Genomic DNA, 68473 nt, shown 5'->3' on the forward strand with positions numbered 1-68473 from the left:
GTAATTTACCTTGTTAATAATCATGCACCTGGTGCAATCTAGGTGCACCTAGTTATAACATTAGTTGCACCTAGTTATAACATTAGATGCACTTAGTATTGACGCTCAATATACAATTCACTTGCACCTGTAATACATTTTACTTGCATCTGCAATACATTTTACTTTGTTAACATTCATGCATCTGGGTGCAACCTATGTGCACCTAGTTATAACATTAGGTGCACTTAGTATTGATGCTCATTGTACAATTTACTTGCACTTGTAATACATTTTACTTGCATGTGTGCACCTATTTTCATTTACAGGTGCAAGTAATTACCTTGTTAACATTTATAAACTTGGGTGCACCTAGTTATAACGTTATGTGCACATAATTATAATGTTAGGTGCAACTACATTCCGGACACGTGGCGCGCTGTGATTCGTCCGCAATTCTCTCCTGGGCGGCCAATACGCACCTGAACGCAATCCTATATATATATATATATATATATATATATATATATATATATTGGTTGATAAGCTAACTATTTTACCAAACAAGTCTATGTGTATCATATGTTTTAATAAGTGTTTTACCCGTGGGATATACCAAATAAATTATTTTATCATAAATTTTTTTAAAATAGATATAATAAAAATGTTAAAATATATAATATAATAATTAAATTGAACTACTCATATATTTAGTCAATTATGTATTTTTATTATATACAAAATTAAATTTAAAATTTTGTACGATTAATATAGTCTATGATCATGTACATATTTAGATAAATTTATAAATTAAATTAACTTATTCCTAATTTTATTTCATATATATTATCATTCGTAATTGGACGAAGTCCCTCACGAGCTGAGGGAAAAGACTCACGAGGATCAAATCGGCGTCAATTTTCATTGGAGGATCCCTTTCAATCGAGAGGATGACAATTCTATATGTAATCGGCTTTCCTGGGAGTCCCCCTCCTCTTTTAATATATATATATATATATATATATATATATATATATATATATATATATGACAATTCTATATGTAATCGGCTTTCCTGGGAGTCCCCCTCCTCTTTTAATATATATATATATATATATATATATATATATATATATATATATATTAATTATAATTCTAAAAATATTATTAATAATCAAAATATGTTATTTTAAATTTTTTATAAATAGAATTATACCCTAACCAGACGTATTTTTTTTTATATAAATGTATAGTGCATTGTATGTGATGCTGCCCAGGTTAATATCAGTATGAGCACATACTATTTATTAATATGTATTTAGAAAAATTTTATAACATAATTACCCTAATATTGTGCATAAGTATATGTATGTATTCAAACAAATTTTTAAATATTTATGAATACGCATTTGGTTAATTTTATAATTTTATTTTCTTAACTATAGTTCATTTGCTTTAATTATAATTAAATGTATTGCATTTATAAATTAAAAGAATATTATTTTTAAATTTCGTATGGGTTATTGTAAGTACAAATTCTAAATGTTTATGAATATTTTAATTAAGAGTATGAGTTTAGGAAAATCTTAAAATAAAATTTTATTAATGAGTAACATTGTAGTAATCGATGTGTATAACTACAACAGTAATTATACTTCTTTTATAGAGTACAAAATATAATAAATATAATGCATGTTTATTATTTTTTTTTAAAACACTCATGATTATTTATAAAGTAGTATTTATTGTGTACTTTCTCAAACTTTTTCAGTCTAAAGAATTAATATTTATTTGTGTATGTTTATTTATATATATAAATAAATAATGAATTAGACAATCAAATGATTGCCATCAAAACTAAATAAATTGTCATTCGAAAACAACGCCATACAAGACTAAGGTCCACGGTATAAGAATTGGATGATGGGCATGAAGTCATTATGAATTTTGCACAAAACCTTGAAATCTCATGATAGGGAAATCTGTTGTCTATAGAATCTCTTCTACTTCTTATCGAAACTCAATTTTAATATATTAGTTTCATCACGCGAAATGCAAATATTAGTACAATATATCTTATATAGTAAATTATTAATTACTTGAACGTAACCGAATATTTATATACAACCCCTCATTTATAGTTTGCTTTAATTGGTGTTTGAACAAAAACTCGCTTGACCTCATAATCCATGCCTGGCATGGAGAAAGCATCCATTTTCCTCCTTTCTCGTCTCTCAATACATAATATAAACTTCATCGAAACCAACTATTATCTTGCATTGTTGGAAACATTCAGTTACAACTAAAGATATAATTAAGAAAATAATATTCTAAAATCTGCACAATGTAACAGAGTCAATAGTATTCAAACAAAATATAAAGGCAATCTTTAAGAAAAGGAAACAACATAACTGTGGTAGTAAAAGAAACAATATAACTAAATTGATTCTTAAGCGTGAACAAGTTGGGCATTAGGATTTGCATTGTATCACGCTCTCTATATCTATCGATCTTCTCAGAAAAAACCAGAGCCCTTTAGGATGTCTGTGAATAATTGAATGATCAGTATGTAGAGTGGAAAAAACAAAGGGCTCTTAAAAGCGACTTTTACTATCCTCTTATAAGTTAACCAAAACTTCTAATAAGACAAGTCTCTTTTTGATTAACTAAGATATGCCAAACAAAAAACATATTCAGGTGTTTCATAAATAACTGTTAACCGGTTGGATTAATAAGTTTAACTAGTTGATAGCATTAGCTAATTGTACAAAAATATTTATTAACTAGTTGATAGCATTAGCTAATTGTAGAAAGATGTTTAGTAAATTAACTGTTAGCTGATAGCTAATAATTACATGCAAAATGACTCTCTCAAAAAGCTTATTGAAAAAAAAAACTGTTTTTGAATAACTTTAATGTTACAAAAAGTTAATTAATAAAATATTTATAATGACTACTTAATCCAATCAAACAGTTAATAGTGATCAAATAAATCAAAATTAGCTCAAATAAATAATAACTATATTACCGAATAGGGTTATTATTATTAGCACACAAATATAAGCATATTCTTACCAACAAAGATAACAATTATCAAAACTCATGTTCGCCAGTAACAGCATAATTTGCTTACATATAGCTCAATATTACCCAAAAGGGGCAGAAAACAAATTCAATAAACATATAGTGCATGACACCAAACCAAACTGAGTCCTATTCAAACCCCAAATTAAATAAAAACATCTTGCTTCCATGCTTTCAAGAACCCCACGGACATGAGATCAGCCAGAATACCCAAATAGCTCTTTTATGCCAGCTTTCTGGCTTGCCTTTAGGCTTGTGGGAAATTTTATGTCGAACTTGATTCTCAAGTTTCCCTTAGTTGATGGATCTTTAGGGATGGGCATACCTTCCCTTGGAACAACTTCCTCGTAGTTTGGGTGTATGATGGTGTTGATAGGGATGGTCAAGTTCCTGCCATCCAGGGAAGTGAAACCCACGGTGTAGCCAGTCAATGCCTCTACAAAACTAATCTCTTGCGTGGCGATCAAGTCATCCCCATCCCGGGTAAATACTTTATGAGGTTTCTCCTCGATGGATTCTCGTCGTTGCCTTTCTCCGGGAAGGTAATCTTTGTGCCTTTCTTCCAACCTGGCTTGATATTTATGGTCAGAATCTCTTCTACCGTCACCTTTTTGCTGCACATGACATGCAATGAAAATAACAGTCATGTTTAGGGATCGGCCAGAAAATCAACTAAATGGTGGCGAAGTTTAAATGACATTTGAAATGCAATGATAAAATAAAACATTTTTAGTTAGATAAACTTTAAGTTTTTCTAAATTAACTAAATGATTAATAAAAGTAGACTAAAAGAATAAGAACAAGAATTCCTAATGAGATTTGAAATTTGTGGCATAAGTTTTTTAACATCTGAGTTCAACCAACAAAACTACTCAAACTATTAATAATTTAAACATAAATATATGTTTTGTATAAATTTTAATGCTATATATGTGTATATATAGTAGGGGAGTGGGGCAACTGCCCCCACAGTGGCTCTGTCTCTAACCACCAATCAAAATTTATTAATTAGCTAATAACAAATGTCCAGCGTCAAGCATGCATAACACTTAGCATCACGTAGTTTCAATAGTAGTGTTAGGACAACAACTAAATATATAGATGATTGATATAGGAATATCATGAAAGGCTACACAATACTTACCCCCTAGCGTCAATAATATTTCTGGAAATCTTCATTTTCTTAGTAGTGCCATTGTAGAGGTCTTCAAGGCTGCAGGGCAATGGCCATTCTATGACAGGCGCTTTCCTATGCATATCGCACTTCTTGGGTTGGATCTACTCTTAAGCCCCTCCTCACCATACATATCATAAACTGCCCTCTTCTCAGGATCACTCAGCACCTACACAGTACAATTTTCCAAAATAAACATAAGCTTTCAAGTCATCAACACAAATATATGGGGGATATGTAAGCTTTAACCAAATAATAAGCCAAACAAAAATATTTATGAGAGAGAGAAAGAATACATCATAAGCTTCAGAGATATGTTTGGACTTGGCTTCAGCTTCCGACTTGTAGTAGTCCACCCCCATCTTACGAGACAAATTAATATTCTCCCTATATAGATATAAGGAAATAATATTCTAAAATCTGCTCGGCAATCCTTAATAAAAGGAAACAACATTTTTTTTTTTTTGAAAACATAAAACGAAACAACATAAGTAAAGTAGTAAAGGAAACAATATTTAGTAATTCTTTGAAAATTGAAAACTAAAATTGCGAAAGGTAACGCAAATTACTAGGACTACATAAACTTTAGAAACTTCAAAAAGCCCAACCCTAAGCCCATATAATTGGGCTTGAGTATATTTGTAAACGAGCTAATTAGTATGTCTCAGTTTGGGCTTGTTATCTGTTTAGCCCATTTAAACACATCATTAGGACCATTTAATCAGGTTTTCATCAATCTGGCAATTGAACGCAATATTAACTTACACATTCTCTTGTGATGATTAACTTGAATAAATCACCCGCAGAGGAATTCAAAGAACAAACTTATAAAAGCTTCTCTGGGAATAATTTTTGACCAAATGTGAATCCCGGCCTTACTTATAGGCATTATAACTTATATGTTAACCAAAACTTTAGACAAGTCTCTTTTGGACCAACTAACATATGTCAAATATGGTAGATCTAATGTTGATGTTGAGTCTGATTGTTTAAATTTTTGCACTGCTTTTAATTCCTTAGCTTTGGATTTCTCTTATGTGGGTTTAGTGGTTAAGCAATGTCATCTCATTGCTACTGATATGGGCAACATTGTTGTTCGCCATATCGGGAGGTCAGCGAATCAGGTTGCTCATGCTTTGGCTAGGGTAGCTGGTTCATCGCCTGTCCTTGTTTCGTGGGAATCTTCCCCTCCTTGTATTTCGGCGTTCTTTTAAGTTTTAATGAAGTTTTGTTTTTCAAAAAAAAAAAGATATGTCAAATATAAATATATTGCGGTGTTTGATAAATACTTGTTAACTTATTGGATTAATGAGTTTAACTAATTGTAGAAAGATATTTAGTAAATTAACTATTAGCTGATAACTAATTATATGCAAAATTATATTTTCAAAAAATTAAATGAAAAAAACTATTTTGAATGACTTTTGAATTTAACGTTACAAAAAGTTAATTAATCAAATATTTATAGTGACTACTTAAGAAAATCAAACAACTAATAGTGTTAAAATAAATAAAAATTAGTTGATAAGCCAACTATATTACCAAGCACAGTTATTATTATTAGCACACAAATATAAGCATATTCTTACCAACAAGATAACAATTACCCAAACACATGTTCGCCACGGGCTGCATAATTAACTTACATATAGCTCAATATATAACCAAGAGGGACAGAAAACAAGTTCAAACACACAATGCATGACACCAAACCAACCTAAGTCTTATTCTAACGGCAAATTAAATTAAAACACCTTGTCTTCTACTTCTTAAACTCTGCTTCCATGCCAGATTTACATTGCTCACATAAGGCGAAATTCGTCGTCCCAAGGGCCCCACGACACGGACATCAGATTAGCAAGAAGATCCAAATAGCTCTTTTATGCCAGCTTTCTGGCTTGCCGTTAGGCTTGTGGGAAACTCTATGTCGAACTTGATTATCAAGCTTCCCTTATTTGATGGATCTTTAGGGATGGGCATACCTTCCCTTGGAACAACTTCCTCGTAGTTTGGATGTATCATGTTGTTGATAGGGATGGTCAAGTTCCTGCCATCCAGCGAAGTGAGACGCACGGTGTAGCCACTCCATGCCTCCACAAAACTAATCTTTTGCATGGCGACCAAGTTGTTCCCATCCCGGGTAAATACTTTATGAAGCTTCTCGTCGATTATGAACGCAATATCTGCCGGAATGACATCTGGACTCTCGTAGTTTCCTTTTTCCGGGAAGATAATCTTTGTGCCTTTCTTCCAACCTGGCTTGATATTTATGGTCAGAATCTCTTCTACCCTCACCTTTTTGCTGCACATGACATGCAATGAAAACAACAATCATGTTTAGGTAGTCGACTACAACTGAGCTTACCCTGACTTGCTTTGATACACATTGTCAGATCACACTAAGCACTTACCACAAACCAAAAGTTATAATTAAGCTAATAACGAATACGTAACTCATGCTTACGTACCAATTGGTGAACTTGGACCGTTATCGGCCTCCGCCCAACCAGTAGTACACTAGATTGGACTCTCCGAGCTACCGCGAAACAACACCTAAATATATAGATGATTGGTATAGGAATATCATGGAAGGCTACTACTTAACCCCTAGCGTCAATAATATTTCTGGAAATCTTCATGTTCTTAGTGGTGCCCTTGTAGAGGTCTTCAAGGCTGCAGGGCAATGGACATTCTATGACAGGCGCTTTCCTATCTGCGAAGAAGGAGGGAAATATCTTATTTCTCAATACAGGATGAACGCTCTTTCCCTCGAAGGGGTTAAAATACTTAAACCACCTTTTATCTTCAAACATATCAGCACTACCCCTTGGGTTGGATCTGAAAAAGGATGGCCCTTCCTCGGTGGGACCACCCTTAAGCCCCTCCTCACCATACATATCATAAACTGCCCTCTTCTCAGGATCACTCAGCACCTACACAGTACAATTTTCCCAAATAAACATAAGCTTTCAAGTCATTATCAGCTCAAATATATGGGGGATATGTTATTGGAGAAACATTAGCATGATTGACTGATCAGTATGCAGAGTTGGAGAAAAACAAAGGGCTTTTAAAAGTGGCTTGTACTATCCTCTATTCTTACATTTCTAATTTATTACTCTTTCTGTCTCAAAATTAGGACAAATTTTCCGCCCATTGCAAACAATGTTGTTTTGGGAATTAGAATTCATTAACTCATTGAGATTTAAATATCTTGAAATTTGAAAATATGTTTGCTTATCAGAATTGTTCTTTAATATTCATTTAAGAGGATATTTATCTTGTTTCTTAGACTCTTAATATACTTTAATCGTTTTATTACAAGTCATCAATGTGTGAATATAATGCAAGATGGATATAAATTTGAGGTGAGTGTTCTAATCTTCCAGACTAACATTAAATTTAAAATAAATTTAAACCAATAACACCAATAAATTTAAACCAATAAAATAAATTTGTGATTGCTGCTGGGTTTCCGACAACAATGTCGCCGAAAACATGAATTTCATCATCATCAGCTTCCATGAAAGCCTAGCTGCCAGCCTGTTCCACTAATAGGGTCTCATGTAGTTTTTTCCTCCGCTGCAAACCCCACTTTCTAAGAGCTTAGACAACTTTTCAAGGTGTCTTAGGAAGCTCCAGCACACAAGACTCCAAGAAGATGAGCAAATCCACGTCGAAAATTAATAAAATAAAATAAAATCGACTTGGCAATCCTAGTAAGTGCGTGCTAAAAATGACATTACTGGTAAATCAGCTTGGTTGACGTAAGTAACCGTGTACTCTTATACCTTAAGAGATATAGAGGAGTTTGAACTTTGAACCCTTTCGAATGGAAAAATTAATCTAGCCAGCATTAACCAGAATTAGTCTGGGTACGGGCTTAAATGTTAATGGTTGTTTACAAAATAGTGTATGGTCTGTACTTTCCCAAAGAATCAATGTTTATTTATGTATGTCCATATATATTAACATGAATTAAAAACCAAACAGTTGCCATCCAAATTAAATAAATCACGTCATACAGGACCAAAGTCCACAATATAAGGATTGGATGATGGTCATGAAGTCATGATGAATTGTGCACAAAACCTTGAAATCTATTGTCTATATAATCTCTTCAACATCCTACCGAAATTCAATTTTAATATATTAGTTTTATTTAACATCCTACCGAAATTCAATTTTAATATATTAGTTTTATTGATGTAAATATTGTAATATATTAGTTTTATTGATGTAAATATTAATACAATAGTAAATTATTAATTACTTGAACCTAACTGAATATTTATATACAACCACATTTATAGTTTGCTTCCACATTTATAGTTTGCTTTAATTGGTGTTTGAACAAAAACTCGCTTGACCTCAGAATCCATGTGTGGCATAGAGAAAGCATCCATTTTCCTCATTTCTCGTCTCTCAATCCGTAATATAAAATTCATTGATCCCAACTATTATCTTGCATTGTTGGAAACATTCTTGAAAACCAACATTTGGGTTGGTTGGTTGATTGGTTGGGTTTGAAACATTATTTCAAACCACGAACTATAAGGTATGGATATGGAGGAACAGGAGCATTTGGGATTGCCATTGTTGGAAGATGCAGAAGATGGAGTAATTTTGAAACCCAAGAAATCACCAACCCAGAGGGCGATGAGGAAGACCTTCAAAGGGACAGCCCATTTGGCCAACCTTCTTCCCACAGGCACGGTTCTTGCGTTCCGGATTCTCTCCCCGGTTTTCACCCACGAAGGCAAATGCAAATCCGTCGTGAGCCAATCCATGACCCTCGTCCTTCTTGCTTGCTGCGCCATCTCATGTATCGTTATCAGCTTCACGGATAGCTTCCGGGATGAGAGGGGGAAGGTCCGGTATGGGTTTGCCACGTTCCGGGGGCTCTGCATTCTTGATATGACATCTGTTAGCCTGTCCCCTGATGAGGCTGCCAAGTACAGGCTCAGGTTCCTGGATTTCTTCCATGCATTCAACTCGCTCCTTGTTTTCGCGGTTACAGCTTTGCTTGATCAGAATGTTGTGAATTGCTTGCTCCCTTCGCCTTCTGCAGAGGTTGAGGAACTCCTTGCTATGTTGCCTGTGGGGATTGGGTTCATATGTAGCCTGCTGTTCGTTACATTCCCCAGCAAACGCCATGGAATCGGATTCCCCCTCTCCCGGGATTAGCCTCTGTTCTTCCTGTTCTACCTTTGATGATTCTGAACCTGCAAAAGCCAATCTTGGAGCTGTTCCTTTCTGATCTTCCTGTTCTATCTTTGATGATTCTGAATCTGCAAAAGCCAATCTTGGAGCTGTTCCATTCTGGGAATTAGTCTCTGCTCTTCCTGTTCTATCTTTGATGAATCTGAACCTGCAAAAACCAATCTTGGAGCTGTTCCATTCCGGGCAATTCAGATATCCCCAATTTTGGAGCTGTTCCATTCTGGGCAATTCAGACATCTGCATTAACTGAAGCCTGTGTATTCCTTAATTGGAGTTGAATCACATGTAACATACATTTCAAGGTTTCAGAAAACAAAATAGAGTGCAAAGCAATGAAAGGAATTGATGATTAATGTCATATGAAATCCTATAATACAAATCTGATATTTTTGCCCCAATTCATCTATATTTTATTCCTTCTATAATGATTAAAACAAAGCCATAAATTATCCCAACTGATTTTGACCAGTTACCACCTTACTTACATATAGTTCAATACCAAAAAGGGACAGAAAACTAGTAATGCTATATAGAAGTTTCAAACACAAAGTGCACGACACCAAACCAACCCCCTATTCTAACGGCCAAACATCTTGTCTTCTACTTCTGAAAGTTGCTTCCATGCCAGATTTACATGAAAAAGGACACAGATTGTGTGAAGCCTTGGACATCAGACAGAAGATCCCAGTAGTTCTTTTATGCCAGCTTTTTGGCTTGCCGTTAGCCTTGTGGGAAACTTTATGTCGAACTTAATTCTCAAGTTTCCTTTCTTTGATGGATCTTTAGGGATGGGCATACCTTCCCTTGGAACAACTTCCTCATAGTTTGGGTGTATCATGCTGTTGATAGGGATAGTCAAGTTCCTGCCATCCAGCGTAGTGAGATGCACAGTACAGCCGGTCAATGCCTCAACCAAAGTAATCTTTTGTGTGGCAACCAAGTCATTCCCATCACGCGTAAATACTTTATGAGGTTTCTCATCAATTATGAACACAAGATCTGCCGGTATAACACCTGGATGCTCATTTCCTTTCTCAGTAAACGTAAGCTTTGTACCTTTCTTCCAGCCCGGTTTGATATTTATGGTTAGAATCTCTTCTACAGGCATTATTTTGCTGCACAAAAAATGCGATCAAAATAACAGTCAGCAATAGAAAGTCATACAGATAAAATAATCCTTCAATCACCTCCACTCTCTTCCTAAGAGATCTATTAGAGTAGACACCAATACCAGTATAAAACAGAGCCTCACAAATTCTAGTGAGTTTAACCAAAGACACCTAAAACAACATAAAGAGATTGTGTGATATAAAAAGCTTTGGCAATGGCAAAGACCTTTGCTAAATTACTAGGTAATTCCATATTTGTTCAGATGTATTAATTGATCTAATAGATGCAATTACTCACATTCCAAAGACGGTTAAGCAATGCCAAAGAATGTTTACAAGGAATCAACACTCATGTTTTGTTCATGAACACAACTAAACAGAGGATGAATATATGAATATCAAGAAAAGCTACTTACCCACTCGCATCAATAATCTCTCTAGAAATCTTCATTTTCTTGGTGGTACCCTTGTAGAGTTCTTCAAGGCTGCAGGGTAATGTCTGTTCTATGGGAGGCGCTTTCCTATGGGCTGATGGTTGGTGCATTGATCCACCACCACCACCACCTTCACTGAGGGACGAAAACATATGATCACCAAACATACCACCAAACCTCGCATCTCTCATTCCAGGACCACCCCCCATTCCTCCAAAGGGCCTAGAAAACCCGAAGAATTCTGCAAATATGTCATCAGCACTCCTAGGGTTAAACCTGAAAGAAGTCGGTCCTTCTCCTGTGGAGAAGAATGTGGCACCACCAGGACCACCGGCACCACCAGCTCCCGGCGGTGGCACACCACTCTTAAGCCCCTCCTCACCATACTGATCATAAACTGCCCTCTTCTGAGGATCACTCAGCACCTACAGAATTTTCCAATATAAACAACATGGGCTTTCAATTCACCACAAACATATGGGATATGTAAGCTTTTAACCAGATAATTAAGCCAAACCAAAACATTTAGTCTAAAGTTTAGATTTCAAGAACAAATTTGACACCAACCAGAAGATATAAGATGAATGAAGCTGCACACACAATTATAAACACGATAACATACGGGGTATGTAAGCTTTTAACCAAATAATTAAGCCAAACCAAAACATTTAGTCTAAAGTTTAGATTTTAAGAACAAATTTGGCACCAAACAGAAGATATAAGATGAATGAAGCCGCACACACAATTATCAACATGATATTCAAAGTTATCGGTGCCTGAATCAGAAATTCCTGTTCCAGTGATGCTGAATTACTTGAATCAACAAAGAACTTCTGGAATCTTAAAAAGCTGAACTAAACAAACACACAAATAGGTTATGGATACACAGATATAGAGAAAGGGAGAGAGAGAATACATCATAAGCTTCGGAGATCTGTTTGAACTTGGCCTCAGCTTCCTTCTTGTTGTTAGGGTTCTTATCGGGGTGCCACTTCATAGCCAGCTTTCTATACGCCTTCTTCAGGTCGTCATCTTTGGCGTTCCTATCGACATCCAGTATCTTGTAGTAGTCGACCCCCATCCCTTCTCCGACCTCCGCTCTCTTTCTCTTCTTCACTTTGACAGCCTTGAAATTCGCCCTTTTCTCTTTCTTCTCAGGAAAAGCCAGAGCCCTTCAGGATGTCTATGAATGATTGATTGACCAGTGTGCGGCGTTTAGGGAAGAAAATAAGACTCGCGACGGGGAAAGACTCATCTGGAATTCTTCATCTTTCACCCGACCAGAAGCCTGTGGAAAGTTCCAGAAAGAACAACGTTATGGCGGGTCGGGGTCGGGTCTTGTTGCGCAATTTTTGTAGGGTGTTAGTGTGTTACCGTGTGCTAATACGGCAGCCCGTTATGTGTCGAATTAGGCAAAATATTTTTGTCCCAAGTCCTAACCCTCTACGGCTGTGCGGGGCAAATTATGCTATGGACCTGGGTACATCTTGCAAGGTGGACTCGAGTCTACGTTCACAAATTTAAAATTTTATGTTCACAATTTTAGAATTCTATATCATAATTTTAGATCTCAATATACAAAATTACATTACTCAGTATTCACAATTTTTGAAATCTGTATTCACAAATTTGTTATATAGATTCAAAAATTGTGTTATAGTGTTGAACATCGAGTTTTGATATTATTGAACATAGAGTTACGAAATTGTGAACATAGAGTTATAAAATTGTGAATATAAGGTTATGAAATCGTGAATGTAGAGTTATGAAATTGTGAACATGAAATTATGACCATGAAGTTATAAAACTGTGAACATTGAGTTATGACATTGTGAACATGGGTTATGAAATTATGAACAGAAATTGTGAACGTAGATGCGCAGGACAATCACAATTAAGAAGAAAATATTGAGAAAAAAATACAAGTACAATTAAAAGAACAATTATATGTGCATTCAAATCAGAATGCTCAACAATGTGATCCGTTTTTATACAAGAATAATGGGCTTACACAAAAAAAAAAAAAAGAATTTTTAACAATATATATTTTTAGGAAAGCAATCTAAGCTGCTTAACCGCCATAAGAGTTACCAAATTTCGAAATATGCAAGATTCTCCGAATTCCGTCCAAGATACCAAATTTTGCATAGTCATTGCCTTTTAGGGCGCACCCGGTCGAGCATCACCTCCCGATTGGCTTCATGAACTGGGTTACATGAGTCATACAACCTGAACCATATATTTATCAGACTGATCAGTCGACGAGCTCCAGATACCGTGTTCTTGGATCGGGTACCCCATTCAGGGTATCCAGCACCCACCTTATGTGAGTATGTGCTAACTTAAAAATTTTTAAAATTCAAAAATACTTATATTACATTACATATTATATTTTAATTATGAAAAAATATAAATTGTAATTTTAATACACTATGAATTTCATGAATAATAATGTTTTTTAATTATAATCTTAGTATCTTAACTTGTACTATTTTTTAAACATAAATATTAATTTATATTGTATCTATATATCTATACTATTAATAAAAACAAAGTCCATTAATTTACCGCCCAAAACAATCATATACTATTACGTTTTGTATAATATTGTAAAAATATGGTAATATAATTTATATTTGTACTACAATTATACATTAAAATATGATAATACAATTTCTATTCGTACTTGTACATTAAAATATGGTAATACAATTTATAATACAATATTTTTTTTTCATATTTTCCTATTCGTAATATAATTATAGATTAAAATGACTAATAATAATAATAATATAGTACATATACGCCCAAACACTTAATAATAATAATAATAATAATAATAATAATAATAATAATAATACCAACAACAACAACAACAACAACAATAATAATAATAATAATGAATATTAGAGTGTACAATTTATTATAAATGTACACTTTCAAATATTAGACTTGTTTATAATTTTATTATCTAAATATATAATAAAAAAATTTATCACTGCATCGTCCGAGTAATTGGACAATTATTTGCTCGAAGTCGAGCAAGGATAACATTAAAAAACATAATCGATCCGATTCATTTCATCAATTGCACTATATAATATTCGCTGTTATAATTTATATAACTGTATATGAATCCAAATATTCTTAAAATATTATAACAAATTCATTCAGTGCAACGCACGAGTGAAAATACTAGTAAAGAATAATGGAAAAGAATCGGAAAAATACTCTTTTGTTCATAATACAATTATACTTATTATTATTATTATTATTTTACAAAATCTCCAAATAATAATATTGATTCAAATTACACTATAAATACTTTTCTAACCGTAATACAATTGTGCATGAAACATGCATCCTTATTTCTTCAAATTATAATTGTGAAATTGCAATAATTTAGAAAAAAGTTACAGTATAAATACTTTATTATTCGTAATACAATTTTACTTATTATTTTACAAAACCCTTGAAGGTGCATATGTTTAAAGTTTAAGATGCGTATGTTTAAAGTAGCCAAAGACCTTGTGATCTGGTAGCACCCGGTGTCCCGGTTTACACTCTCACATGGATGATGGGAGTGGGTTCGAGCCTCAGTATCTGTTGACTCCCTCACATTATTTTTCACTCGGGAGAACCTTTGCACGTGAACTATATATATTGAAGCTAGCGACCTGCAAGGCCATCCCACATGTATGGCAAATTATTCGAACCCATGTCTACCTTACAATATGGACTCAATTCTAAAGTACACAATTTACATACTGAATGTTTACAATTTATATATTGAATGTTCACAACTGAATGTTTACAATTTACATACTGAATGTTCACCATTCAAATTATGAACATTCAATTTGTCAATTACACATGAGTCCACTTTGCAAGGTGAACATGGATCCATGGTATAACTCTTGCACTTGTATGGGGTGGGTCTAGGCAAAAGAAATTTGGCCCATGCGCTTTGCAAGTTTGCCTGCATTGAGCTAGTTCATTTTACCGGTTGTAATCCGCGTCCATGTCAATAATTTTATAATTCTATGTTCACAATTACAAAATCCTATATTCATATTTTTATAACTTTATATTCAATAGTATAACACAATTTTTGAATATATTTAACAAAATTGTGAATATTAAGGAATGTAATTTTGTATATTTAGATTTAAAATTGTGAATATAGAGTTCTAAAATTGTGAACATAGAGTTTTAAAATTGTAAATATAGACTCAGATCCCGCTTGATCAATTTTGTTCTTGAAAGGGCGGAAAGCATGTCAAACATGAATTTTTATTTATTTTTTGAGCAATTCCTTGCATTGATATATTGCATTATGCAGTGACCCATATTTAGAATGACCACAATTCGGTTCTAATTGGATACTATATAAACCAAATTGAAACCAGACTTGTATGTATGGTTAGTTCCAATTCCGATTTGCCTTTTAGTGGAACATGAATCATTGATCCTAGTTAGTTCATATAGGGTTGTTAATGAACTGAACACGAACAAATAATGATTGTTTGTGTTTAATTATTAAGATTTTAAAACTTTTCATATTCGTGTTCATTTATTAAGATTTTTAAAAATTATGTCCGTGTTCATTTATTAAGTATTTGTTAAAGTTAACAAACATGTCTATGAATGTGTTCATTTCACGATTACGAATGCTAAACAAACACATCCATTTTCATAATCATAATTTATTTATGAACAATAAATAGCCTATATTGTTGTCAAAAATAAATAGTCCATGGGAGGTCATGTGATCAAGCATCAGTGAAGGCGGTTGATTATTTGTATTTCAACAGGTTGAGAAAGTATAGATGAACAGATACTACAACTCTACAAGTCTACAGTGTAATAGAATCAGTTGTATTAAAAAAAACTACAAATAGAAAAAGTGTCATTTGATCAAGTTAGAGACTTTGAAATCGGGTATTGGGCTAAAAAATCAATATATGGGCTAGGCCCATTGGGCTGTAACAAGCCATCCATTTCAGTTACTTGTCTATTTCACGAATCCAAAATTACAGAGACGGGTATAAATACGGGAGGAGAAAAACAGAAGACGAACTTGCTTGGTGAAAACGAAAAAGCTCTGACGATTTGTGTGTGTATTATATTGGAGCTCAGGAGCTTCAACTGCCATTGCATCGCTGAGTTCATACACTGCTACACTTGCTGAACTTTTAAGACTCTGAAGATGACGTTAGATCCTAACGACGCCGGCGATAAAAAGCCGGCCAGGGAGGAGGCTTCTGTCAAAGTTCCGGCCAAGTATCATAAGAAGAAGGATAAGAAAGATGAATATCTCGTGAGTTGAAAAAAAAATGAATGCTCATCGAAAATGAAAAAAACGTTTGAAAATTTTCTGCCAAACTGCAACTGGTGAACTGTGCGCAGCTTAAAATGAATGAAAAATGCAGTTTCGCTATAATTTGAATTATGAAGCGGTATGCTTGTTTAACTATTCAACAAACGAGAAAGCTGGAATTATCATGTGCTTGTTTGGTTGTACTTGCCCGTACAACTTGCATCAATGCCAGTTAATTTAGTTTGAAAGCATTTTTGGCATCCTCAATGTGATTTTGAGCTTATTTGTTTATAGTCGGAGGAAGATTTTGAATTGAAGCAGCAACTGGAATTATATGTCGAGCATGTGCAGGACGCGGACCTATCATTGAAGACTCGCGCCCTTGAGAGCATAAGGTATGTTATCTCAAATATTTTTATAAACTTGAATCTATCTAAAAGGATGATTTCGAATTGTTGTGTTGCTGAGATTTGAAGGATGCTTGTACCTCTGGTTTATAAAGTGTTGTAATTTTATATTTACTTTAAGACATGACTGAGCAAGTGTATTTAGTTTAGTTACTGTAATGGGCTAATGAAATATGTGCATTTATATGAATATTAACTTCTAGTCGGCGTTGTATAAGAGGCTTTGCTGTATTTTTATAGTAGCTGTTTGGTTTTCAACTAAAGTTTATGGTGCCTTTGTTTCTTTGCACTCAATTTTGACTTCAGATACTTACAAACATATTTTAGTGAAATACTCCGAAATTGACAACTGTTTTTTGGTGGTTCCAAATAGATCAATAATTAAACAACACATTTAATAGTTGGATCAGTAATTCTTCTAATTTAGCTTTTAGGATTAGATAGTCACACTCCTAGTTTAGCTAGTGAATATGACTGATCACGTGGTAAACGTATTATTCTCTCTCTCTCTCTCTCTCTATTTTTGAATAATTGTAGGCAGGAAATTCAGACAGCAACAAGGTCTATGGCATCTGTTCCAAAGCCAGTAAAGTTTTTGCATCCTCATTATGGAACACTGAAGTCACATTATGAGAAAATGTCTGATTCTGATGCAAAGGTGTTAAACACTTTGTAAATTTCAACTTTTATGACTTCATGGTTTATAAACTTCATAGTTTGAAATTCACATTTCCCCCCTTGTTTGTAGGAATTAATGGCTGACATACTTTCGGTGTTGGCGATGACAATGTCTGCCGAAGGAGAAAGGGTATGTTTGTATTTTGAGGTTTCTTTTATTATTGTTGTTCGTCATGCATCGATTATATTGTTGCATCCCTTTCCGACAACTGCTTTCTTTTCCATGTGATGTTTTGATGCTGAAGTTTTGTTTTGTGCCGAAAATTGAATGCTTGTAAGCTGGAGTTACTGTTGATTATCATTGTGTTTTATTTGTGCAGGAGAGTTTGAAGTACAGACTACTTGGATCTTATGGTGACATTGGACCTTGGGGCCATGAGTATGTAAGGTGAGTTTGTCCTCTTCATGTCTCTAAACATTGAATATGCTAAAGCACCTGTTTTGAGATCTTAAACCATATTACTTATCCACAAAAGAAAAACTCTAGGCCTTAGAACTTGATGAAGAGAAGATTTTATTTGATATATCATATATGTGTTGAGAAAAAAATTTATTTATAAAATGCTGAGTCATGAATTCATAAAGTTTTTTCCTTCTACATATAACTGATGTATTTGCTCTGCTTCTACTGGTTTTAGTAATCTATCTTTTTGTTGTACATTATCAATAGAAGGCTAATATTTTCATGGGATTATATGAAACATCTATGCTACTGATTATTCGTGAATATTTTTGCTGTTACATGGCACGGGACGCATTACATGCTTGAGTTACTTTGCATGAAACAACTTTCTATTATTTATTTATCTATGGATGCAACACCATTACACTCTAGAGTAATCAAAATTTTGAATACAAAATAGATGTCCAACTCTTGTTACTTTGTTAGGATTATCTTGAGGTCTATTCCTACTTTAAAATTGTTGTGACAAATGCTAATTACTTCTGCAGGAATTTGGCTGTAGAGCTTGCCCAAGAATATTGGCAGGTTGATATTTCATTTTTCAGAAGTTCACTCTTGTTGTGTTAGTAACACATTTGTTGTATTATCTATAGGATATTTCCAAATAGGACCATATGAATTGCACATATTAACTTAAAAAAGATTATCTGAAGTCCCAACTCTGATTAATGTTTACGTAGATTAGAGATTCAAAACTTTACACTGTCTTTTATTCCTAGTGCCATAGAGACGGTGTTAACAAAACATTTTTGTCTGTTGGACTAAGTACCCATTTTCGCAAAAGTACCATACTTTACTAGTTTCCTGGTAGCAATATTCTTGTCATTGACCCACTTAATGGGCAAATCTGCTTCACGCACATCTTGAAATGCCATTTAAAAAAAAATAAAAATTGTCCATTTCTCTCTTGCTGTATGACACTATTCAGATTGAAGTGGATACCCCAATTAATGATCTCATGTACCTCAAGCAGCAAATTGTTGCATTCCACATGAAGGTAAAACTTACCAACAATCACCATGCTGTTATAGAAGTTGTTGTTCATAGTGTATTTGGTATATTTGGTAGAAGACTAAGGAGGTATCTATCCTTATACATTCATCAGAAGTGAACAGTATAGTTTTCTTTCTGTACTGCAGCATAATGCGGAACCTGAAGCAGTTGATCTTTTAATAGAGGTACTTCAGAACTTTTGCTGCATCCATCTTCTTTATTATTTCATAACACTTTTAAAACTTTGACGTACCAAATGGACTAAAATGTTATTTGGTCTAGTTAACTCATCTTGAAGATCTTGATCTCCTAATGAGAAATTTGGACAGTGCAAATTATAAGCGGACATGCTCATACCTTCTAAGTTCAGCAAAGTAAGTTTATTTGAAAGATATTTGTGAATGGGGCCATCCTGTATCTGTCGATATTTATTGATAAAACATATTGACACCATCTTCCTAGCATCCTTTTATTTTATTTTGTCCTTTTCTGTTGAGCTCATGCTGAATATCTATTTCTATTTTCTGATATACAATAAGTACCTCTTGATGGTAATTTTACCTTGTGTTGTCTTACAGCTACCTTGCTGAACCAGATGACATGGTGATTTTTGAAAATGTGTATCGTATATATAGACAATTTAAGCAATATGAAAGTGCACTTTTTATTGCATTACGCCTTGACAACTTGGTGGTAAGCACTTTGGACTTTATGTCATGTTTGTATATGCTATGAATGCATACAAAATTACATAAGCAGTTGAAAGTGCTTTTAAATTTTAAATCTTGAAAGCTGTTTTCCATCACTCAAAGACAAGTACATATGATTTGAATTTGACATTCTCATTAATACTTGCAGTATGTAAGGAAAATTTTCATGTCATGTGATGATCTTTTACGGAAGAAGCAATTATGCTACATCCTTGCTCACCATGTAAGTACTTAATTAGCAAGTTGAGTCTGTTTGAAATGCCAACATGGGTGATGCTATACTTAATTTTGAAATGTGAAATGCAATTTATTGATCTCAATCAATAAAAGTGATCTATTATTTTAGGTTGACATAGTTTGAGCTTGATGAATTTAATTTAATTTGCTAATTTATAATTTTCCTAAATACTGATGTCAATATACTTGTTGCAGTGTAAAACGTTTGAGCTCGATGAATTTATGTGTAGTGAAGAAGATTTAGAAGGATTGCAGTTCATTATTGGCAACAATAAACTAATTGAAGGCTATCTTACCCTTGCTCGTGATATTGATGTGATGGAGCCTAAAACCCCTGGGGACATTTACAAGGTTCATATCTTTGAAATAATACCTACTCTTTGTCTTGTCTGGTTGCATCTAAGTGTACTCGCGTAAATTATCCTTCGAAGTTCAGGATATGGTAGTTTCCTATTGTAGATTTTTGCACCAAGTTAGTTTTCCTATGCCTACCTTTCTCGTGTTCATTCCAATTTTGCTAACTTTCATTGTTTTAACTTTTTTGCTATTCTTATTCCTTTTGTAGTCGACTAAGTTCACATTTTCTATTTTTATTTTGATCTCAGACTCATTTGCTTGATGATCGTGCTGTTGCTGGAGCAACTGCTCTCTCATCAAAACAAAGCTTGGCTGCAACATTTGTCAATGCATTTGTCAATGCCGGCTTTGGGCAGGTAATGCATTTGCTGCATCTGCATCCATTTTAATACATATACGAATAAAGTGCTGAATACCTTCAGTATTGTAGGATAAGTTGATGACAGGCCCATCAGAGGCTTCAGGAGATTCATCAACAAGTTGGCTTTTAAAAAATAAAGGACTTGGGAAGGCCAGTGCTGCAGCAAGTCTGGTATTTTGTTTGACTGTTTACTTCTTGCTTATGTCATTATGTGGTGCTTATTTTATACGGCTATTAATCCTTCCTCCTTCCTCTTAGGGTATGATCATGCTTTGGGATGTTGAAATTGGGCTCGCACAAATTGATAAGTACTTCCATAGTCATGACAAACATGTAGTTGCGGGTGCTCTATTGGCGGTGGGAATTGTGAATTGTAATGTCAAGAATGAACATGATCCTGTGAGTTCTTAACGTTTTTGTCTGTTTCATGATGCCTACTTTGACATTGACTCTTCATTTATCTTGGGATCTAATGTTTTCTATCATAGGCATTAGCTATTCTTACAGAGTATGTAGTTAAAGAAGACCCTTGTATTAGAGTTGGTGCCATAATTGGTTTGGGACTGGCTTATGCAGGTTCTCAACGTTACCAGGTGTGAGTTTGTGCTTTTTTCATTATTTGAGTCAACATTAGCAATTAGCATAATGATTCTTGCGCTCTCAAGGAATTCATTGTTGCCTCTTGAAAGTTATATGTTAGGGGAAATCATATTTTTTTAAGAATATGTTATATGTTTGGTTCTATCTATATCTTTCTCCATATGATTTACCGACTTCATTGTTTTTTAGGTTTTTGAACAACTTCGTCCAATACTTGTAGAAGATACAAATGCATCACTTGATGTGATTTCATTTACTGTAATCACATTGGGGTTGGTATTTTTGGGGTCATGCAATGATGAGATTGACTGGGCTATTAGATTTTCCTTGAAGAATAGAAGTAAATCAGAATTAGGAAAGCCCATTGCCCGTCTCTTGCCTCTTGGTCTTGGTCTTCTTTACCTAGGGAAGCAGGTAAGTAGAATGACTATCTATGTAGTGTCTTTCACTGTAACTGAAGAATACCTTTGATTTAACTATTGTCCATTTACATCTCCAGCTCACATTATGTTGTGTTCAAATATATTTTGAACTATAATAACTAATAAGTTTGTTTGTTCTTGAGCACTTGATGGTTTCTCTGTTGTAACTTCTAAATGTTCCTTGGTCCCCTTATCATATTAACAGGATAGAGTGGGTGACACAGCTGCTGAGGTTTCAAGAACATTCGGTGAGAGGATGAGAAGATACATTGATATTACCCTGCTTTCTTGTGCCTATGCTGGAACAGGGAATGTACTCAAGGTGCTAGTTTAACCAAATGAGTCACTTAAAAGTATTTCTTGATAATCCACATAGTTGCTCAATGGCCTTTTTCACAGGTCCAAGACTTCCTTGGTGAATGCGCTGAGCATCTGGAGATGGGTGGAACCTACCAGGGACCAGCAGTGCTTGGAATTGCTATGGTGGCAATGGCTGAAGAGCTGGGGCTTGAAATGGCTTTACGATCACTGGAACATCTTCTGCAATATGGTGAGCAGAATATTAGAGGGGTTGTTCCTTTGGCTCTGGGCCTCCTTCGTATATCAAATCCAAAGGCGAGTTTTGCAACATCTCAGATTTGTTGAGCCTTGCCTGTGTGTTGCTGTCTCCCTCTCTCTCCATATGTTTCCTAAGCCTCTATATAGTACTAGTAATTCTTTTCTTGTTATCTTCTTCATATTTTTAGGTTGTGACTCCCTATGGTTTCTATGCCTATATAGTACTAGTAATTCTTTTCTTGTTATCTTCTTCATCTTTATGTTGTGCCTCCACATAATATTTGTATCCCCTGTTGATGTGCCTTTTTATACTTGCTGCCTCAACAGGTCAGTGTCACGAACACATTAGACAGACTTAGTCGTGATTCTAACAAGGGAGTAGTTATGGTAATGTGGTTAAGAAAACGTTAGTCATAGTAGTCATTATATTAATGCAGGTATTAAATATTAAATTCTCTTATGTACAAATGATTTTCTGTATTCTGCAGGCTGCCGTTTTCTCCTTGGGGTTGGTAGGTGCAGGAACTAACAATGCTAGAATAGCTAGGATCCTTCACAATTTGTCGAGTACCTATTGCAAGGAATCAGACGTTCTCTTCTGTGTAAGGATGTTATTTTACTTCCTTTGGACAGCATTGTTATTATTTTCTTAAAAATGAGATGTGTATAATTAATTGTATTCTTCATGTTCATATAGGTTCGGATTGCTCAAGGTCTTGTCCATTTAGGAAAAGGGCTATTAACTCTCTCACCATATCATTCTGAGAGGTTTTTATTCTCTCAGTAAGTGCTCTCTTCTCATGCAAACATAAATATAGCCTGGCTATAAGGATTTTTTACTTTTTTTACTCTTTAAAAAAAAATGATACATTATTTTGTTTGGATCCCAGTATTCTTTACCATTTGCAATGTACTTCTGTGTTACTCTTAATCCCTTGAAGTTTAGATGCGGCTTCTTTTTTTTTTTTTTTAATCAATTTCTTTCCTTTGTGGCACGGGTAGGAGTGACTCCATGCTTGGACTTTTTCTGAATTTTGTTTAAAACTGGAAAGGCATACTTCAGTTGCATAACTTTTTTACCCCTGTATGCAACCTCAGTGCATTTTTTAAATCATCTCAAGTCCAATCTGCTCTCACATCTTCCATCTCCAGGACTGCTTTGGCTGGACTTATAGTTACACTGCATGCTTGTCTTGATATGAAAGCTCTCATATTGGGGGAATACCATTATTTGTTGTATTTCCTTAGTTTGGCAATGATGGTATGCTCTCTTGCAAATTAGTTCTCCAATTCACTACCAAAGTGAATACTAGCTTTTTAAAATATTTATTTGCTTTTGCTTTGCAGCCAAGGATGCTAATGACAGTGGACGAGAATTTGAAACCTTTGTCAGTACCAGTCCGTGTGGGCCAAGCAGTCGACGTTGTTGGTCAACCAGGTCGACGCAAGACAATCACTGGATTCCGGAACTACTCAACACCTGTTCTCTTTTCTGCTGGTGATAAAGCTGAACTGGCTACTGACAAGTATAGTCTCACCCATTTTATTTTGCATTATTCCAGTGACATTTTTGTACAATTATGTGCAACCAAGGTTTTTTTCGATACTTATTTTCTGCTAACACCACCTTTTTTTCTTTTTTCTTTTTTTTTTCATTCAGATATATTCCACTTTCACCCTTTCTTGAAGGATTTGTCATATTGAAGGAAAACCCAGAATACAAAGCCGATCATTAGTCTCTACAACGGGGATACATTCATTCTAGGTCTTCTCTACTTGAAAGACTACATAGTTTTCATTCTTTTGTCAGAGGTGTAGGTGATTAAGGTTTCGCCTACCTTAGGTTCTTGCTTCGATATATCCACTTTCTGCTAACCATTGATTCTTCTACGTTTTCCATATGAAAAGCCGCATCCTAAATTTTCCATCTGTCTTACATATTGTGATGATTCTTTAGTTCAAAATACAGCACGGGGTTTCTACCAACTCGTCTTCCATTTCATTGTAAATAGAATTCATAGCAAAAACTTTTCTCTACCTTTTACAACTCGTCTTCCATTTCATTGTAAATAGAATTCATAGCGAAAACTTCTCTTTACCTTTTACAAACAAGCTATCAGTTTGTGGCTATGCATGATTTCATTTCATTTGTATGTTTATCCCTTTTTCATCTCACTTTAAGGTTTATTTCAGCATTCCTAAATAATGCTAGAACGGCAGAGGTAATTCTCCTAAAAAATCACAGTAATAATTGATTATGGAAATGAGAAGCATAAAAATAAAGACAGATAAATTTATGATTCTGACAACAATAATCATAAGACATATTGTTTGAAAAATATGATACACACATTGAACCAACTTGATAAAAAAACTATCTACTCTTGTAAGATATATGAGGAGAAGCTAAATAAAAACAGCTCCTGTAAGCCCAACAACACCAGTTTGTTGTTGATAGCTCTGAATTGCAATCTATCTTCAACCGTGGCAGCTTCAACATTCTTAGTTGAAGAAGAGCATATGTTCAGGTTCTCTTTTGCAGGATCAAAGAACTTATTGACCCTTTTCATGTCTAGACCGAATCCCCCACAAGTCTGCATGATTCTTCCTAGTTCATTAGTTAACTCCATGTCTTCATTAAGGCTAGATTGTAACCTTTCAGCAACAAATCTCCATATTTGCAATTCAGATTCAATTACTTTTCCCTCGTAAAAACTTTCAGCTAGTTCTTCATTTGCTCTATCCAAGGTATCTTTTGATTCACTCTTTGTTTTCAGCACCTCCTCCTTCAGATGCACTTGATATGTTGATGCTTCTTTGAGCATTTCCTTAAGTATATCAACCTCTATCCGCAATGGAAGCTGTTGTTCTTCCACCCAATTCAAGGACTCAACCCTGGATAATAAAATTGCTACCTTTTCGCGTTCATCTTCAAGATCCTTTTCTGCTTTAACAAGATCACGGTTCTTCTGATCTAATTGTTTTGCTATAGAAATGTTCTGCTCCTCTTTGTTTGTCAGATCTGTGGCAGTGTAGCTATTAGCGCCAAGCTTCTGATAGACCTCCGAAAGGTGTGATCTCAAGACCAATAACACCAGAGAAGTCTCCTGAAGTTCTTGGTTATTAAAGTGTCTTTGTTCTTTACTCATGATTGCAGCAGTGAAGTTCCCCGGCCAAACCACTGAGAAACCCATTCAAATTCTTTCACTTTGAGATGTGCTGAACACTCTCCATGAACCTGCTCCAAACCTTTGAGCTTGTTTCTGAGTTTTGGCAATGAAGAATGCCCAGCGTCGTTGATTCCAGCATCCTGGAGTTCTTTGAGGAATGCCATCAGCTCCCGGTACGGTTCTCTTGCTCTAGCTTTCTAAATTGGTATTCAGTTTATCGATTTCATTCCTGAGTGTCTGTACCTTCTGCTCTTGCTCCATGTTTGCTGCATTTGTCTCATCTAATGCCACTGCCATGCTTCTGTTCTCTTCTTCAAATTTCTTCAGCTTCGAATCATAATCAGCTCGAAGCCTACCATTCGCTGAACTTAGAAACTTGATGGCAGCTTCTTTATCTTTCAGATTTGATTTCAGTTCTTCATATGCCTGCTTTGCAACAGACAGTTCATCTTCTTTCATACTCAACTCTAATGTGAGTATATCCACATTAGAACTTGCATCCCTAATCTTGGTCAATTGCTTATTATAAGCACTTTTGAAGTTCTCAGATGATTCTGCTTTGATTTTATAATCTGCCCTGAGCTTCTCAATCTCAGCCATGGCTCCATCTAGTTTTTCATGTACGGTATCCATTGCCTTCACTTCTACAACAACTTATCTTGAACAAAACCTCTTCAAATCCACGCCAAATCTATTCAAGAGGTATAAATTTTTAGAGCAAGCTCATTAGTTTTGGTTTTTAAATGGTTTTGTCAGTCCACTAGGAAAGAGGAGGAAGGAAGAGAAAACAAAAAATCTTACAAAAGCAAAAAAAAAAAAAAAAAAAAAAAGAAGAAAGAATTACTCGCCGCGCATATTTCTTTTCAATAAGTGGGGCTTACAAAAGCTTAATTTAAAGTAAAAAATCTTTTTTTAAAAAACCCACTGCAAATTTTTTATCTCTACACAAATATGAAAAAATCATTTATAAAATAAAACTGACTAGCAAGTATCACATATTTAGTGTATATTACAATAAATAATTAAAAACTTTGAATTGATGAACTGTAGGTTTTCAAAAAAAAAAAGAAGAAAGAATTGATGAACTGTGATCAATAACAATTAGCGAATTAACATCAATCACGCTAATCACGTAGACTCTAATTGCTTTTATATGTTGTTTGATCCATAGTAGAGTATAATATCACATAATGTATATGAGAGACGATGAAAAAAGAACAAGGACATGAATTTGCCGTACGCCAATTAATGAGAATCATTATATTTTTTTTTCTTTGATGCACAATACTACGTGAAGCATGGTCTACAGTATAATTTTGCGAATCAATTCCAATTGCATTTTATTAGTAGAACATGAACCATCGATTCCAGTTCTAAATTGGACTATTTTAAAAAGAGTTTTTTCCACTTTTGGTCCTATGACTTTAGTGCCTTCGTCAATTTAGGTACACAACTTTCATTCTTGACATAAGTAGTGCTTGACTTTGATTTGTTTTCCACTTTTAGTCCTTGACTTTGATTTTTTTTCCACTTCTAGTCCTTTCGGCCATTTGAGCGATAATTTTTAATCGGAATCAACAAACTGTTGTGCCATTAAGGGTAAATAACGTTTAATGTATTTAGAGCTTTATAAAAAGACACTTTTACCCTTAATGGCACAACAGCTTGTTGATTCCGATTAAAAATTGTCGCTTAAAAGGCGAAACAGAACAAGCAAATAACGTTTTTTTTTCTATTTTATCTCTGATTTTATTTATAAATATATTTAGGACTTTATCATAAGAAACTTTTACCCTTAATGGCACAATAATTTTTTGATTTCAATTAAAAGTTGTCGCTCATATGGCCAAAAGGACTAAAAGTGGAAAAAAAATCAAAGTCAAGGACTAAAAGTGAAAAACAAATCAAAGTCAAGCACTACTTATGTCATGAATGAAAATTGTGTACTTAAATTGACGGAGGCACTAAAGTCATAGGACCAAAAGTGGAAAAAACTCTTTAAAAAAAAAACTGCTAGAAAGTCATTTTATCAAATTATAGACTTTGAAATCGGGTATTAGGCTAAAAAATCAATATTATGGGCTACCAGATATGGGTAAGGCCCATTGGGCTGTAACAAACCATCCATTTCAGTTGTCTATTTCACAAGACGGGTATAAATAAGGGAGGAGAAAAACAGAAGACGAACTTGCTTGGTGAAAACGAAAAAGCTCTGATGATTTGTGTGTGTATTATATTGGAGCTCAGGAGCTTCAACTGTCATTGCGTCGCTAAGTTCATACACTGATACACTTGCTGAACTTTTAAGACTGTGACGACGACGTTAGATCCTAACGACGCCGGAGCCAGCGGTAACGGGGGCGATAATAAGCCGGTCAGGGAGGAGGCTTCTGTCGAAGTTCCAGCCATGGATCATAAGAAGGAGGATAAGAAAGACGAAGATCTCGTGAGTAAAATAAAATTAATGCTCATCGAAAATGAAAAAAACGTTTGAGAATTTTGTACTGAAACTGCAACTGGTGAACTGTGCAGCATAAAATGAATGAAAAATGCAGTTTCGTTATAATTTGTATTATGAAGTGGTATGCTTGGTTTACTACTTTACTATTCAACAAACGAGAAAACCGGAATTAGCATATGCTTGTTTGGTTTTACTTGCCCTTACTACTTGCATCAATGTCAGTTAATTTAGTTTGAATGCATTTTTGGCATCCTCAATGTGATGTTGAGCTTATTTATTTATAGTCGGAGGAAGATTTAGAATTGAAGCAGCAACTGGAATTACATGTCGAGCATGTGCAGGATGCGGACCTATCATTGCAGACTCGCGCCCTTGAGAGCATAAGGTATTTTTACTCAAATATTTTTATGAACTTGAATCTATCTAAAAGGATGATTTCGAATTGTTGTGTTGTTTTCGATTTGAAGGATGCTTGTATCTCTGGTTTATAAAGTGTTGTAATTATATATGTACTTTAAGACATGACTGAGCAAGTGCATTTAGTTTAGTTACTGTAATGGGCTAATGTAATAGTTGGATCAGTAATTCTTCTAATTTAGCTTTTAGGATTATACAGTCACACTCCTAGTTTAGCTAGTGAATATGACACATCACTTGATAAACTTATTATTTCTCTCTCTCTCTATTTTTGAATAATTGTAGGCAGGAAATTCAGATGGCAACAAGCTCTATGACATCTGTTCCAAAGCCACTAAAGTTTTTGCGTCCTCATTATGGAACACTGAAGTCACATTATGAGAAAATGTCTGATTCTGGTGCAAAGGTGTTAAACACTTTGTAAATTTGAACGTGCATGACTTCATAGTTTATATATTTTATAGTTTGAAATTCACATTTTCCCCCTTGTTTGTAGAAATTAATGGCTGACATGCTTTCGGTTATGGCGTTGGCAATGTCTGCCAAAGGAGAAAGGGTATGTTTGTATTTTGAGGTTTCTTTTATTATTGTTGTTTAGTCATGCATCGATTAATATTGATGTGTCCTTTTCCGACAACTGTTTTCATTTCCATGTGATGTTTTCATGCTGAAGTTTTGTTTTGTGCCGAAAATTGAATGCTTGTAAGCTGGAGTTACTGTTGTTCATTGTGTTTTATTTGTGCAGGAGAGCTTGAAGTACAGACTACTTGGATCTTATGGTGACATTGGATCTTGGGGCCATGAGTATTTAACGTGAGTTTGTCCTCTTCAAGTCTCTAAATATTGAATATGCTAAAGCACCTGTTTTGAGATCTAAAACCACATTACTTATCCACAAAAGAAAAATCCTAGGGCTTAGAACTTGATGAAGAGAAGATTTTATTTGATATATCATATATGTATTGAAAAAAAAATTCCTTTATAGAATGCTGAGCCATGAATTCATAAAGTTTTTTCCTTCTACAAATAACTGACGTATTTGCTCGGCTTCTACCAGTTTTAGTAATCTGTCTTTTTGCTGTACATTATCAATAGAAGGCTAATATTTTCGTGGGATTATATAAAACAATTATGCTACTGATTATTCATGAATATTTTTGCTGTTACATGGCATGGGATGCATTACATGCTTGAGTTACTTTGCGAGAAACAACTTTCTATTATATATTTATCTATGGATGCAACATTTTTTCACTCTAGAGTAATAAAAAATTTTGAATACAAAATAGATGTTCAACTCTTGTTACTTCAACTAGTCTTGACAATTACTAACCAAACAATTGGATATTAGAAAATAGAATATCATTTTTTTTTCAATACAATTCAAATTGCATCAGAAGTATTGAATTGAAATCTTGTGGTCTATTCCTACTTTAAAATTGTTGTGATAAATGCTAATTACTTCTGCAGGAATTTGGGTGCAGAGGTTGTCCATGAATGTCGGCAGGTTGATATTTCATTTTTCAGAAGTTCACTCTTGTTCTGTTAGTAACACCATAACACATTTGTTGTATTATCTATTGGATATTTCCAAATAGGACCATATGAATTGCACGTATTATCTTAAAAAAGACGATCTGAAGTCCCAATTTTGACTCTACGTTGATTAGAGATTCAAAACTTTACACTGTCTTTTATTCCTAGTGCCATAGAGACAGTGTTAACAAATGCTTTTGTCTGTTGGATTAAGTACCCATCTTCACAAAAGTCCCTTAATTTACTAGTTTCCTGGTGGAAATATTCTTGTCATTGACCCACTTAATGGGCAAATCTACTTCATGCATATCTTTAAATACCATTTAAAAAAAATAAATTAAATTGTCCATTTCTCTCTTGCTGTATGACACTAATCAGACTGAAGATAATGCCCTAGTTAATGATCTCATGCGACTCATTGCGCAAATTGTTGCTTTCCACATGAAGGTAAAACTTACCAACAATCACCATGCTGTTATAGAAGTGGTTGTTCATAGTGTATTTGGTATATGTGCTAGGAGACTAGGATGTATCTATCCTTATACATTCATCAGAACTGAACAGTATAGTTTGCTTTCTGTAGTGCAGCATAATGCGGAACCTGAAGCAGTTGATCTTTTAATGGAGGTACTTCAGAATTTTTGCTGCATCCATCTTCTTTATTATTTCATAACACTTTTAAAACTTTGACGTACCAAATGGACTACCTTTTATTTGGTCTAGTTAACTCCGGTCGAAGATCTTAGTGTCCTACTGGAAAGTAGTTTGGACAGTGCAAATTATAAGCGGACATGCTTATACCTTCTAAGTTCAGCAAAGTAAGTTTATCTGAAGGAGATTTGTGAAGCGGGACATCCTGTATCTGGCGATATTTATTAATAAAACAATATTAATACCATCCTTTTGTTTTATTTTGTTCTTTTCTGTTGAGCTCATCTTGAATATCTATTTCCATTTTCTGATATACAATAAGTACCTCTTGATGAAACTTTTGCCTTGTGTTGTCTTACAGCTACCTTGCTGAACCAGATGACATGTTGGCTTTTGACAATGTGTATCGTATATATAGACAGTTTAAGCAATATGAAAGGGCGCTTTTTATTGCATTATGCCTTGACAACTTGGTGGTATGCACTTTGGACTTAATTTCATGTTTATATATCCTATGAATGTATATAAAATTGCATAAGTAGTTGAAAGTGCTACTTTTAAATTTTAAATCTTGAAAGCAGTTGCTCCATCATTTAACACAAGTACATATGATTTGGATTTGACATTCTCATTTATAATTGCAGTACGTGAGGAAAATTTTTATGTCATGTGATGATCTTTTACGGAAGAAGCAACTCTGCTACATCCTTGCTCACCATGTAAGTACTTAATTAGCAAGTTGAGTCTGTTTGAAATGCCAACATGGGTGATGCTATACTTAATTTTGAAATGTCAAATTCAATTTATTGATCTCATCAATAAAAGTGATTTATTATTTTAGGCTGACATAGTTTGATATCTGTCAAATTCTCTTTAATAGAGAATTATACATGTTTATTTTGCTAATTTATAATTTCCAAATACTGATGTCAATATACTTGTTGCAGCGTAAAACGTTTGAGCTTGATGAAGATATGTGTAGTGAAGAAGATTTAGAAGGATTGCAATTCATTATTGGCAACAATAAACTAATTGAAGGCTATCTTACCCTTGCTCGTGATTTTGATATGATGGAGCCTAAATCCCCTGCGGACATTTACAAGGTTCATATCTTTGAAATAATACCTACTCTTTGTCTTGTCCAGTTGCATCTAAGTGTACTCATGTAAATTATCCTTCAAACTTCAGGCTATGGTAGTTTCCTATTGTAGATTTTGCATCAAGTTAGTTCGCCTTTGCGTACCTTTCTCGTGTTCATTCCAATTTTGCTAATTTTCATTGTTTTAACTTTTTTTGCTATTCTTATTCCTTTTCTAGTCGTCTAAGTTCACATTTTCTATTTTTATTTTGATCTCAGGCTCATTTGGTTGATGATCTTGGTGTTGCTGGAACAATTATTCTCTCAGCAAGAGAAAACTTGGCTACAACATATGTCAATGCATTTGTCAATGCTGGCTTTGGGCAGGTAATGCATTTGCTGCATCTGCATCCATTTTAATACATATATGAATAAAGTGCTGAATACCTTCAGTATTGTAGGATAAGTTGATGACAGTCCCATCAGAGGCTTCAGGAGATTCATCAACAAGTTGGCTTTTTAAAAATAAAGGACTTGGGAAGGCCAGTGCTGCAGCAAGTCTGGTATATGGTTTGACTGTTTACTTCTTGCTTATGTGATTATGTGGTGCTTATTTTGTGTGGCTATTAATCCTTCCTCCTTCCTTTTAGGGTATGATCATGCTTTGGGATGTTGAAATTGGGCTCGCACAAATTGATAAGTACTTCCATAGTACTGACACACTTGTAGTTGCGGGTGCTCTATTGGCAGTGGGAATTGTGAATTGTACCGTCAAGAATGAACAAGATTATGTACGTTCTTAACGCTTTTGTCTGTTACATGATGCCTACTTTGACTCTGACTCTTCATTTATCTTGGGATCTAATGTTTTCTATCATAGGCATTAGCTATTCTTACAGAGTATGTAGTTAAAGAAGAGCCTTGTATTAGAGTTGGTGCCATAATTGGTTTGGGACTGGCTTATGCAGGTTCTAAACGTTACCAGGTTTGAGTTTGTGCTTTTTTCATTATTTGAGTCAACATTTGCAATTAGCATAATGATTCTTGCGCTCTCAAGGAATTCATTGTTGCCTCTGGAAAGTTATAGCAATTAGAATATGTTATATGTTTGGTTCTATCTATATCTTTCTCCATATGATTTAGCGACTTCATTGTTTTTAGGTTTTTGAACAACTTCGTCCAATACTTGTAGAAGATACAAATGCATCACTTGATGTGATTGCATTTACTGTAATCACATTGGGGTTGGTATTTTTGGGGTCATGCAATGAAGAGATTGCCCGGACTATTAGATTTTCCTTGAAGAATAGAAGTGAGTCAGAATTAGGAGAGCCACTTGCCCGTCTCTTGCCTCTTGGTCTTGGTCTTCTTTACCTAGGGAAGCAGGTAAGTAGAATGACTATCTCTGTAGTGTTTTTCACTGTAACTGAAGATTACCTTTGATGTAACTATTGTCCATTTACATCTCCAGCTGTGTGATTGTTCTTGAGCACTTGATGGTTTCTCTGTTGTAACTTCTAAATGTTCCTTGGTCCCTTTATCATATTAACAGGATAGTGTGAATGAGACAGCTAAGGTTTCAAAGACATTCAGTGAGAAGATCAGAAGACACTGTAATATGACCCTGCTTTCTTGTGCCTATGCTGGAACAGGGAATGTACACAAGGTGCTAGTTTAACGAAATGAGTCACTTAAAAAAGTATTTTTGGATAGTCCACATAATTGCTAAATGGCCTTTGTCACAGGTCCGAGACTTCCTTGGTGAATGTGCTCAGCATCTCGAGAAGGGTGAAACCTACCAGGGACCAGCAGTGCTTGGAATTGCTATGGTGGCAATGGCTGAAGAGCTGGGGCTTGAAATGGCTATACGATCACTGGAACATCTTCTGCAGTATGGTGAGCAGAATATCAGAAGGGCTGTTCCTTTGGCTCTGGGCCTCCTTCGTATATCAAATCCAAAGGTGAGTTTTGCAACATCTCAGATTTGTTGAGCCTTGCCTGTGTATGGCTGTCTCCCTCTCTGTCCATATGTTTCCTATGCCTATATAGTACTAGTAATTCTTTTCTTCTTATCTTCTTCCTCTTTATGTTGTGCCTCCACATAATATTTGTATCCCCTATTGATGTGCCTTTTTATACTTGCTGCCGCAACAGGTCAATGTCACGGACACATTAAGCAGACTTAGTCATGATTCTGACACGGAAGTAGCTATGGTATTGTGATATAAAGAGAGCGTTAGTCAAAGTAGTGTGTATTTTAATGCCAGATATTAAATATTAAATTCTCTTATGTACGAAAGATTTTCTGAATTCCGCAGGCTGCCATTATCTCCTTGGGGTTGATAGGTGCAGGAACTAACAATGCTAGAATAGCTGGGATGCTTTGCAATTTGTCAAGTTACTATTACAAGGAACCAGACCTTCTCTTCTGTGTAAGGATGCTATTTCACTTCCTTTGGACAGCATTGTTATTCTTTTCTTTAAAAATGAGATGTGTGTAATTAATTGTATTCTTCATGTTCATATAGGTTCGGATTGCTCAAGGTCTTGTCCATTTAGGAAAAGGGCTATTAACTCTCTCACCATATCATTCAGAGAGGTTTTTATTCTCTCAGTAAGTGCTCTCTTCTCATGCAAACATAACATTAATATAGCCTGGCAATCTTAAGGGTTGTTTTACTATTTTAAAAAATAAATAAATAAATGATACATTATTTTGTTCTGATCCCAATATTCTTTACCATTTACAATGTACTTCTGTGTTACTCTTAATCCCTTATGTTTAGCTGAGGCTCATTTTTTGTTTGTTTCTAAATTCAAATTGTTTACTTTGTGGCACGAGTAGGAGTTACTCCATGCTTGGACTTTTTTCTGAATTTTGTTTAAAACTGAAAAGGCTTACTTCAATTGCATAACTTTTTTACCCGTGTGCAACCTCACTGCATTCTTTAAACCATCTCAAGTCCAATCTGCTCTCACATCTTCCATCTCCAGGACTGCTTTGGCTGGACTTATAGTTACACTGCATGCTTGTCTTGATATGAAAGCTCTCATATTGGGGGAATACCATTATTTGTTGTATTTCCTTTGTTTGGCAATGACGGTATGCTCTCTTGCAAATTAGTTCTCCAATTCACTACCAAAGTGGTATACTAGCTTTTTAAAATATTTATTTGCTTTTGCTTTTGCTTTGCAGCCAAGGATGCTAATGACAGTGGACGAGAATTTGAAACCTTTGTCAGTACCAGTCCGTGTGGGCCAAGCAATGGACGTTGTTGATCAACCAGGTCGACCTAAGACAATCACTGGATTCCGGACCTACTCAACACCTGTTCTCCTTTCTGCTGGTGATAAAGTTGAACTAGCTACTGACAAGTATAGTCCTACCCATTTTATTTTGCATTTTTCCAGTGACATTTTTGTACAATTGTGTGCGCAAGGTTGTTTTGGATACTTATTTTCTACTAACACCACTTTTTTCATTCAGATATAGTCCACTTTCACCCATTCTTGAAGGATTTGTCATATTGAAGGAAAACCCAGAATACAAAGACGATCATTAGTCTCTACAACGGGGGATACATTCATTCAGGTCTTCTCTGATCCTACTTGAAAGACTACATAGCTTTCATTCTTTTGTCAGAGGTGTAGGTGATTAAGTTCTCGCCACCTTAGGTTCTTGCTTCGATATATCCACCGCTTTCTGCTAACCATTGATTCTTCTCTGTTTTCCTTTTGAAAAGCAGCATCCTAAATTTCTCATGAGATCTATGTTAGCTAGGTATCTGACAGTGTGATGATTCTTTTGTTCAAAAGACAGCATGGGGTTTCTCCCAACACGTCTTCCATTTCATTGTAAATAGAATTCATATCAAAAACTTCTCTCTACCTTTCAACACTCTGCAATCATTTTGATTGCGAATTTTACAAACAAGTTATCAGTTTGTGGCTACGCATCCTTTCATTTCATTCGTATGTTTATCCTTTTTCATCTCACTTTAAGGTTAATTTCAGCATTCCTAAATAATGCTTCTTTTACCCACCATTGACAGCCCACATATCACAACGGGCACAGGTAATCTCCAGAAAAATCAGTGTAATAATTGATTATGGCACAGAGAAGCATAAAAATAATAACAGATAAATTTATGATTCCAGCAACAATAACCATAAGACAAATTGTATGAAGAATATGATGTACACAAAGAACTAACGTGGTAAAAAATTATCAACTCTTGTAAGGTAGATGAGGAGGAGAAGTTAAATAAAAACAACTCCTGTAAGCCCAACAACATCCAGTTAATTGTTGATAGCTCTGAATGGCAATCTATCTTCAACAATGGCAGCTTCAACTTTCTTAGTTGGAGAAGAGCATCTGTTCAGGTTCTCTTTTGCAGGATCAAAGAATTTATTGATCCTTTTCATGTCTAAACCGAATCCCCCACAACTGCCACAAATCTGCATGATTCTTCCCAGTTCATTAGTTAACTCCATGTTTTCCATGGATAACTGGTTTATCCCATTTGACAATCTCATAAACATATCCAGCAGTATTTCCCTATCTGATGACAGCTTCCTCACATCTTCCACCGCCTTTGCTTTATCTTCCATAAGCTTCTCCATCGCGACACCTGAACTGCATGTCAGCCTCTCAAGCTTAGATGTCAGGTTGGTAACTTTATGTTGCAAAGTGTTTAAATCACTTTCCAGCTCCAAATTAATCATACTTTTTTTTCTTGGATTTCGATCTCTTTCAGTACCAGTGCCTCTCTGACCGTCTCCCATGTCTTGTGGAACATATCAGTGTCTGCCTGCATCACGAGAAGTTTGGATGAGAAGCTGCTGGTTGAATTTTCAGATTCTAGTTCCAGCAAACTGACGAGGTTCTGGAGATCATGTATTCTGTGCTGGAGACTTTCCTTCTCTTTCTTATGGTATCCCTCCGCTTTCTACCTGTGCTAAAATGGCTTTTTTCGAGTTCTTTTCTCAACCACTCTTCTTCAAAACACTCCAGCTCTTTGTGAATATCCAGTGAGTTTTTCTTGCTTAGTGGAGATTGAAGTGCCCGAGTTTCCCTTTTCTTGAGTTCCTCATTCAGTAACACAATTTGCTCTTGGAGCTCTTTTCTTTCTTCTTTATCTACAAGAATGTGTTCAAGTCTATTTTTCTCCCATTTGAGTTCAAACTTCACATCCACCTGTGCAAAAAGCGAAGCTTCTACTTCTCTGCACATTTGATGGTTTTCATCGAGGCTAGATTCTAACCTTTCAGCAACAGATCTCCATATTTGCAATTCAGATTCAATTACTTCTCCCTTGTAAAAACTTTCAGCTTGTTCTTCATCTGCTCTATCCAAGGCATCTTTTGTTTCTTTCAATTCACTCTTCGTTTTCAGCACCCTTCAGATGCACTTGATATGTTGATGCTTCTTTGAGCATTTCCTTCAGTATATCAACCTCTATATGCAATGGAAGCTGTTGTTCTTTAACCAAATTCGGTATGGTTCTCTTGCTCTAGCTTTCTAAATTGGTATTCAGTTTATGGATTTCATTCCTGAGTGTCTGTATCTTCTGCTCTTGCTCCATGTTTGCTGCATTTGACTCATCTAATGCCACTGCCATGCTTCTGTTCTCTTCTTCAAATTTCTTCAGCTTCGAATCGTAATCAGCTCGAAGCCTACCATTCGCTGAACTTAGAGACTTGATGGCAGCTTCTTTATCTTTCAGATTTGATTTCAGTTCTTCATATGCCTGCTTTGCAACAGACAGTTCATCTTCTTTCATACTCAACTCTAGAGTGAGCTTATCCACATTAGAACTTGCATCCCTAATCTTGGTCAATTGCTTATTATAAGCTCTTTTGAACTTCTCAGATGATTCTGCTTTGATTTTGTAATCTGCCCTGAGCTTCTGAATCTCAGCCATGGCTTCATCTAGTTTCTCATGTACTGTATCCAATGCCTTCACTTTTACAACAATTTATCATGAACAAAACCTGTTCAAATCCAAGCCAAATCTAATCAAGAAATATAAATTTTTAGAGCAAGCTCATTAGTTTCGGTATTTCTTTTCAGCAAGTGAGTTCTACAAAAACTTAATTTGAAGTAAAAAATCTTTAAAAAACCTACCCCATTTGTAAAAATTCAATCCAAATTTTTTGTCTCTCCAAAAATCATTAAAAAAACCATTTATAAAATGCAATTGACTAGCAAGTATCACATATTTAGTGTGTATTACAATAAATAATTAAAAATTTAGAATTGATGAACTATAATCAATAACAATTAGCAAATTAACATCAATCACGCTAATCAAGTATACTCTAATTGCTTCTATATGTTGTTTGATCGATAGTAGAGTATAATATCGCATAATAAATATGAGAGACGATGAGAATAAAACAAAGATAAGAGAATCCAAGTAAAAGATTGCAATCACAACAAAGATGACAATACATGAATTTGCTGTACACCAATTAACGAGAATCATTATGTTTTCTTTCTCTGATGCACAATATTACGTGAATCATGGTCCACAATATAATTTTGCTAATCAGTTCCAATTTCATTTTAGTAGAACATGAACCGCCGGTTCCAGTTCTAAACTGGACTATTTAAAAAAAAAAAAAAATCTGCTACTAGAAAAATGTCATTTTATTATTAATTTTTTTTGGAGTATTGGGCTAAAAAATAATATTATGGGCTACCAGATATGGGTTAGGCACATTGGGCTGTAACAAACCATCCATTTCAGTTACTTGTCTATTTCACAAGACGGGTATAAATAAGGGAGGAGAAAAACAGAAGACGAACTGGTGAAAACGGAAAAGCTCTGATGATTTGTGTGTATTATATTGGAGCTCAGGAGCTTCAACTGTCATTGCGTCGCTAAGTTCATTGATACACTTGCTGAACTTTTAAGACTGTGACGATGACGTTATATCCTAACGACGCCGGAGCCAGCGGTAACGGGGGCGATAATAAGCCGGTCAGGGAGGATGCTTCTGTCGAAGTTCCGGCCATGGATCATAAGGAGGAGGATAAGAAAGACGAAGATCTCGTGAGTAAAAAAAAAAAAATTAATGCTCATCAAAAATGAAAAAAACGTTTGAGAATTTTGTACTGAAACCGCAACTGGTGAACTGTGCAGCCTAAAATGAATGAAAAATGCAGTTTGGTTATAATTTGAATTATGAAGTGGTATGCTTGGTTTACTATTCAACAAACGAGTAAACCAGAATTAGCATGTGTTTGTTTGGTTTTACTTGCCCTTACTACTTACATCCTCAGTGTGATGTTGAGCTTATTTATTTGTAGTCGGAGGAAGATTTAGAATTGAAGCAGCAACTGGAATTATATGTCGAGCATGTGCAGGACGCGGACCTATCATTGCAGACTTGCGCCCTTGAGAGCATAAGGTATTTTTACTCAAATATTTTTATGAACTTGAATCTATCTAAAAGGATGATTTCGAATTGTTGTGTTGTTTTTTATTTGAAGGATGCTTGTACCTCTGGTTTATAAAGTGTTGTAATTATATATGTACTTTAAGACATGACTGAACAAATGTATTTAGTTTAGTTACTGTAATGGGCTAATGTAATATGTGCATTTATACGAATATTAACTTCTATTCGGGGTTGTATAGGAGGCTTTGCTGTATTTTCATAGTGGCTGTTTGTTTGGTTTTCAACTAAAGTTTATGGTGCCTTTGTTTCTTTGCACTCAGGTTTGGCTTCAGATGCTTAGAAACATATTTTAGTGCAATACTCGGTAACATATTTAATAGTTGGATCAGTAATTCTTCTAATTTAGCTTTTAGGATTAGACAGTCACACTCCTAGTTTAGCTAGTGAATATGACACATCGCGTGGTAAACTTATTCTCGCTCTCTCTCTCTCTCTACTTTTGAATAATTGTAGGCAGGAAATTCAAACGGCAACAAGCTCTATGACATCCGTTCCAAAGCCACTAAAGTTTTTGCGTCCTCATTATGGAACACTGAAGTCACATTATGAGAAAATGTCTGATTCTGGTGCAAAGGTGTTAAACACTTTGTAAATTTGAATGTGCATGACTTCATAGTTTATTTATTTTATAGTTTGAAATTCACATTTTCCCCCTTATTTGTAGAAATTAATGGCTGACATACTTTCAGTTTTGGCGTTGACAATGTCTGCCAAAGGAGAAAGGGTATGCTTGTATTTTGAGGTTTCTTTTATTATTGTTGTTTAGTCATGCTTCGATTAATATTGATGTGTCCCTTTCCAACAACTGTTTTTTTTTTCCATGTGATGTTTTCATGCTGAAGTTTTGTTTTGTGCCGAAAATTGAATGCTTGTAAGCTGGACTTACTGTTGTTCATTGTGTTTTATTTGTGCAGGAGAGCTTGAAGTACAGACTACTTGGATCTTATGGTGACATTGGATCTTGGGGCCATGAGTATGTAACGTGAGTTTGTCCTCTTCACGTCTCTAAACATTGAATATGCTAAAGCACCTGTTTTGAGATCTAAAACCACATTACTTATCCACAAAAGAAAAACCCTAGGGCTTAGAACTTGATGAAGAGAGGATTTTATTTGATATATCATATGTGTATTGAGAAAAAAATTCCTTTATAGAATGCTGAGTCATGAATTCATAAAGTTTTTTCCTTCTACAAATAACTGACGTATTTGCTCGGCTTCTACCAGTTTTAGTAATCTGTCTTTTTGCTGTACATTATCAATAGAAGGCTAATATTTTCGTGGGATTATATAAAACAATTATGCTACTGATTATTCATGAATATTTTTTCTGTTACATGGCATGGGACGCATTACATGCTTGAGTTACTTTGCGAGAAACAACTTTCTATTATATATTTATCTATGGATGCAACATTTTTACACTCTAGAGTAATGAAAAATTTTGAATACAAAATAGATGTTCAACTCTTGTTACTTTGTTAGGATTAAAACAAAATATGAATGCCATGACTCTCAACTAGTCTTGACAATTACTAACCAAACAATTGCATATTAGAAAATAGAATATCATTTTTTTTTTCAATACAATTCAAATTGCATCAGAAGCATTGAATTGAAATCTTGTGGTCTATTCCTACTTTAAAATTGTTGTGATAAATGCTAATTACTTCTGCAGGAATTTGGGTGGAGAGGTTGCCCAAGAATATCGGCAGGTTGATATTTCATTTTCTAGAAGTTTACTCTTGTTGTTTTCAAAAAAAAAAAAGAAGTTTACTCTTGTTCTGTTAGTAACACATTTGTTGTATTATCTATAGGATATTTCCAAATAGGACCATATGAATTGCACGTATTATCTTAAAAAAGACGATCTGAAGTCCCAATTTTGACTCTACGTTGATTAGAGATTCAAAACATTACACTGTCTTTTATTCCTAGTGCCATAGAGACAGTGTTAACAAATGCTTTTGTCTGTTGGATTAAGTACCCATCTTCACAAAAGTCCCTTCCTTTACTAGTTTCCTGGTTGCAATATTCTTGTCATAGACCCACTTAATGGGCAAACCTACTTCATGCATATCTTTAAATGCCATTAAAAAAATAAATAAATTGTCCATTTCTCGGTTGCTGTATGACACTAATCAGACTGAAGATGATGACCTAGTTGATGATCTCATGAAACTCAAGCAGCAAATTGTTGCTTTCCACATGAAGGTAAAACTTACCAACAATCACCATGCTGTTATAGAAGTGGTTATTCATAGTGTATTTGGTAAATGTGGTAGGAGACTAGGATGTATCTATCCTTATACATTCTTCAGAAGTGAACAGTATAGTTTGCTTTCTGTAGTGCAGCATAATGCGGAACCTGAAGCAGTTGATCTTTTAATGGAGGTACTTCAGAACTTTTGCTGCATCCATCTTCTTTATTATTTCATAACACTTTTAAAACTTTGACGTACCAAATGGACTACATTGTTATTTGGTCTAGTTAACTCCGGTCGAAGATCTTGGTACCGTACTGGAAAGTAGTTTGGACAGTGCAAATTATAAGCGGACATGCTCATACCTTCTAAGTGTAGCAAAGTAAGTTTATTTGAAAGATATTTGTGGATGGGGCCATCCTGTATCTGACGATATTTATTGATAAAACAATATTGATACCATCTTCTTAACATCCTTTTATTTTATTTTGTTCTTTTCTGTTGAGCTCATGTTGAATATCTATTTCTATGTTCTGATATACAATAAGTACCTCTTGATGATACTTTTGCCTGTCTTACAGCTACCTTGCTGAACCAGATGACTTGTTGGTTTTTGACATTGTGTATCTTATATATAGACGATTTAAGCAATATGAAAGTGCGCTTTTTATTGCATTACGCCTTGACAACTTGGCGGTATGCACTTTGGACTTAACTTCATGTTTGTATATGCTATGAATGTATATAAAATTACATAAGAAGTTGAAAGTTCTTCTTTTAAATTTTAAATATTGAAAGCTGTTGCTCCATCACTTAACACAAGTACATATGATTTGAATTTGACATTCTCATTAATACTTGCAGTATGTAAGGAAAATTTTCATGTTATGTGATAATCTTTTACGGAAGAAGCAATTATGCTGCATCCTTGCTCACCATGTAAGTACTTAATTAGCAAGTTGAGTCTGTTTGAAATGCCAACATGGGTGATGCTATACTTAATTTTGAAATGTCAAATTCAATTTACTGATCTCAATCAATAAAAGTGATCTGTTATAATAGGCTGACATAGTTTGATATCTGTCAAATTCTCTTTAATAGAGAACTATACATGTTTATTTTGCTAATTTATAATTTCTAAATACTGATGTCAATATACTTGTTGCAGCGTAAAACGTTTGTGCTTGATGAAGATATGTGTAGTGAAGAAGATTTAGAAAGATTGCAGTTCATTATTGGCAACAATAAACTAATTGAAGGCTATCTTACCCTTGCTCGTGATATTGATGTGATGGAGCCTAAAACCCCTGAGGACATTTACAAGTGTACTAATGTAAAATAATACCTACCCTTTAAATTATCTAGTTGCATCTAAGTGTACTCATGTAAATTATCCTTAAAAGTTCAGGCTATTGCAGTTCTCCTTTGCCTACCTTTCTTGTGGTCATTCCAATTTTGCTATTTTTCATTGTTTTAACTTTTTTGCTATTCTTATTCCTTTTCTAGTCATCTAAGTTCACATTTTCTATTTTTATTTTGATCTCAGGCTCATTTGGTTGATGATCTTGGTGTTGCTGGAACAATTGTTCTCTCAGCAAGACAAAACTTGGCTGCAACATATGTCAATGCATTTGTCAATGCTGGCTTTGGGCAGGTAATGCATCTGCTGCATCTGCTGCATCTGCATCCATATTAATACATATATGAATATAAAGTGCTGAATACCTTCAGTATTGTAGGATAAGTTGATGACAGTCCCATCAGAGGCTTCAGGAGATTCATCAACAAGTTGGCTTTTTAAAAATAAAGGACATGGGAAGGCCAGTGCTGTAGCATGTCTGGTATATGGTTTGACTGTTTACTTCTTGCTTATGTCATTATGTGGTGCTTATTTTGTGCGGCTAATAATCCTTCATCCATCCTTTTAGGGTATGATCATGCTTTGGGATGTTGAAATTGGGCTCGCACAAATTGATAAGTACTTCCATAGTACTGACACACATGTAGTTGCAGGCGCTCTATTGGCAGTGGGAATTGTGAATTGTACTGTCAAGAATGATCACGATTCTGTAAGTTCTTATCGTTTTTGTCTGTTAGATGATGCCTACTTTGACTCTGACTCTTCATTTATCTTGGGATCTAATGTTTTCTATCATAGGCATTAGTTCTTCTTGCAGAGTATGTAGTTAAAGAAGACCCTTCTATTAGAGTTGGTGCCATAATTGGTTTTGGACTGGCTTATGCGGGTTCTCAGCATTACCAGGTGTGGGTTTGTGCTTTTTTCATTATTTGAGTCAACATTAGCAGTTAGCATAATGAATCATGCGCTTCCAAGGAATTCATTGTTGTCTCTGGAAAGTTATATGTTAGGGGAAATCAAAATTGTTTAAGAATATGTTATATGTTTGTTTCTATCTATATCTTTCTCCATATGATTTAGCGACTTCATTGCTTTTTAGGTTTTTGCAAAACTTCGTCCAATACTTGTAGAAAATACAAATGCATCACTTGATGTGATTGCATTTACTGTAATCACATTGGGGTTGGTATTTTTGGGGTCATGCAATGAAGAGATTGCCCAGGCTATTAGATTTTCCTTGAAGAATAGAAGTGAGTCAGAATTAGGGGAGCCCCTTGCCCGTCTCTTGCCTCTTGGTCTTGGTCTTCTTTACCTAGGGAAGCAGGTAAGTAGAATGACTATCTTTGTAGTTTTTTCGTGGTAACTGAAGATTACCTTTGATTTAATTATTGTCCATTTACATCTCCAGCTCACATCTGCAGCTGTGTGTTTGTTCTTGAGCACTTGATGGTTTCTCTGTTGTAACTTCTAAATGTTCCTTGGTCCCCTTATCATGCTAACAGGATAGTGTGGATGAGACAGCTGAGATTTCAAACGCATTCGGTGAGAAGATCAGTAGACACTGTGATATGACCCTGCTTTCTTGTGCCTATGCTGGAACAGGAAATGTAGAAAAGGTGTTAGTTTAACCAAATGAGTAACTTAAAAAGTATTTTTGGATAATCCACATAATTGCTAAATGGCCTTTGTCACAGGTCCAAGAATTCCTTGGTGAATGTGCTGAGCATCTGGAGAAGGGTGAAACCTACCAGGGACCAGCAGTGCTTGGAATTGCTATGGTGGCAATGACTGAAGAGCTGGGGCTTGAAATGGCTATACGATCACTGGAACATCTTCTGCAGTATGGTGAGCAGAATATCAGAAGGGCTGTTCCGTTGGCTCTGGGCCTCCTTCGTATATCAAATCCAAAGGTGAGTTTTGCAACATCTCAGATTTGTTGAGCCTTGCCTGTGTGTGGCTGTCTCCCTCTCTCTCCATATGTTTCCTATGCCTATATAGTACTAGTAATTCTTTTCTTGTTATCTTCTTCATCTTAATGTTGTGCCTCCACATAATATTTGTATCCCCTATTGATGTGCCTTTTTATACTTGCTGCCGCAACAGGTCAATGTCACGGACACATTAAGCAGACTTAGTCATGATTCTGACACGGAAGTAGCTATGGTATTGTGATATAAAGAGAGCGTTAGTCAAAGTAGTGTGTATTTTAATGCCAGATATTAAATATTAAATTCTCTTATGTACGAAAGATTTTCTGAATTCCGCAGGCTGCCATTATCTCCTTGGGGTTGATAGGTGCAGGAACTAACAATGCAAGAATAGCTGGGATGCTTCACAATTTGTCAAGTTACTATTACAAGGAATCAGACCTTCTCTTCTGTGTAAGGATGTGATTTCACCTCCTTTGGACAGCATTGTTATTCTTTTCTTTAAAATGAGATGTGTGTAATTAATTGTATTCTTCATGTTTATATAGGTTCAGATTGCTCAAGGTCTTGTCCATTTAGGAAAAGGGCTATTAACTCTCTCACCATATCATTCTGAGAGGTTTTTATTCTCTCAGTAAGTGCTCTCTTCTCATGCAAACATAAATATAGTCTGGCTATCTTGAGGGTTTTTTCACTCTTTAAAAAAAGAGAGTAAATGATACATTATTTTGTTCTGGTCCCAGTATTCTTTAACATTTACAATGTACTTCTGTGTTACTCTTAATCCCTTGATGTTTAGCTGAGGGTCCTTTTTTTGTTTGTTTCTAAAATCAAATTGTTTCCTTTGTGGCACGAGTAGGAGTTACTCCATGCTTGGACTTTTTGTGTATTTTGTTTAAAACTGAAAAAACATACATCAGTTGCATAACTTTTTTAGCCCTGTTTGCAACCTCACTGCATTCTTTAAACCATCTCAAGTCCAATCTGCTCTCACATCTTCCATCTCCAGGACTGCTTTGGCTGGACTTATAGTTACACTGCATGCATGTCTTGATATGAAAGCTCTCATATTGGGGGAATACCATTATTTGTTGTATTTCCTTAGTTTGGCAATGATGGTATGCTCTCTTGCAAATTAGTTCTCCAATTCACTACCAAAGTGGTATACTAGCTTTTTAAAATATTTATTTGCTTTTGCTTTTGCTTTTGCTTTGCAGCCAAGGATGCTAATGACAGTGGATGAGAATTTGAAACCTTTGTCAGTACCAGTCCGTGTGGGCCAAGCAGTGGGCGTTGTTGATCAACCAGGTCGACCTAAGACAATCACTGGATTCCGGACCTACTCAACACCTGTTCTCCTTTCTGCTGGTGATCAAGCTGAACTAGCTACCGACAAGTAAAGTCTTACCCATTTTATTTTGCATTATTCCAGTGACATTTTTGTACAATTGTGTGCAACCAAGGTTGTTTTCGATACATATTTTCTGCTAACACCACCTTCTTTTTTTTTTTTTTTTCATTAAGATATATTCCACTTTCACCCGTTCTTGAAGGATTTGTCATATTGAAGGAAAACCCAGAATACAAAGACGATCATTAGTCTCTACAACGGGGGATACATTCATTCCAGGTCTCTCTGATCTACTTGAAAGACTACATAGTTTTCATTCATTTGTCAGAGGTGTACGTGATTAAGGTTCTCGCCCGCCTTAGGTTCTTGCTTCGATATATCCACCACTTTCTGCTAACCATTGATTCTTCTACGTTTTCCTTTTGTAAAGTCGCATCCTAAATTTACCATGAGATCTATGTTAGCTAGGTATCTGACAGTGTGATGATTCTTTTGTTCAAAAGACAGCCTTGGGTTTCTCCCAACACGTCTTCCATTTCATTGTGTAAATTGAATTCATATCGAAAACTTCTCTCTACCTTTCAACACCTCTGCAATCATTCTGATTGCAAATTTTACAAACAAGCTATCAGTTTGTGGCTATGCATGATTTCATTTCATTCGTATATTTATCCTTTTTCATCTCACTTTAAGGTTAATTTCAGCATTCCTAAATAATGCTTCTTTTGCCCACCAATGACAGCCCACATATCACAACGGGCACAGGTAATCTCCAGAAAAATCAGTGTAATAATTGATTATGGCACAGAGAAGCATAAAATAAAAACAGATAAATTTATGATTCCAGCAACAATAACCATAAGACAATTGTATGAAGAATATGATATACACAAAGAACCAACGTCGTAAAAAACTATCGACTCTTGTAAGATAGATGAGGAGAAGCTAAATAAAAACAGCTCCTGTAAGCCCAACAACATCCAGTTAGTCGTTGATAGCTCTGAACGGCAATCTATCTTCAACCATGGCAGCTTCAACTTTCCTAGTTGGAGAAGAGCATATGTTCAGGTTCTCTTTTGCAGGATCAAAGAATTTATTGATCCTTTTCATGTCTAGACCGAATCCCCCACAAGTCTGCATGATTCTTCCCAGTTCATTAGTTAACTCCATGTCTTCCATGGATAGCTGGCTTATCCTATTTGACAATCTCATAAACATATCCAGCAGTATTTCCCTATCTGATGACAGCTTCCTCGCATCTTCCACCGCCTTTGCTTTCTCATCCATAAGCTTCTCCATTGCGACATCTGAACTGCATGTCAGCCTCTCAAGCTTAGATGTCAGGTTGGTAACTTTTTCTTGCAAAGTGTTTAAATCATTTTCCAGCTCCAAATTAATCATACTTTTTTCTTGGACTTCAATCTCTTTCAGTACCAAAGCCTCTCTGACTGTCTCCCATGTTTTGTGGAACATATCAGTCTCTAGTTCCAGCAAACTGACGAGGTTCTGGAGATCCTGTATTCTGTGGTGGAGATTTTCCTTCTCTTTCTTATGGTATCCCTCTGCTTCTACCTGTGCTAAAATGGCTTTTTCGAGTTCTTTTCTCAACCACTCTTCTTCAAAACACTCCAGCTCTTTGTGAAGATCCTGTGAGTTTTTCTTGCCGAGTGGAGATTGAAGTGCCCTTGTCTCCCTTTTATTGAGTTTCTCATTCAGTAACACAATTTGCTCTTGGAGCTCTTTTATTTCTTCTTCTTTATTCACTAGAATGTGCTCAAGCCTATCTTTTTCCCATCTGAGCTCAAACTCCACATCCACCTGTGCAAAAAGCGAAGCTTCTACTTCTCTGCGCACTTGGTGGTTTTCATCGAGGCTAGATTGTAACCTTTCAGCAACAGATCTCCATATTTGCAATTCAGATTCGATTACTTTTCCCTCGTAATAACTTTCAGCTAGTTCTTCATCTGCTCTATCCAAGGCATCTTTTGCTTCTTTCAATTCACTCTTTGTTTTCAGCACCTGCTCCTTCAGATGCACTTGATGTGTTGACGCTTCTTTGAGCATTTCTTTAAGTATATCAACCTCTATCTGTAACGGAAGCTGTTCTTCTTCAATCAAATTCAAGGACTCGACCCTAGATAATAACATTGCCACCTTTTCGCGTTCTTCTTCAAGATCCTTTTCTGTTCTAACAAGATCACTGTTCTTCTGATCTAATTGTTTTAGTGTAGAAATGTTCTGCTCCTCTTTGTTTGTCAGATCTATGGCAGCGTAGGTATTAGCGGCTAGCTTCTGATGTACCTCTGAGAGGTGTGATCTCAAAACCAATAACATCAGAGAAGTCTCCTCATTCTGCAATGCTAAGTCAAACACTAAAGAATGGCAAGCTTGTAACTCATCCTGAAGATTGGTTATTAAAGTGTTTTTGTTCTTTAACTCATGCTTGCAGCAGTCAAGTTCCCCGGCCAAACCCTCCAACTGAGAAACCCATTCAGATTCTTTGGCTTTGAGATGTGCTGAACACGCTCCATGCGCCTGCTCCAAACCTTTGAGCTTGTTTCTGAGATTTGGCAATGAAGAATGTCCAGCGTCGTTGATTCCAGACTCCTGGAGTTCTTTGAGGGATGTCATCAACTCCCGGTTCTCTTGCTCTAGCTTTCTGAACTGGTATTCTGTTTCCTTGTATATTGCCTCCCTTGTACCCAACGCATCTCTTAGATTTGCAATTTCTTTATCCCTTTGATTAGTTAAACTCTCAGTTCTTGACTTGGCTTCCTTGTATTCTGCAGAAACATTGTCAAGGCTTGTTTTAGATTCTGAGAGTTGAACTTCCAGGGTTTTTCTCCTGCTTTCTTCATGAGCTAAAGCTTGATTACACATCTGCAATCTGCTTTGAAGGCCTTCTGAAATCCTTATCTGGGAATCCAAGTTCAACTGCAATGTAGAGATCTCATTAAACAGTGTATCTTTCTCCTTCTCCCACTCTTTCTCCCTCTCGCGAAATTGCTGCCGAATCTTCTCATGAGCATCGGCCAGATGACCAAACTGCTCCTTCTTCCATTTAAGTTGATCTTCCAGCTCTCTATTTTCCTCCTCTAACTTGAGCAGCACATCATCTCTCTGTCTCAGCTCTTTGGAGGCTCTCGTTCTTTTCTCGACTTCACAAGACATTTTCTGCGACGCCATTGCCAATTTCCTCAGCCTATCGATTTCATTCCCGAGTGTCTGTATCTGCTGCTCTTGCTCCATGTTTGCTGCATTTGTCTCATCTAATGCCACTCCCATGCTTCTGTTCTCTTCTTCAAATTTCTTCAGCTTCTCGGCACAATCAGCGCGAAGCCTATCGTTTGCTGATCTTAGAGACTTGATGGCAGCTTCTTTGTCTTTCAGATTTGACTTCAGTTCTTCATATGCCTGCTTTGCAACAGATAGCTCATCTTCTTTCAGACTCAAGTCCAGGGTGAGCTTATCCACTTTAGAACTTGCATCCCTGATCTTGGTCAATTGCTCATTATAAGCTCTTTTGAAGTTCTCAGATGATTCTGCTTTGATTTTATACTCTGCCCTGAGCTTCTCAATCTCAGCCATGGCTTCATCTAGTTTTTCATGTACTGTACCCATTGCCTTCTCTTTTATAACAATTTATCTTGAACAAAACCTGTTCAAATCCAAGCCAAATCTAGTCAAGAAACAGACTTTCTTACTAAAAGAAGCAGTAAGACCTGCATAATGTGCATTCCTTATCAATTTCTCATTTGATATGAAAGATCTTCCAAGCTCCATCAACTAAAAGATAAAATATACCAAAAATATGGGTTTGATCTATATTACTTAGATTACTATTTCTTCCTTAGATTACTACAAAAAATATGGGTTCGATCGAAACTTTACTAAAGTAGTCATTCTACGAGATCTAAATACTAATCATTTGGTATGAAAGTGATATCTTCCTAGCTCCATCAACTAAAAGGTAAAAGCTTAACTATCTATTCCTCAAACAATATGAAGCCCGACCAAATTAGTGTCATCCCGCAAGGTGCAGTTTAAAAACATTTGAGTTTTAAAGGAAAGTTCAAATGATGTAGAATCTGTCAAATGAGACGGAAACCAAAAGAATTCCCAATCTTTGCCTGAATTTCAACTATAAATACAAAAATCTGCCATGCTAACTCTCACCGGAAACATGAAGTATCCATATTTCCCCCTTTAACAAATTCTAAGAAATTTACACATCAGGAGACACTATCATCATCATTTAATATTATTCGACAGGAGAACTACGTTGTGTATATTCTATGAATTCATAACCCAGAAATCAGCAAAATAGACGAAGCATACCCCCATCAATAACAAGCTATCAAATCCAAACAATATAATCGGCATTTTGTTTTGCCAGTTTTCTGCATTTTCTCTGCAACAAAGCATAAAAGAAAATTGTGGGTAGTGAAGAAGAGTACCTGAATGTTCGAATTGCCGAATTGGGTTCACCATGCAACAGAATCTAGGGACTTGAATGATTTATTGGGAATTAGAGAGATCTAAAGAAGTGAGAGAGCTTTTAGAAAATGGTGGTTTCAGAAACCGAAGATCAGATAGCCGTTGTGAACCAGGCGAAGTTTTAAAATATCGGGGTGGGAGGAGTAACCGTTAGTCGTTAAAATAACATGGGCCTCGGATCCTTCACATATGGGCTTACTATAATTTGATATAGGCCTTGGATTCATACCCCAATTACTTATAACAAATTATATTATGAATGGTTCCACGTTACATCGTAGATCCTGGTTCAAAACGTTAAACGACATTCAAATTATATGCATATAGTTACATAATGAAAATAAATATTTTTTTGTTAATCATAGTGTACAGGTACATAATCTAAATATCATTTTGTACCAGAGTCCATATTTGAACAAATTATACCATGGATCAGGGTTTACCTTGCATTGTAGGCCTTGGTCTAAAAATAACTTTCACACATTCTATACCTCCAGTTGACATGTAGCTATTATATTACGTGTCAGCAATTATCAAATTATTTGTTTACATGTACAAAAATCGTTAACTGTAAATACAAAATGTGTTACGTGAAAATATATAACTTTTGTATCAGATTTCACAATGCAATATGAATTGTGGTCTGCTAGGCTGTGTGTACTTTGGGCTTTTACTAAGGCTAGCATTTTACACGACCCGGCCCAGATGGGTTTTGCGATCGTCGCCACATCTCAATTCTCAAACCCCAAAACCCTTGTTCGATTTCCACTTTCTACTGGGACTGAAGCAAAATTCAAAGCAAAAATGGCAATCGGTGCGGTCTCCGCCGCCACTAGATCAATTTTCCGGTCGTCTGCTGTTCGTAACGCCGCCTCCAGGGTGGCATCTGAGGCCAAAGCTGCCCGGTCCCCTTTCCACACCGCGTCTAGAAGTCCCCTAGGTCCACGCATCTTCAGGTACTGTTTATTGGAGTGTTTGTTTATGTTAGGATGTGGATATGTAGATGTTACTGATTAGTTACTGTGCATTTGAAGGTGTCCAGCTGAGTTGAGCGCTTGCGTAGAGTCGTTGCAACCTTATCACACCGCCACTGCTTCGGCTTTGATGACTTCGATGCTTACCGTTGCTCCCCGCAGCTTTGGTTGGCTTTCCGAAGGTATCTTACTCTATATTTCTGTAAATGAAGTCCTAATTTTCACTTGAATTTTGTTTAAATCGTGACTTTGATGATTAGTTTTCAAATGCTGAATCGTTGCTGATTTGAGTGCAAACGGAATTGATTTAGTCTTTGTATGCTCTGTATGATTTGAATAAGGTTGGGTTATTGTTGTTGAATTAGGGTTGCATTTGTCTTAAAATAGTTAAACCTGTGTGTCATTTATGAAATTAGGATGTTTTGCTAGAAATGAGAGTGCAGGTGTTGAAGGTGTGCTTCAGTATGCTGATGAAAATATGGAATTGCAGATTCTTTAGTTTATAATTTAAACCCATTGGAGGGGACTAGGTTCAGTTGCCATGGTTTGATTTCATAACATTTTTAAAGCTAATTTTGATTGTTTAACCTTCTCAAATTCCAATTTTCACCTCTAGTCTGAAGACCTTGTGGTCTTTATTACTGGGTATTTTACCTTACCAAGTGTTTTAAGTTTTCATGTCCCTCTATCCAAATCTCTATTCTAACTCATAGTAGATTAAAAACTTTGGTGTTCCCCCATAAGGAAAAAAGTTTCATCCTTTTGAATCTTGCTATATTAGAATTTCATCCGTCTTGGAGCATATTTTAGTCGTTTTACTATAGTTCATTTTGTATACCAACTATTCTTTTGCCTTTCCCTCTGCCAAAAAAAAAAAAAAAAAAAAAAAAAAAGAAAGAAAAAAGAACATTTGTCTTCCTATCCCGCTTAGTTGTACAGTTTCCTTTTATAAACTTTTTCTAATGGGGTTGTCTAACCTGTGGGTTTTCCTTCTTGATTTAGGTATCTAGCACCACCTCTAGGGTCTTCCTTTTCCTCCTCTAACAATTTTTGGTAAGTGAAATTTTTCTTTAGATCTTTCTTGAGTCTTTTATGTGGCATACTGGAGATCTTGTACATCATAGCATTCAGGAATTTGGGTCTACATTCTCTGTAGTATGACCAGAAACCTTTTGTTGTCCCAGGGTGAAGATAGGCATCAAAACCATAGCAATAGAATAGTGCAATGTTACTGTTATTCCTTATTACCATTTCAAATAGCAGTCAGTTACCTGTGGGATTGCTCCTATCCTCACATTTTAATAAGGTGCTGCATGCATTTTTTCCTGTTGTAGGCGTTGACAAGACTAGATGAAGAGGGACAAGCAAAGAGGGTTGACTTGGATTTCTTTATGTTTCAAAGCTCTCAATTATAGTAGAGAATGATTTTTACATGTTGGACTTGTTTGAAAGACTGGAATTTCTGTAGATTTTCTTAAAAATAATTTAAGAATTTATTATCTATTGATTTATCCCGTATCTTTTTTTTTTTTCCAATAATATTATTTCATTTGAAAATTAACTAAAACATACGGGGACAGCCATTGTGCCATTTTTTGGTTTCTATTATCAGTACATAGTCTGTTAAGATTTAAGAGCAATTGACATATTTCTCAAACTAAGTCAATCAAGTACCCACTTACGGTTTATCTTTATTTAATCAGCTGTCAATGATGATGTGTGATGAATTTTTGGAGGACTTGAGGTAATTTACAAATTTCTACACTCTATCTATGTGGCGCTAAGTTAAGAAGGAAAGGGGTCATGACTCATGAGTGAACTGCAGAAGGTTGCTGTGGATATGCTTAAACATTAAGGATCATCTTTTTTATTCTTTTTGCATTCTGATAAAGTAAACATCTGTCTTGAACATCAAAACTGATGTACCAAATAGTGAGGTTGTGAAATTCTTTGACGAGTTGTAATGGAGATGAATGACGATGAGTTTGTCTTTGTTTGAACTACTTATGATACTAGAAATATCGAATGGACATCATACTGATTGTTTTTTATGTATCAATCAGCTTGCAATGATGATGTATGATCCATGTTGTGTGTCCTACAAGGGTTCCATCAAGTTTCCTGCCAGTTGCTGCCACAGCGGGTACTTATCTATGTGCGATCAAGTCATTTCCTTAGCTACACTCATTTTGTTAACCGTTTCCTATGGTTTAGTGCCTGCTTCAGTACAGACTGTATCAGCCCGATAAATTTTAGAGGCCATAGTTCTCGTTTTTTCTGGTGTTAAATGAGTTACCATGTGACCATTTGGATGATGATAATACAGCACATTTTCTAGTGTCTAATATTACCTCTGATATCTTGTGCATCAAATTTGCTTCTTTATGGGATAGGTTTTGGATTAGGAAAAAATGAAAAAAAAAATAGAAATATAAGAGAAGAAATTAAGATGATTAGGAAAGCCATGAACATTATGATGTTTTCACTACAATCTCAGCACAAGAGTTACTTGTGGGATTCGCTTCCTAACCCAATCAATTCCTTCTGATCATTATTCTCTTGTTTTTCTTCTTCTTCTTCTTGCTGTTCTTGTTCTTCTTCTACCATGACTTCTTCAACCCGTTCTTCTATCATGACTTCTTCAACCCGACCTCCTGAATGTTGTTTATAGTATCTGATTGCTGCCAGGCATATGAATGCTGCAGAACATAGCTATAATTAACTGCATTGGTAAAAACAAATGCAACTTTTCTGGATTCATATCTGAATCATTCAAACACCTCAGTGTTGCTTATATGGGCGCTGCAATGCCCGTTTGTGACAAATTTTCTTTATCATTGGTAAGAATGAATGCCATAAAAGATATGAAACAAACCAATGAAATAATAACCCTGCAAAAAGTTTCACCAAAACTACCTGCAAAAACCCGGGTCCTGACAGTGGTCAGGTTCCAAAAGGCAGACAGCGCTAACCCTGCTATCATCTTCCTATGAGAGCAAGCACCCCAAGCGTCCATCGCCCAAGATCTGATGAACTCACCTGGTTTTTTTTCAAGCAGATGGTTTCTTTCAGTATTTAGACATGATTAGCGAGTAAACTGATCAGATTGTTTTATCAGAGTAAGGGTTTGAAAGAAGGATCATACCTTTTCGGCATATTTGGGTAGAGTAAGATGAATATAGTTTTGGAGCAGTGAAGCTAATGAAAAACCCTGTAAAGTTTCATATATGACCACAAGGGATTGCATATCAGAAACTTATGCTACATAACATTTACTGCATCAATTTTCTGCCATATAATGAATCATGTGTTTGGATACTGATTGTGCCCTTACCAAGTGCACATAGCCTCCATAGAGTTAGCAGATGGCCATACTCAGCTCCAACCAACAGGAATGGCACTACCTAAAATGACAAGAAAGGGCGTTTACGCTAACTGGAAAATTCACCGTTTTTCAAGAGAAATGGACAATTGGAGAAACAGAAACAGAAAATGCGTTTACTTGTACACTTTTCCAATTTGAGAACAGAATGGAAAACTCAAGAATTGAAGTAAATGCAGCTGTTTTTGTATGTTATAACTAACTTCTAAGAACCTAAGAAGTAAACCTGATGGATTAAAGTAATGTAAGTACTCTAGAAATCAAAAGAATTTAGAATTGGAATGTTTACTTTAAGGGTCATGGCAGGCTCTCCTGAAAACAAGTCTCTGGTTTTTGAAATTGCAAGATTTACTGCTGGAAGTATGAATCTACCAACTCTCAGAATGTCATCTTCCTTCAGCTTAATCTCAGTCTTAGTTTCAGCATTTTCTCTGAAAGTTACAGCAAATTTCAGCAAAAAAAAATAAATAAATAAAAAATAAATAAAAAATAAAAAAGAATGGGAAAGGAAATAAAAGGTATTAAAAAAGTAAAATGTGAAGGTGTGTGAGGTGTGTCTACCTTGGGCGGAGTGAATTCAAGATGAATGACACAGCCAGATACAGAAGTCCCAGTTGAGATATAAAAGAGAAAATGCTGCAAATCAAAAAGATGAACAATAAATAGGAAAATGAAGGTTAAGTGAGGAGGAAAATGGGTAATCAAGAATTAGGGCATACCTAAAGTTAACTCCCCTGGCAAAACAGGAAGATAAGAAGCAGAGAGACCCAAAACCAAACCAAAGGCTTGATCTTGCAGGATCTCTCCACATCAATAGATCATTTATCAGCTGCCCAATTCTATCAAGATTGACCCCTTCACTCTCAGTTGATTCTAGTCACCAAAATCAACATTTCATCAATCACAGAAATAAGAGTAACCCAGAAAGTACCCATATTGGTTCAATGACTATTACCATAGTGACAATTTTAGTCCACAAGTTTAATGACCGACAAATGTGATATATGATTACTATAATTTTAATGCCAATTTTGATCACTCCCCGACTCAAACATTCTTGAATCTCAAAATTTTAAGGTGATTTTCATACATTCAAGTATGCTAGGCCCTTTGGTTATCCCAATCAGTAGACTTGATTTTGAAATGTTTGACTCAGAGTAGTAAATAAAAAATAACATTAAAATGATAGTATGACATTTCTCGATTATTAAACTTGTGGATCAAAACTGTCACAATGCTAATAATAGTTGGATCAAAATTGCTATGTACTATCATAAATAGTATGGTGAAACAGCACAAATAGAAGAAGAAATGATTGAATAAGATATGAAGATCATCTTACTTGGAGAAGGGACTGAAGGAACTACGCTAAGCTTATCCTTCTTGGATCTGACTGCTTGCCGCTTCTTTCTAGGTTTAATGGCCTCCTCTCCAGCGCCCAAATCCTTCTCATCTCTCACCATTTCTTGATCTAACCGCTTCCTCGATCTCCGATTATTCCTCGGAGACGCACAAACTGCAGAAGCGTTCTTATTCCTGCATCTCCTGCGAACCACAACCGGCTCCGCACCATCATCGGCCATTTCAAGCTTCTCTGACAAACGGATCTTCGATTTCCGATTAGGCGAAGGAGAGAGAAGCAAGAGCTCTTGGTTTGGGAGATTGTAGGGCGGGTTTGGGACTGAATTGGCAGTTTCAATAGCGACTTTGGAAGGGGAGGATTGGCCAATCTCACCTTCTTGGTCATCGATTTGACGCAGTTTTGAAAGCCTTGAAGATGATTTTGTTCGGTTTCTGGACTCGGATCGATGCGACGGCGGAGTAGTATCCATGGAGATAGTCTGTTTCAGTAACTCTGCAGAATTTTCGAGGGAATGGAGAAGATAAGGCGCAGTAGGAGACTGGGTGGGAGGAAGAGCCGTTGGAGCGTAGGATTTGAATTCTTCGGGTTCGTACTATTGGGCCTATTGGGCCTTTTATATTTTAAACGGTCGCATTTTATCATCAAATTACTTGGCCAAATTATATTACAGACCTTGTGGTCAAGTGGCATCCGGTGTCCCGATTAACACTCATATATGGATGATGGGAGTGGGTTCGAGCCTCAGTGGAGGCAACTGTTGACTCGTTGTGCTTCAAGGTTGAGAAAGAATAACAGAGTCAGTTGTACTCAAAAAAATATTATAGACTATGGTTAGACTATGGTTCATTGACAACTGTTATACCATGATCAGGGTTCATATTGTATTGTGGATTTTGATGTAAAAATTTTATACTTTCAATTACCGCATTTTGTACTTATAGTTAATAGTTTCTGTATTTATAAATAAGTAACTTGATAATTACTAACACATAATATGATAATTACAGGTACAAAATGTGTCAATTACAGATATAGGATTCAAATTTTATTTTTGAACTAGAGTTTACAATGTAAGATAGACCCTGCTCCATGGTATAATTTACCTAACACGTAATATGAGCTACAAATAAATATTTATTTTTAATTAGAAGACGGTCGATTAGACGTATAAACTACTACTCCCCACAAGTGGTAGTCTTAGTACTTGTGGACTAAGTTTGGTTGGAAACGGTCGTCTATTCGCCGTTACTCACCCCCGCGGCTGCAGTTATAATTGTACTTGGACCCCCTATATTTATTGATATTAATAATTTGTTTCCTTACTTTTCCAAAACCTTTTTACAACAATTAATTTTGTTTTAATCGAACAAATTTTTATTTTCTGTTTCTTTAATCATTTTTCCTTCTCGCTATTTTATGATTTATTTAAAAATAAATTTTAGAACTAAACTATAAGAATATTGAGTTATATTATTCTTGTAAAATAAATTCAGTAAAATTTTTAAATTAATTTTTAGTGTTTAGTTGAAAAATATATGACGACTTGAAGTTTAAAGTGGGCTAAATCTTAAAATGAATTGTGTGTGGCTTAGTTTTCCAATTGGCTCAATCCAAGTTAGGCTATAAATACCATTCAATGTTGTTAGGCTATGTATTCTTAAAAATGTACAAAAATCTAACCCATAAATTAAAATAAAGTCTATTACTTAATAGATTAATAGTTTTCTACTCATTCTAATCTGGCATGATCTACAAATTATTGTTACGGTAAGATAAGTAAGTGTTGCTTTCGAGACTAGCTCAGTTAGTTTGACTGATCACTTAAAAGTGTAGCTCCAGCGCAGTATGGAAGTTCGAATCCCAACTGAAAACTTGGAGAGTTATTGAGAGACGTTAGCAGATCATATGAAAGCTTCTTGCTTAGTGTAAGTTGGGATATATAAAAAACATCAATAGGTGAATGTTAAATTAATGATAAAAAGAGGGTTAATCCATGGAACAATAGAAGTATAGGGGCGTAATAGCAAATATAAACGATGAGGGATAAACATATCCACACTTTCACATAATGAATTGGCCGCCTCCAGAAAAGCACAAGAAAAGCCGGCACCCCCAAAATTCAACAAAATAGACGGCTTGTCTTCTGAAACCGCCGCGTGCCACGTAATCTCCCGAATATTCAGAAAACATTATTTTAATATTTTCTTTTTTGACTAGAAAAATTCACAATCACTATCAAAAACTCGACTCAAAACATACAAAAATACGGAACCTCAAAAATAATCGTTTTAAATTATGCACAGAATAGCTAACTGATTTAAATGAAGAAAGTCAATAAATTTCATACCAAATTTATAATTTCGTGATTATTAAATCAACATATGAGTAACAGTATTAATATTTTCTGTTTCTCTCTCTAGACAATTGGGCGGCGCCACCTCAGTCCTTCAATCCCATCTCGTTGACCGCCTCCCTGACCCCATTACTTTCTGCCCTCTTTCGATTTCCACCTTATTTAAGCACTTCACTTCCTTCTTTCTCTCCATCACTCCCATTCTTCTTCTTCTTCTTATTCGTCCTTTCTGAGTTTCTCGAGTCGGTTGTAGCTATGGCGGTGAAGGGCAGAGAGGAGGGCGGCGTTAAGGGCGGAGCCGGGAAAGTGAACGGCATTAAGGAGGTGCACTACAGAGGCGTGAGGAAGAGGCCGTGGGGCCGCTACGCCGCCGAAATCCGCGATCCGGCGAAGAAGAGCCGCGTGTGGCTGGGGACTTTTGACACGGCGGAGGAGGCGGCGCGTGCGTATGACGCCGCCGCCCGGGAGTTTCGTGGGGCTAAGGCGAAGACGAACTTCCACTCGCCGTCGGAGAATCACAGCCCCAGTCAGAGCAGCACGGTGGAGTCTTCCGGCAGCGAGACGGCCGGCCACGCGCCGCAGTTCCCTCTGGAGCTGGATCTCACGCGCCGCCTTGGTTCCGGCGAGGCTAGATCCGTCAATAATAACAATACATTCCAGATTTTTCACCCTCAGCCGGCCGTCGCCGTTCTCCCTAACGGACAGCCGGTTCTGCTTTTCGAGACGCTGTGGCGGCCCGGCGCCGTGAGCCGCCCACTCCCGGACCAGTTCGATCCGGCGCCGGAGATTCCATCCAAACGCCCCGCTCTCAGCGACTCAAGCACCTTCTCCGTCGTGGAAGAGAACCAGTTCGTCGGCGTCGGCGTTGCAGAGAAACGCCTTAACCTCGATCTTAACCTTGCTCCACCCACGGAAGCTTGATTAATCTTAATCAATGATTACTAGAATGAGATCATCACTAATTGCTTGTTTTTGTACATAGAATTCGAGTGTACTGTCGTGTTTTTTTTACAGCCGACAGAGCGAATTGCTTTCAATTCCTCTTGCTAGCTGTTCCTACTCAACTGTAACTCGTTATTCTTCTTTTTCCGGTGAGTTAAAAATATCCTTAATATATATTTTTTCTTTTTAACAAAAAAAAATCTACTAATCTGACAAAAAAGGTTAATAATAATTAGCTTGACACCTACTATAATGTATTCCGCATTTCCGCCGTAATAGCCAAATATTTTACACAAATTATTTATATTTCATTTTTTAGAAAATGACATATTTGTTCTTGGATTATAGTAATGGTAAAGGATCAATTTTAAGTTATTACAAGTGTAAAATTAGTTCCAATTTTTAATTATTATAAGTGTAATAATATTTTTCATTTTATTTTATATATTTAATTTAATAAAAATATTGTTGTCATTTTTAGTATAATAGTCAATTTAAGGTGGTATCACTTTCATAATTTATAATTAATCATATTAAAAGGCATTATAAGACATTTTACTTTGTGCATTAATTATTGAAGGTGTAGAGGCCAGAGGGTGAGACCAACGGAGTATACGGTAATAATGTGGTCAAAAAGGGAATTTTAAATACGGAGTATTAAAAATACCGTTAACAACTTTGATGATGCGGTAAGTGACTTCAGCAACGGACAATTGAGGCGGCTCACGCGACAGTTGGCTTGGTGTGGGACACGGTGGCTGCCGATTCCGTGTGGACGGGGTACATGTCGCGTAAAAGGTAGACGGCACGTGTACGTACGCTGCCGTCCATCAATTATTTTCTTACTTTTTTTTTTTCTTCCTTTTAATTTTATTCTATTGGAATCGTATGATCATATCCCACTAATTATCAGTACCTGAATTTTTTATGTTTTATTTTTTATAATTCAGATTGTTGAACTTTGTCAAATTTCATTGCAAACTCTTATGAACTCATCACACAAGGGGTCTTCATCATTATTGAATGATTAAATTTTTTTAATATTTTTTTAAGTCTTCAATGAAAACTCCACACAGTTGTGTAAATAAAAATAAAACGTTGATTGATTGATCACTTAAGCTACCATTGTGATGTTACTAAATGATATTTTCAATACTAGAGACTAATATGAATTCACTTTGAGTCACATTCATAAAGTTATATGACATACCTCTTTAAAAATATGATCAATCCTCTACCTTTACAATTAAATTAATAATTTGCTTATTGACTAATTCAAATTATTGAATTGATCTGACAAATTATTTCATGTTAATGCTTTCAAATTTTTTAAAATCGAGAACTATATTTTATTATCAAATCATTTTCAGTTATCTAAGAATTATTTCTAATTTCGATATTGTGACATGCGTGATTACTAAAAATATATCCAACGCTATCACACCATCACCACCACCAGCACGACTACCACACCACCAACACCGCACTGTCACAAACACCACCACTACCACACCACCGCCATCAACACCAACACTACTACCACCAACACCCTCACAACAACCATCACCAACACCACCACCATCACCACAAATTATTATTATTATTATTACTATTATTATTATTATTATAGCAAATAATGTGTCCATTTTCTAAAAAATGAACTAAACAAAAAAAAATAATTTTTAACTTTGAGCCAAACAAAAAAAATAATAATTTTTTAACATTAAGCCAAACACGAAAATTTTAAATTATTTTTTTTTTGAATGAGTTATTTTCTGTTAATTATTTCTCAAAAAGTTTTTTTTTTAAATTTCAAAACGGAACTTTTTGTAAAATTTTCTTACTTAATATGTAAAATTTAATACATTTATAATTTTTGAAAAATATTAAATTTTAACTGAAAAGTACTTTACTAATCATGTGAAATGGTGTTACATAAGGGCTATTTTAGCGGGGAACATGAAATCTAAAAAGACAGCTGGGCGTGGGGTCGCAATGGATTATTTTAAGTAATATAAGCCGTCGGCGGAATTTGTGCAGTAGATTTGGGTGGGCAATCTCTAGTTTAAGGACACGTCATATAGTGCCATACTTGAGGACAGACATCTAGACATTCGTGCACCTCACACGCTTCTTTGCTTTCCACTTGTTAGAATCCACTTCACTCACTTTTTTTCTTTTTTTTCTTTCCTTTTATATGTTTAATCAAATCAATATTCACATACCTCAAGCTTAATACAAATGTTAAAATTTCATTAACCGTTTATCTCTCTTTTAACATTTTTTTTTTTGGGAAGAAAAAGGAGAATATATCCAGTTTTGACGATTATCGTTTCCATTTAATTTAGGATAGCCGTCAAAATCGAATGAAATTGTCATCCTTTACAAGGAGATAGTTCAGTGATCATCCTTCTTCATTGCAGCAAATTTTGTTGATATGTGTTTTGTGACTTAAGAGAGTCAATTTTTGGTATGACTATATATTTTTTTGTCAAAGTACACTAGAACCCTACACATCAAGACTAATCTTATTCGTAATCAGTAGAACCTCAAAGTCTGACAAAGTACATATGGTGTTATTATCTCTTACTTCTCGATCCAACGAAAAAAAATTACAAATTATTTATTCAACATTTATATTATAGCTATTTCTCTTCATTTGATGGGGATAAATATCTAGTATTAAAAAAAAAAATTCAACCACAACAGACATTCAGATACCATCATGATTAATAGTTTATAAGTGAAAATAATAATTAAAACAATTTTAAAAAAATGAAATTTATTATATGGTTATGATATATTCATGGCCCAACCATCTCGTTGGGCTCGGTTGGTGCCGTATATTTTGTTACAACCTAAGCCAGCCCCAGAAGGCCCGCCCAACCATGTCGTATTCGGACGCTTTCCGTCTTCCAACCCAGAATTCACCAAAACAAACATCTCCCCATCTACATTTATATATGGTAACTTCATATGCAAATATGCTGTAAAGTTTTTGACAAAATGTCTCATACAACATGCATATAATGCACCTTATATGCATAGCACTCTTGAAACAATCTAGCATTCCAAGACTACGGAATATAATTGTGGTCCTTTACCGTTTAAGATCACTAGTCATATTACGGCTCATTTTGGGTAACAACTGTGAAATTTTACGTGGGTGAAAATTTTAAAATTTGGGTAATCTCCTCCCACTTTTTGGGTAATCTGGAATAAGCGATTATATATGTTGTTAGCACTATTGATTGCTTGATAATCTCTACCCTATAGTTATTATGGTTTTATCGGGACCAAATTTATTATAAATCAGGCTCAAAACGGCAGACCAAATAAGGGTGATTGAACCTTGGTATCGTTGTTAGAAGTTAGGATCACAAGCCATTGGACTAAGGGGGATTTAGTGAGCCAAGGAATGGTGCTTAATGAGAAATACGAGTTCCTATTTCTAGTGTAGATGCCCAGATGCTCGACAAATGTATGACTCTAGCTTGTCTTCATTCTTGGCTGTGTCATTTCACTACTTGGATGCCAGTGATTTTCACACCGGTAAATAATAGAGCATCGATCCTACCTTTTGGTAAACGATGACATCTTGAATGGCTTTGGTGGTTGGTGTTTGTGTTGTTATCCTATAAGGCATAGGTTGTGAATTCTCTTGGTTTCACCTTCCTTCTTAGCAATAAAAAAGGACCATTCTTGAGCCAAGGCTTTTCCATTTTGGGTCAGTACGTATGCACTGAGTAAATCTCGTCGTGTGACCCTAGATGACAAAGGACAACAATATAATAAAACAATTTAAGTTGATTGATCAGCTCAAACTAAAAAGGCTAATATAGACCGTTGTCGCTGGAAGTGGAGTTTGTATACGTTAGACATGACCATTACAGTTCTGAAACCAACCATTGTCTCATACTAATTCTAGTCCAGAGAGGATGCTCCGATCCATGGAGACCATAGTCCATGTCTGATGTCTGGTCTGATCTTGCATACACACCATGGATTGAACCAAAAAAAGAAAAGAAAAGAAGAAGATGTCCATACAGATCTAGTGGATATGATGAAGTGAAAGTAAAGCAGCCAATTAACCAGATTGCAGTTTCTAGCTATCATTTCATCATCATCATCAAGATTCAACACCATTCATGAACAGAGACAGAAACCTCATTAAAACCATCAAATTAAAGACAATGAATGAGGTACGGTGGTGCAGCTTGAAAGCAGCCATGAGTGGGGACTGGGGACCCATGCATGCATGCCTCACATACCATACCGCTACATACTTTACGTGACAACCTAATCCCAACATGGTATGGATGATGGACAGGTTCATGGGATTTATAATTTTGCTGCCTCATTCGCTGTATCCTTGCCAGGAAACAAGAAATATGCTCCATAGCCCATACTAGACAGCTTCTATCCATGTATATATAATTCTATCTGGTATACTATAAGACAAACTAATCGTACACGCCTACGTTAATTTTTAAAAAGGGGTCAAAGTTGTGTGAGACCGTCTCACGAATTCTTAGACAGGTTAGGTTAATTGGACAAATATGAAAATGTAATACTTATAAAAAATGTAATACTAATTACGAATGATAGTGTTTGTTACTTAAAATGAAATTGCAACGTCAATATAAGTAATACTTTTGAGGACAAATTTAATACTTTTACATTTTTCCTTATAAGTAATGTTGTTGACTAGTGTTTGTTATTTATAAGGGAAACTGTAATACTTTTAAATCAAAATGTAAATGTATTACATTTTTCTTCAAAAGTATAACACTTTCCCATATAAATAATAAACATTTTATTGTTTATTAGTATTACAGTTTTCAGTATCAATATTACATTTGATATTGACTCGATCCGTCTCACTGACAAAGATCCATTAGACGGTCTCATACAAGTTTTTTTGCCTTTAAAAAATACCCTTCATTTTATATGTCTCAGTCAATAAGACACAATTAGGGAATTGTTTGATCTATATATTTTCAACCATCCAAAAAGTAAATGAAAATTTAAGAATTTTTGTCCTAGAAATGGTGATCGAGTGGGTGAAGCATAATTCTTATCAAAATGTTATAAGTTCAATTCTTGCCAGCACCCTAGCCTTTTTTTGTAATAACTTTTCTATCATTAGGGGTCAAATATTATTAGAGTTCATGCTGGTGCCCTATAAGACTAAGAAAAATAATAGAAAATTTCATCTATTTTGACTGATGATTGAAATTAGTAGCTGGATTATGAGGATTGTTGTGCAATCTCAAAAGTGGTTAGAATGTTAGTTTTTGACTATTTTTGAATGAAAAAATCCCAGTATTCTAACAGTTACATATTATATTATAACTAATTGTTATAATAATAATCATATCGTGTAGTAGGAATTGAAAATTAAATACTCCGTAAAATAAACTGAAGCATGCTGTCAAGATCCAAGAGGCATTGCATGTGTTTGTCAATTCTAGGGTATGGTATCTAGGTTGGTTGTATGCATGTCCTGCCATAATGCTATTAGCTTTGATTGATATTGAAGTAAGATGCATAGATTCAACCAATACTAAATAAAGTATTGGAGCCATGAAATTCCTTGCTAGTCAGTCAACAATGCCGAAATAGATTATAATTGGTTGAGTAGTAGTTGGCAGTCTCGTATTTGGTCTCGGTTTTTGTGGTCGATGGATGCCCATTTTAGTTTGAGATTTTGGGACATGTTTATTTATTTTTTGTAAGGACTAAGGACAATTGCGATGGTTTTTATAAGGATTTAGGAAATTACGTTTTAGGCAAACAATTTGTAATTAAAATGTACATGATTTATTTGATCTACTTTTAATATATGTTGATTACCAATTGTTATTTATGAACAACATAAATACTCTAAAAAATGACTCGCAAATGGTTTGAAATCATTTTTATTCAAAGCAAAAATACTATACTGCAATTTTTCGTTTCCTTGGCAATTTTATCATTTTTGATAAGTTGTTTTCGATAAGTTGTGTTAGTCGCCATGAAACCAACAGATTAAATCATTCATATCATAAAAGTCTTTAAAATGAGTGAATTGTAGATTTTGATGGGATGCATAGGCAAATCAGTAATAATGACACGTACGCCATACATAGCTTATTCTTCCTGCGTGGCTGCAAGTCAGATCAGTGCCGCATGTGCATTTTGGTTGCGCCACGTTGCACGCTTAGAGATCTTGGTCCGCCACCTCATCATCCTATTTCATCTAAATTACTAAAATACCCCCATAATATTTGACAAACCCAAAATTAAAAGATTACTTGGTGAATACATAGAGATGGAGATGGAGATGGAGATAGGTGGTTAAACAATGGCGACCCAAACATCACTTCATAGTAATTAACCCAAAATTACATTTTTACCAAATTAAACACCTATTAAGTTGGAAGAGTTTTTTTTTTTTTTTTCACTCCTCGACTATAATATTCCTTCCAAATTAAGTATATAATTGTTAAGATTATTAATTTTGATGCATAATTATTCAATTAATTTCTATCATTTTTGGTCTCTCATCCAAAGAGCATACAAACTCATAAAATAAAGGAATAAAAATCAAACAACTGTGATTGCATAATAAATATATATTTGATTGCATAATAAATATATATTTCATAATACTCCGTAATTAACACCAAATTACATTTTCACCCAAACTCGGAAATTAAGCACCTAATTAAACACCCATTAAGCTGAAGGAGTTAGCTAGTACGTAGTTCATCAGACTCTCTCTGAACAAGCTTTTGATCCAATGCAAAATTAAACCAGCTAATCAAAGCATTAAATCTGGAAATTAAGTAATTTATCACATAATCCCATCGCATATATATACATATATCGATGGTACCGCCGATGACGATGATGATCTGTATGTACAGGAATTCCACCCTCCATGCACCTTCATTATATTCTCCTTATGTTAATAGATCATTCACCCAATCGAGATCAATTCCGGTCAGTCCGCCGTCTCTGTTGTCGGAAAAAGCGGTCCAATTCCTCTGTGGTGTGAGAATTTCGCTGCCGGAGCTATGGCCGCCCGGAGTAGACGGAGAATTAGAAAGACTGAAATGGGTCGGGTCATTTCCGGATACGGGTCGGTTCATGCGGGTTATGGTTGCCGGTGAAAGGGGCGGGTTGAGATTGACTTGTTGTTCCACGTTCATGGCTTCTAGGGAATTCACCAGTTCGGTCAACGCTTCTTTGTAACTCATCATCTCGATAAGTTGAGCCGCCGTCATTCCGTACCGGCAAAACGGGGTTTTCGCCGCTGGAGAAAGAGGCGGCGACGACGCGTGGGAAAACCCCACCAAAGTCGAAGTCGGAGAGTGGCAGTAACGCGCCGCGGGATCGTGGACGGGAGACAAAGAACCCGTTTGGTAACGGCTCACCGGCAGAATCCGGAGCTGACGTGGACTATGCGCGAAGAAACACACCTTCCGCTTACAATTCCTCCCGTCTTTACACGCCTCCGTCCGGTAACGCGCCGGGTGTAGCCACGACTCGAAAACCCCATGCGCGAACTCACAATTATCTCCGCGGCTACACTTCCCCTTCCGAAACTCCGAGCACACGGTGCCGGAATAATGAAACTTCCGCGGGTCCCTCCGGCGGGCCTTCTCCCCCGGGTGCGCAAACGGGCAATCCGTCCAATCATGGCTCCGGCTGCGCGTGCACCGACGCACCTTAAACTCATACATCCTAAAATGATCCGCCGAATAAGGATCATCACCATCTTCATCCTCATCCTCACCATTATTGTACGGCAAAAACTTCTGAAAAATCCCACCTTCAATCTTCGTCGGAGAATCCAAGTACCCGTCCCCGTCCGCCGCACCACGGCGGCTCAGAATCTTTCTCGGAGAAACATCCAACTCCGCCATAGCTTTCTTGAGATAGAACGGATAGGAATTTTGAAACTCACAAACACTCGTCATCACAGATTAAAAATGTATATATAGTAAGAAATCAAGAAACGATTCTGGGAAATTTAGTATTAATCTGACCTAGTATAAAATAAGAAAGAAACGGTTGAGTGAGGAATGGGAAGATAGATGAATGTACAGACGATATATATAGATAGGGAGGGGGAGGGGGGTGGGTGGTGAGGAGGATAGGTGGAGGTGTGGGCGGAGAGATGCGTGGCTACATAGTATACGGGGTTGTCATGCAAAGATGCATATGTGGCAGCTCGGCATAGCTACAGAGTCGCATCCAAAAGTGCAGGAAGGCAGGGGGATATGATAGTGGTGGCAATATCTCATGCTTGGGTTTCTGGATTCTTTCCACTTTTGGATTTGTGAGATAGTGATATATTCACATGGGGATGGGCTATCGTGTTTATTGGATGCAGCTTTTCCCTAATTATCCACTCCAAATTTTAAGTTTAAATTATCTACATAAGTATGGATGGATACTCAGCATGTGTACTCGCCTATACCATCTAATATGTAATGGAGCATGGTATTCAGGCTCGACAGTCACTACTCGAAATGTGATTAGTCAAGCTTCCTAAATCATTCTTCTACAACCTTCTCATCTCATTAATTATGACATTAAATTACATTAACTACTAATTAATTACTCATAAATTCCATTTAATTACTCATAAATGCTCCATTTGGGTTGATCTCTACAACTCAAAGGCCCGTGATTTTCACGACCAAGTGACTAATGGGTTAATGGAGGGCGGACACGGCCAGATGTTGATGCGCACAAGAAATTGACACGTTGCCAATGTTCGAACCTTTGTCTCTTATCCGAAAAACTGTCTATATATTGAACCAGTGAGTTAAGCTCGTGCTCAATTTATTATCTTTAACAATATTATTGTCGGTTGAGATATACAAGGTGTATATATATGTATATATGTATACTCAGACTTTACATAACAATACCATATAATTGACCTTAGCTTATTAGTTATTAGAGACAAACCAACTAAGATACTTGTGAGGGCTAATATTTATATATTCTAGTTCATAAATAATTGAGGATGCATAGTCAAGTGTTATGTGATGAGAACAAGTTAAAAAGCACAAAACAAGACAAAAAGGAAAAAAATGTTGCTTATATTAAACACTTAAACGTATTAATGTATTATATATATCTCCTTATAAAAGATGGGAGTTTATATATTAAGGTGATAGACAATCAGACATTATCATTATGTAGATTATTATTGGCAATTTATTTTACTGG

General features: G+C 35.7%; 11 protein-coding genes and 1 pseudogene across 18 annotated transcripts; 6 read left to right on the plus strand and 6 right to left on the minus strand.

Annotated features, from left to right (window-relative positions):
• Positions 1 to 3260: 3260 nt before the first annotated feature.
• On the minus strand, positions 3261 to 4599 carry LOC115996945 (dnaJ homolog subfamily B member 1-like). Its single transcript, XM_031236390.1, is given in 5 exon segments — positions 3261 to 3577; positions 3580 to 3677; positions 4208 to 4322; positions 4325 to 4406; positions 4534 to 4599. Coding segments are annotated over 5 exon segments (678 nt in total).
• A 1492-nt stretch (positions 4600 to 6091) lies between these two features.
• Positions 6092 to 8652, minus strand: LOC115996946 (annotated as a pseudogene).
• Positions 8653 to 8696: 44 nt separating this feature from the next.
• Positions 8697 to 9839, plus strand: LOC115996636 (protein DMP7-like). Its single transcript, XM_031235970.1, has one exon. It carries the CDS (start codon positions 8798 to 8800, stop codon positions 9422 to 9424), a length of 627 nt encoding a protein of 208 aa, XP_031091830.1. The 5' UTR covers positions 8697 to 8797; the 3' UTR covers positions 9425 to 9839.
• Positions 9794 to 12331, minus strand: LOC115996635 (dnaJ homolog subfamily B member 13-like). Its single transcript, XM_031235969.1, has 3 exons — positions 11920 to 12331; positions 10986 to 11428; positions 9794 to 10575 (listed from the first exon to the last, which is right to left on the minus strand). Exons 1-3 carry the CDS (start codon positions 12082 to 12084, stop codon positions 10131 to 10133), a joined length of 1053 nt encoding a protein of 350 aa, XP_031091829.1. The 5' UTR covers positions 12085 to 12331; the 3' UTR covers positions 9794 to 10130.
• Positions 12332 to 16212: 3881 nt separating this feature from the next.
• Positions 16213 to 24030, plus strand: LOC115996947 (26S proteasome non-ATPase regulatory subunit 2 homolog A-like). The gene is made up of 25 exons (XM_031236391.1): positions 16213 to 16323; positions 16618 to 16718; positions 17268 to 17388; positions 17479 to 17538; positions 17729 to 17796; positions 18360 to 18396; positions 18800 to 18868; positions 19011 to 19049; positions 19147 to 19238; positions 19443 to 19557; positions 19723 to 19797; positions 20007 to 20162; positions 20417 to 20524; positions 20599 to 20700; positions 20788 to 20928; positions 21018 to 21122; positions 21319 to 21543; positions 21757 to 21873; positions 21951 to 22166; positions 22437 to 22496; positions 22598 to 22711; positions 22807 to 22892; positions 23262 to 23370; positions 23457 to 23635; positions 23770 to 24030. Exons 1-25 carry the CDS (start codon positions 16213 to 16215, stop codon positions 23843 to 23845), a joined length of 2682 nt encoding a protein of 893 aa, XP_031092251.1. The 3' UTR covers positions 23846 to 24030.
• A 3455-nt stretch (positions 24031 to 27485) lies between these two features.
• Positions 27486 to 35391, plus strand: LOC115997136 (26S proteasome non-ATPase regulatory subunit 2 homolog A-like). Of its 2 annotated transcripts, none has more exons than XM_031236640.1 (25): positions 27486 to 27725; positions 28025 to 28125; positions 28443 to 28563; positions 28654 to 28713; positions 28903 to 28970; positions 29628 to 29664; positions 30072 to 30140; positions 30282 to 30320; positions 30417 to 30511; positions 30706 to 30820; positions 30989 to 31063; positions 31292 to 31447; positions 31702 to 31809; positions 31884 to 31985; positions 32073 to 32213; positions 32303 to 32407; positions 32584 to 32808; positions 32975 to 33088; positions 33168 to 33383; positions 33577 to 33636; positions 33741 to 33854; positions 33951 to 34036; positions 34417 to 34525; positions 34619 to 34797; positions 34910 to 35391. In XM_031236640.1, exons 1-25 carry the CDS (start codon positions 27687 to 27689, stop codon positions 34983 to 34985), a joined length of 2610 nt encoding a protein of 869 aa, XP_031092500.1. In that variant the 5' UTR covers positions 27486 to 27686; the 3' UTR covers positions 34986 to 35391. The 2 variants fall into 2 exon arrangements, with proteins under 2 accessions (XP_031092500.1, XP_031092501.1); XM_031236641.1 differs by having other exon boundaries at positions 27712 to 27725; positions 28447 to 28563.
• Positions 35392 to 37344: 1953 nt separating this feature from the next.
• Positions 37345 to 46298, plus strand: LOC115996948 (26S proteasome non-ATPase regulatory subunit 2 homolog A-like). Its single transcript, XM_031236392.1, has 26 exons — positions 37345 to 37371; positions 38343 to 38480; positions 38738 to 38838; positions 39343 to 39463; positions 39554 to 39613; positions 39804 to 39871; positions 40567 to 40603; positions 41034 to 41102; positions 41244 to 41282; positions 41380 to 41474; positions 41674 to 41788; positions 41957 to 42031; positions 42261 to 42425; positions 42639 to 42746; positions 42832 to 42933; positions 43021 to 43161; positions 43251 to 43355; positions 43552 to 43776; positions 43955 to 44068; positions 44147 to 44362; positions 44556 to 44615; positions 44720 to 44833; positions 44929 to 45014; positions 45390 to 45498; positions 45598 to 45776; positions 45905 to 46298. Exons 1-26 carry the CDS (start codon positions 37345 to 37347, stop codon positions 45978 to 45980), a joined length of 2745 nt encoding a protein of 914 aa, XP_031092252.1. The 3' UTR covers positions 45981 to 46298.
• Positions 46299 to 46546: 248 nt separating this feature from the next.
• On the minus strand, positions 46547 to 50311 carry LOC115997135 (uncharacterized protein At4g38062-like). Its single transcript, XM_031236639.1, has 2 exons — positions 50189 to 50311; positions 46547 to 49389 (listed from the first exon to the last, which is right to left on the minus strand). The coding sequence occupies exon 2, from the start codon at positions 49350 to 49352 to the stop codon at positions 46716 to 46718; it is 2637 nt and encodes an 878-aa protein (XP_031092499.1). The 5' UTR covers positions 49353 to 49389; positions 50189 to 50311; the 3' UTR covers positions 46547 to 46715.
• A 636-nt stretch (positions 50312 to 50947) lies between these two features.
• Positions 50948 to 53570, plus strand: LOC115997546 (protein NUCLEAR FUSION DEFECTIVE 6, chloroplastic/mitochondrial-like). Of its 7 annotated transcripts, none has more exons than XM_031237121.1 (4): positions 50948 to 51184; positions 51263 to 51384; positions 52906 to 52946; positions 53266 to 53570. In XM_031237121.1, exons 1-3 carry the CDS (start codon positions 51033 to 51035, stop codon positions 52923 to 52925), a joined length of 294 nt encoding a protein of 97 aa, XP_031092981.1. In that variant the 5' UTR covers positions 50948 to 51032; the 3' UTR covers positions 52926 to 52946; positions 53266 to 53570. The 7 variants fall into 7 exon arrangements, with proteins under 7 accessions (XP_031092981.1, XP_031092985.1, XP_031092984.1 ...); XM_031237125.1 differs by lacking the exon at positions 52906 to 52946 and adding an exon at positions 52205 to 52255 and having other exon boundaries at positions 50949 to 51184; XM_031237124.1 differs by lacking the exon at positions 53266 to 53570 and adding an exon at positions 52205 to 52255 and having other exon boundaries at positions 50949 to 51184; positions 52906 to 53261.
• Positions 53571 to 53634: 64 nt separating this feature from the next.
• Positions 53635 to 56516, minus strand: LOC115997545 (reticulon-like protein B17). Its single transcript, XM_031237117.1, has 8 exons — positions 55927 to 56516; positions 55304 to 55457; positions 55146 to 55220; positions 54874 to 55015; positions 54537 to 54606; positions 54348 to 54413; positions 54119 to 54241; positions 53635 to 53901 (listed from the first exon to the last, which is right to left on the minus strand). The coding sequence occupies exons 1-8, from the start codon at positions 56414 to 56416 to the stop codon at positions 53708 to 53710; spliced, it is 1314 nt and encodes a 437-aa protein (XP_031092977.1). The 5' UTR covers positions 56417 to 56516; the 3' UTR covers positions 53635 to 53707.
• Positions 56517 to 58481: 1965 nt separating this feature from the next.
• LOC115995660 (ethylene-responsive transcription factor 4-like) lies at positions 58482 to 60175 on the plus strand. The gene is made up of 2 exons (XM_031234762.1): positions 58482 to 59391; positions 59823 to 60175. The coding sequence occupies exon 1, from the start codon at positions 58556 to 58558 to the stop codon at positions 59219 to 59221; it is 666 nt and encodes a 221-aa protein (XP_031090622.1). The 5' UTR covers positions 58482 to 58555; the 3' UTR covers positions 59222 to 59391; positions 59823 to 60175.
• A 5683-nt stretch (positions 60176 to 65858) lies between these two features.
• LOC115997141 (zinc finger CCCH domain-containing protein 2-like) lies at positions 65859 to 67325 on the minus strand. Its single transcript, XM_031236647.1, has one exon. It carries the CDS (start codon positions 67207 to 67209, stop codon positions 66190 to 66192), a length of 1020 nt encoding a protein of 339 aa, XP_031092507.1. The 5' UTR covers positions 67210 to 67325; the 3' UTR covers positions 65859 to 66189.
• Between the last annotated feature and the right edge of the window lie 1148 nt (positions 67326 to 68473).

This window comes from Ipomoea triloba, chromosome 11 (genome assembly GCF_003576645.1).
Source record: "Ipomoea triloba cultivar NCNSP0323 chromosome 11, ASM357664v1".
Classification (NCBI taxonomy): Eukaryota; Viridiplantae; Streptophyta; class Magnoliopsida; order Solanales; family Convolvulaceae; genus Ipomoea; species Ipomoea triloba.

What these genes read in the sequence shown, in the direction of transcription:
- LOC115996636 (XM_031235970.1), top strand. Translation starts at nt 8,798, where the DNA reads ATGGATATGGAGGAACAGGAGCATTTGGGATTGCCATTGTTGGAAGAT.
- LOC115996635 (XM_031235969.1), bottom strand. Translation starts at nt 12,084, where the DNA reads ATGGGGGTCGACTACTACAAGATACTGGATGTCGATAGGAACGCCAAA. An exon ending in AGATCTCCGAAGCTTATGAT is followed by an intron (nt 11,429 to 11,919) that starts GTATTCTCTCTC and finishes AAAATTCTGTAG; the next exon opens with GTGCTGAGTGATCCTCAGAA. An exon ending in GAGATTATTGATGCGAGTGG is followed by an intron (nt 10,576 to 10,985) that starts GTAAGTAGCTTT and finishes TTTTTTGTGCAG; the next exon opens with CAAAATAATGCCTGTAGAAG.
- LOC115996947 (XM_031236391.1), top strand. Translation starts at nt 16,213, where the DNA reads ATGACGTTAGATCCTAACGACGCCGGCGATAAAAAGCCGGCCAGGGAG. An exon ending in CCAGTGCTGCAGCAAGTCTG is followed by an intron (nt 20,701 to 20,787) that starts GTATTTTGTTTG and finishes CCTTCCTCTTAG; the next exon opens with GGTATGATCATGCTTTGGGA. An exon ending in GCTGAACTGGCTACTGACAA is followed by an intron (nt 23,636 to 23,769) that starts GTATAGTCTCAC and finishes TTTTTCATTCAG; the next exon opens with ATATATTCCACTTTCACCCT.
- LOC115997136 (XM_031236640.1), top strand. Translation starts at nt 27,687, where the DNA reads ATGGATCATAAGAAGGAGGATAAGAAAGACGAAGATCTC. An exon ending in CAGGTTCTAAACGTTACCAG is followed by an intron (nt 32,408 to 32,583) that starts GTTTGAGTTTGT and finishes CATTGTTTTTAG; the next exon opens with GTTTTTGAACAACTTCGTCC. An exon ending in TCCTTTGTTTGGCAATGACG is followed by an intron (nt 34,526 to 34,618) that starts GTATGCTCTCTT and finishes TTTGCTTTGCAG; the next exon opens with CCAAGGATGCTAATGACAGT.
- LOC115996948 (XM_031236392.1), top strand. Translation starts at nt 37,345, where the DNA reads ATGGCTTCATCTAGTTTCTCATGTACT. An exon ending in TGCGCCCTTGAGAGCATAAG is followed by an intron (nt 38,839 to 39,342) that starts GTATTTTTACTC and finishes GAATAATTGTAG; the next exon opens with GCAGGAAATTCAAACGGCAA. An exon ending in GCTGAACTAGCTACCGACAA is followed by an intron (nt 45,777 to 45,904) that starts GTAAAGTCTTAC and finishes TTTTTCATTAAG; the next exon opens with ATATATTCCACTTTCACCCG.
- LOC115997135 (XM_031236639.1), bottom strand. Translation starts at nt 49,352, where the DNA reads ATGGGTACAGTACATGAAAAACTAGATGAAGCCATGGCTGAGATTGAG.
- LOC115997546 (XM_031237121.1), top strand. Translation starts at nt 51,033, where the DNA reads ATGGCAATCGGTGCGGTCTCCGCCGCCACTAGATCAATTTTCCGGTCG. An exon ending in CTAGGTCCACGCATCTTCAG is followed by an intron (nt 51,185 to 51,262) that starts GTACTGTTTATT and finishes GTGCATTTGAAG; the next exon opens with GTGTCCAGCTGAGTTGAGCG. An exon ending in CTTTGGTTGGCTTTCCGAAG is followed by an intron (nt 51,385 to 52,905) that starts GTATCTTACTCT and finishes TTATTTAATCAG; the next exon opens with CTGTCAATGATGATGTGTGA.
- LOC115997545 (XM_031237117.1), bottom strand. Translation starts at nt 56,416, where the DNA reads ATGGATACTACTCCGCCGTCGCATCGATCCGAGTCCAGAAACCGAACA. An exon ending in GCCAGGGGAGTTAACTTTAG is followed by an intron (nt 55,221 to 55,303) that starts GTATGCCCTAAT and finishes TTTGATTTGCAG; the next exon opens with CATTTTCTCTTTTATATCTC. An exon ending in ATGGAGGCTATGTGCACTTG is followed by an intron (nt 54,414 to 54,536) that starts GTAAGGGCACAA and finishes GAAACTTTACAG; the next exon opens with GGTTTTTCATTAGCTTCACT.
- LOC115995660 (XM_031234762.1), top strand. Translation starts at nt 58,556, where the DNA reads ATGGCGGTGAAGGGCAGAGAGGAGGGCGGCGTTAAGGGCGGAGCCGGG.
- LOC115997141 (XM_031236647.1), bottom strand. Translation starts at nt 67,209, where the DNA reads ATGACGAGTGTTTGTGAGTTTCAAAATTCCTATCCGTTCTATCTCAAG.